Source organism: Benincasa hispida, chromosome 4, assembly GCF_027475165.1.
Source record: "Benincasa hispida cultivar pf3 chromosome 4, pf3_genome.v1.1, whole genome shotgun sequence".
Lineage (NCBI taxonomy): Eukaryota > Viridiplantae > Streptophyta > Magnoliopsida > Cucurbitales > Cucurbitaceae > Benincasa > Benincasa hispida.
In genome coordinates this window covers 40,797,610-40,869,447 of record NC_143481.1, presented here as the reverse complement: position 1 = coordinate 40,869,447, position 71,838 = coordinate 40,797,610, and the positions used below count along the sequence as shown (strand labels likewise).

The following is a 71,838-nucleotide window of genomic DNA, read 5'->3' as shown; positions in this document are numbered from 1 at the left end:
TTTTTCTTTTTTTAAGAAAAAAATATATTAAACTTTCCTTTTAGATTCTTTTTATTTCGTTTGAGGAAAATGATATCTTAGATTCTAGGTATTTGTTTCATTATACTTGAAGTAAAAATCTAAAAGATATTGTGGAATAAAAAAAACAAAAAACAAAAATATGATTTTTGAGATGTAGGGGGATTCATAAAAAAAGCAACGGGAAATCATTCCAATCGCCACACAAAATAGGAACTTCTCATGAAATACAACGTAGTTAAAGGGCAAAAATGGCATAACACATTACCCCTCTCTCCATCAACAACCTCCATTATTCAAACTTTAGACATTTTACAAAATAAACTAAAATTAGACATTTATCCAAACTTCCATTCCATTTTAGATATTTAGTACAATTTCTCGTTTTATATCTTATAACATCATATCATAGACCTCAAGAATTCACAACTACATAAACTTCGTAACTCTTTACTCCCACTATTCCATTCCTTACTCCAAATACTCGAAAGTTCAAAGACATTTTTGATATAAAGTACAAAATTTAAGGGATCTGTATAATTTAGTCGTAAATTATTTATGAGTTAGAAAATTGTAATTTTCATTTTTGTAATGCTATAAAATTTTTACCTTTCGATTGAAGTTAATATTTGATTGAACTGACTAAGACATTGTAATGTTATAATCTATTAACAAAAAGGTTATGACTCTTGTTTGTTCGCGAAGTCATGAGTTTTTAACTTCTCTTGTGTTGTTGGAAAAAAAAGACATGAACCAAGTAGGGATGGCAAAATTTACCACGGGATCGGGTCCTCGACCCAATCGAGGTGGGGAATCCCTAGTTTTACCGGGTATGGGGGGTTAAACCAGGATTTCAATAGGGTCCCTACCAGGGACGGAAAGGGGATCCCCGCCTCGTCCTTAACCCTGACCCCGACCTCCACCCCTACCTTCGCCTCAAATTTTTTTAGTTGTATATATATATATATATACACATACTAAAACTGTAGCTTAAAACTACTGTTTTTGTTATTTTTTTTCTAATTTTAATTTTTTGATATAATAAATTTAATTTTTTTTATTAAATTCATGATAAAAAGCATTAAAATATTTTTTGATTATTAATTTAAACAAATATATGTAATAAAAATACAAACGTAAATATTAAATTTAGTTAATTTTAAATAATAAAAGTAATAAAATAAAAAACAGGAATCTTTCTCCGCGGGCACCCGAATCCTCGAACGAGGATCCTCGACCTCGACTCCGACCCCCCAAAATGAAGAATGAGACAGAGACGAAGATGGAAAGTGCATCCTCACTCTAGCTTGGTCCCATTACCATCCCTATAATCAAGTCGATTGGACTTATATAATGAATAGAATAGTTAGCTTGTGTTGAAATTGGTTGGAATTCATCCATTTTGCATAAATTGGAGAAGGGTCATATAGATTATATGTGTACGTGCGTGAGCGTGTGTAAAGGTTGTTGGCTCGTGCACGACACATTACAATATTATTACAATATATTTTATGTCACACATTAGAATATTATTACAAAATGGGTTTTTACTTGTGATTTCGTAATATTCCTTTTAAGTTCACACGATAAATAAAAATATTTAATAACAAGTTTCTTAAATTTTCATTTTTATTTTGTAAAAGCTAAAATATATAAATTTCGTTGATGGATCCCTTAGCATTCTAAACTAAAAATTGTTTCAATTTAAACCCAAGTCAATCAAATCAATTAAAAATTACTCCCCCTCAAAAAAATAAAATAAAAATAAAAATTACCTAATAAAATTATTCTTCATCCGAAATCTTGCCAAATAATAAGAGCATTTTTCATGAAATTATTTGTTAGAAAGTATAAACAAATAGGGAATGGATCGGAAAAAAACGAAACCACGCCTATTAAACCATCTCAAACACATTTACATACGAGAAACTCTTATAAATAGAAAAATTCCGATAATATTTACAATTTATAGTAAAAAGTTTCAAAAGTGCTTGTACTTTTGAAACTTTTTGCTATAAAGTGTAAATATTTTTAAATATTTTTTTTATATTTAAAAAGACCCATTTACCTATCTTGTTTGATTATTATTTTTCTTTTAAAATTAAATTTAAAAACACTACTTCTCTCTATCATCGACTTTTAAAAAGATTTTTAATATTATAGACTTAAACGTGAGTATTTTATTCTTTAAAATAAACAAATAGATTATCATTATTGAAGCATTATGTTAATTAATTAATATTGTTTTATTATTTAAAATAAAATAACAAAACAATAATCGATAAATACACATATTTGAAATAAAAATTATAAATCCTAAACTAATAAAGTGATAATTAAAAAAGAAGAAATTAAAAATGATACGTCATGCTAAATCGTGTATCGTGTGTGCTGATTTAAACGTAAATCTGTGCATTTCAAACATCTCAATAGTTGAACTATTTAAGTCGCGTCTAAAATACGCTAGTTTTGAATAAGCCAAATTAAGTCAGGTCTACTACCTAATTTGATTTATTTTTACATCATTGTATTTCTATTTTAAAAACTTATTTACATTTATAATTACTTTATTTAAACATCAATACTCTTGAAATTTACCACCATCAACTGTGGTCTTGTTTATAGAATTAAACTAACAATTTAAATAAACAATTATTTAAAATTTCTCTCAAAACAAGGTTAATTTAAATGGAAAAGAAATAAATTTTCAATGGAATGAATATTGAATAACTTTCGAGTTGAGAAAAAAGAGAAAAAAAACAAATGATACGTCATGATAATTACGTATCATGTGCAGTGATTTAGATGGAAACTTGTAAATTTCAAACGACTCAATAGTTGAACTACTTAAGTTGCGTTCAACATACGCTAGTTTTTTACTAGTTAAATTCAACTCTGATCTACTACCCTACATTTGTAATTTGATTTATATACATCGTTTTATTTCTATTTTAAAAACTAATTTACATTTATAACCGTTGCTTATACACCATTACTATTCTTGAAATTTACCACCCTTAAACGTTGTCTTAATTTATAAACTTAAAGCTATCAATTTAATTTGAATGCCAAAAAAAAAAAAAAAAAAAAAAAATTAACAAAAATTTTTCATAAACATACCTTTTTAGTCTCTAGGATTTGAATATATTTTCCATTTAACTCTTAAGTTTCAAAATGTTACAATTTTACTCTTAAAATTTAAATTTTGTTTGAATTTGGTCCCTAGGGTTTAAGATTTACAATTTCAACATATTCTCACTAAATACTTACTTTTATTATGTTAGTGTTAACGTCTATTAATTAATTTCAAAAATGAAATAATTATAATTAATTAAAATTCACTATTTTTATCACTAATAAAATTATTTTTAAAATTCTATTTCATAATTGTTTTAAATTAATTAGCAACCATTAATGCATTTTAGTGAAAAATTGAGATTAAAAGTATAAATCTTGAAACATAGAAACCAAAATGAAATAAAACTCAAATTTCAAGGATAAAATTGTAACATTATTAAATGTAATGACTAAATTGAATTCAAACTAAGAGCTAAAAGTGTAATATTTTTGAACGGCTCCGTTTGAAATTGTTGTAGTTTTTAAAATAATTGTTAAGAAAAAGTAAAATAGTGTTCGATAAATTATAATTTTCAATTAGAATAAATTAGTTGTGGTTTTGGTAAATTATTACTAAATAATGAGTCAAAATAGCTTATTATTTCAATTATTATCATATTGATATTGTTTAAATTCTATTATTAATATTTTTATTTAAAATTTTATATTGATTTGAATTTTAGTTAATTTTGTTTAATTTAGATTATATAATAAAAGTTTAAGAAAAATAGTTGTTATTAGAAATTGAATCAATTAAATTTTGAGAATAGACGTGACATAATATATTAATATAGAATGACGTTATTTAATATATTTATTTAAATGATTATAAAGGTAACACATTTTTAGGAAAATTAAATCTAAAAGCAGGTATAACATATTTATTAGGTTTTACACGTTTGTTAAAATTTAAAAGTGATTTTGAAAATATAATAAATAAGTTGTTTTACAAAAAAAGTATAGACAATTAAGATTTTTTCTTAATCATTTTTTACGATTATAAACACAATGTGTCATATGGAGAAAAAAAAAAAGTAACCATTCTTGAGAAATTTTCACAGATAGAAAAATATCAAACTATTTATAGAAATTAAAAAAAAAAACCACTGATAGCACTAATAGTCTTCTATAACCTCTATCAATGATAGATCTGAACAAGTTTCCATCACTGATAATATCAATGATAGACTTTTATCAGTCTCTATATTCGATAGACACTGGTAGACTTCTATCAACGTTCATCGATGTTAGATTTATATTAGTTTTATCATCGATAGATGTTGATAGATTTCTATCAATATTTATCTATAATAAATAGTATCATAAATCTAATTAAATTTTACTATTTGTATAAATATTTTACCTTATTTTTAAACTCTTCATTTCTTCCTTTTTAAAAAATGATGGGAATATTGAATAACTTGAAAATTGAGGAAAAAAAATATATTTTAAAAGGAAAAAAGAGAAAAAGAAATAAAAATTAGGAGAGGGGAACAGAACCCTCGTAAATGGTGGCATAAGTAGACAAATGAAAATGGGGTCTCATCATTACCGCATGAGGGCGTGAACATGGAACCATTTTTTTTTCCCCTTCAATATTATAACTCTAAGAACGAAGACTCAGAATTTTGCCCAATTAAAGTTGGTTGTGTTTCTAAAATTCCAATTTTTTTTTTTGGTTTTCAGACAGTAAAAATTTCCCCTTTTGTTTTTCCCACACCTTCTCTTCCATTTCCTTCTTCCTCCCCCCATTTTTCTTCTTTCCTCTGCAATTTCCCCACTTCCTCTTTCATCAATTCTTCCCAAATTATGCATTTTTGATGTTTTTTTCCTCAATTTCTGCTCCCCTTTGTAACCCAACATTCTATTTTCTTAACTTCTCAGATCGTACTCTTGTCCTTCGTCGAATTCTTCTTCAGGTATCACTTCAATTCCTTTTTCTCCTTCATTCTACAGCCTTGTTTTTTGTTTCTATGCATTACCCATTTGGGTTTTCTGTTTCTTTTTCTGTTTCTTTTGCTTACTTTTTTTGTTTTTCTATGGAAATTTGTGTTTTGGCTACTTGGGTTTAGCCCAGAATATTGTTTTCTGTTTACCCCATTCTTGTTTTCTTGAAAATTTTGAGGTTTTTAGTGGAACTCACTGATATTGTTGCATGCAGACCTCTTTTTGTTGTGTTTTTCATCTTCATCTAGCGTTTTTGTCTCTGGTGTCACTTTGTTGGTCGATTTGATTCTCGTCGGTTTAGAAGTTGAACCGTTTTCTTTTTCCTTTTTTAGTTTGATCAGAGGTTTAAAATCTGTTTTTTGGTTGATTTTCCCCTCTCCAAATTTTGATAGTCTTGCAGTTCCCTTGAGAGTTGTGGGTTTTGATTGTTGTTCTAAAGCATCTCATCAAGCTGGAAAATGTTTTTGTTGTGTTGAAGATAGTTGGATTATGGGTTTAGGTTTAGGGTTTTCTCAGTTATTGATCAGTGGGGCTATTGGCTCTGCATTATGTATCTGCATGCAGGGTTTTATCTACCATTAACTCTGTACAATGTTTGGCATGGGCCATCGATTTCTTTATTGGAATAAGTATGTTCTTGTCTTCTTATCTTCTTTCCCTTCCTTAAGGTCAAATTACTGATTACTTCTAAAACCCTCTTTTTTAAGATGTTAGTGAAAGTTGTTGGAGTCTTAGAGTTTACTTTTGGGTCACTACTTGTTAGCTGTGTTACAGATCATGTTTCATGGAAGATTGTAGTTTCCTCCTGTGCATTGCTGGATATTCTTCTTTCTGGATCTGATCTAATGATCAATCTAACCATCCCTTTCTCTTCTAGCTTTTAATATGCATATATATATTTGAATATGTACTTGCTTTACGTCTTTTACAGAACTTCATTGGATTGCTTCATACCATATCTGCTTGGGTTCTCAAAATCAAGTTGAATGAGGTGGTTTCACTACCTATAGGTTAACATAATGTTCTGTATGGAAGTTTACGTTTGAGCTATGGATTAAAATTTGAGTTGGATTAGGTGAATGGGGATTCAAACTATGGGGTCTCAGGCCGGAGGTGATCCAAATGGCAAACAATCACAATTCCAGCCATTGGTTCGTCAAAATTCACTGTATAGTCTCACACTGGATGAGGTCCAAAATCAGTTGGGTGATCTAGGAAAGCCATTAATCAGCATGAACCTTGATGAGCTTCTTAAAAATGTGTGGACTGCTGAGGCCAACCAAACTGTTGGTAAGGACAATGAGGACAATAATGTCTTGGCCAATCAAACATCCCTACAACGTCAGGCTAGTCTTTCATTGAATGGTGCTCTGAGTAAAAAGACTGTCGATGAGGTGTGGAGAGACATTCAACAAAGCAAAGATAGCGAGGAGAAGAAGTCTCGTGAACGACAACCTACGTTGGGAGAGATGACATTGGAAGATTTTCTGGTGAAAGCAGGGGTGGTTGCTGAGACATCGTCAAATAAAAAAGGTGGGGGTCCTGTTGTTGAAATTGATGCAAATATCACACCCCAGTTTCAACAAACGCAGTGGATGCAGTACCCCCAACCTCAGTATCAGTCTCAACAAGCAGCAATGATGGGGGTTTACATGTCGGGCCAGCCTATTCCCCAGCCACTGCATGTGGGAGGTGGTGCTGTGATGGATGTTCCATATGTAGACAATCAGTTGGCATTGCCAACTCCTTTGATGGGAGCTTTATCTGATACACAGACATCTGGAAGAAAAAGGGGAACACCTGAAGACATGATTGAGAAAACTGTTGAGCGTAGACAGAAGAGGATGATAAAGAATCGGGAATCTGCTGCTCGTTCACGAGCAAGGAAGCAGGTGATTTTTGAAATCTTCAGGTTCTGTATTATCCAAAAAAGAAAAACAAAAAACAAAAAGGAGCTTCAGGTTTTGTGAAGTTAGAAGTTAGTAGTACCTCATTTTTTCTTCTCTCGTTCCATTTTACTCAGTTTCCACTTTGAACAGGCATATACCAATGAACTGGAGAATAAAGTTTCACGTTTGGAAGAGGAGAATGAAAGGCTCAGGAAACGGAAGGTTAGTTTTCAGCTTTCTCTAAATTCTGAACGTGGATGGATGTGGAATATTTTCTTTTACGGCCGAGCGGATTGACATGAGTCACCTCTCTTTAGGTTTTTAAGTACAAATGAATACCACTCTTTAGATCTTCTTCTGCCCACTTCACTTGTTTGACCTTGCATGCTGTCAAGTTGTCTATATTCTACCCCCACCTTTTGATTTATGAGATCCCCATAAGGCTCTTAATTATGTTCGAGAGAAAAGCAAAGACTGCTTATCTGAGTTCATCCGACCTCACTAGTTTGCAATTTTGAGATTGAAATTTTGCTTCCTCATCAATAATAATAAAGTTTTCAACATCCATAAACGTTGGCTTGATTTTTCAATGAAGCTCTTTCTCATAGAATCATCAAGTCTGATAGGAGTCTAAAGTTCAAAGTCCTTTACTTTGTCAACTCAATCAATCAACCATCCCTGTCTGTGTTTTCAACTTAAACACACAACTAAGTTTAGGAAGCCTGCTCTGTATGTAGCCAATACCTAACCAGGAGTTTTAACTCAACCTGGTTAAATGGCATGAAGTACTAAAGGATAGTCTTTTTGCGAGCAAGAAGATTTGTTTTCATTGTCTCTCTGCATTATCATGCTAAAATATGGTTGAAAGCTGTCTCACTGTTTCTACTATTGGCTCCTAAGTCTTAGAATAGTACCATTTCAAGACATTGAGGATGGAGCCATCTGTAACATGTGGGGTGAGAGATTTATACCTCTTAATTGAGGACATATGACTAAACTAGTTGAGCTATACTAAGGTTGGCAATAAGTTGGCAATAGAGCCATCTTTATTTCGTAATACTTTTTCTTCGTGCACTTAAATTGGACATTTCATAAACCCTGAGGGCGTTGTGAAATTTAAGATTTCATATTCTAGTTAAATGCTCTCCACATGAGGCCACTTAAACATATCAAGAGTGAGAGGGCAGGGAGAATCATTCCTCTTGTTAAATTTGGTATCCTTTTTTGTACAAAAAATTATGTAATTTTTTTTCCCTCTCTCTGTATGATAGTTGGGATCCATTTTTGTTTTAGTTCTCCCACGAAGGGTAGGGAATATCATTTTGTTCGGACATTTCTATGGAATCTATCAATCCGTTTTTTAATTCTTCTCTCAGTCTTTTATGTGGGTCCCGAAACAACCTTTATACATACAAGACGTGCAATACTCTTCATTGCATACCGATTTAAAAATATTTTTAGTAAATGTTTTATTGGAAGCACCTTTCTTATTTCTATCTATTTAATTCTGATTCTCTGCTTGTTTTCATTTACCGAATGGACCCGATCTCCACTACTATTAGACTGCACTTGCGCCTTTTAACTTTTTTAGCACACAGCATTCAAATCATGTCTATGACCCAATGTGCTTTCTAATGATTCTTGTGGTTTGAGATCCTCGTTAGTCATGCCATGGGTGGTTGCTAAATCCAAAATATCATGTGTATATATATATTTTATTAAAAGGCCAGCTTACATCAAGAAAAAAGAAAGAATACAAAAGGACTATGCCAAAAAGGGAAAGTCTGAGCTAGAAAACAAAAAACCACCTAACTACTGAACACGGGATGCCATTAAATGATTCAGTCAGTTTCGAAAAAAAAATGATTCAGTTAAAAATTGTAAGATACTTATCTGATAGGATGTTATTGCCTATTGGCAATGATACAGTTAGAGGCGTTCTGTTTGACCCCTCATTTAGGAAAAAGGGACATCTTGTCCTTTTGTCTTTTAGGTTGTTTTGTTTTTCCTTTGGCTTTTCTGAATGGATTTTCTCCCCGATTCTTATTTTTAAGAAACAATCAATGATTCAATTAAGAAACTGAGATAAGGCTTGTTGGTCCTTTATGATTGCCAACTTCAAAGCTTGAAACTTTCAACTTCTTTCTAGGATCTTTTCGGACCATGGATCGATACAAGTTGCCTTTCCTTTGGACTTTTAGTAGTCCAGCACGTTAGCAAATAACAATTTAACTTTATGAACCAAAAAACTTGAACTGTTGAAACTGACAGTATACTTTAGTGAGTACAGTAGTTTTTCAAAATGGTCAAGTTCAACTAGATCAAACCAAGTTGGTTATTTATGACCCATTTGACTCATTCAATCAATGTTAGATCCTAGATTGCTTTCACTGTTACAGAAGATGCTAAAGAATTTTGTTTTTCTTTGAAGTAACTGTCATTGTAAACCCTGTTCGATAGTGTCATTTCCGCTATCGGTTATGGATCTGATTGAATGTTATGGATTTTTCTTCTATTATGTGGTTCAATAGTTTGTTTACCTTATTCTTTTATACTGCTGAAGATATGTGGATGATTCTGCTTGTTATTTTTGTATCATGTTGTTTTTCTTGTGCTGTTTTAAATCTTGATCATGAAATAGCTCCGGTGAAACCACTGTGAGGTGAGCTGATAGTTGAAATGTAAAATTGGATATTTCCGAGGTTAAGAACTCATGACTTACCGTTTTTCAACTCCAAATGTTGTAGGGTCAAACGGCTTTTGTAGAATAGGTGAGTCTACCTAATGCTCATCCAAATTGAATTTGAAAACCTCGCTGAATGAACATTCACAAACTTTAGGAAAAATCTTCAATGAAATTCTCTCTTCCCCCACTGCCCCTGACTCTCTCCTGGGGTTATTTGGTAGTTGAGTTAAAAACTTTCTTTTTTAATAGAGAACCAAGGAAAATATGTTTAGGTAATCATTCATTAGAACTAGAAGTTTGTCTTTGGTTTGCTCTTCATGGATACAATTGGCTTGTTCTTCCTTCCAAAATTATGATTTTCTTGCAAATGCTGAAGAATTGATCACAGATAGGATCATAGGATTCGTTTTACTGTAGAACCAGAACCTCTTTAGACAATTCATTTCTTGTTTAAACTGGATTTTGTATAATCATCACCTTCTTGTTAGATTACTTGATCGAAAAACGCCATCCCCTTACGGTATCTTGGCAATACAAACAAGGACTACTAATATAGTGTGATCTTTCCACTGAGGGTCTCTTAAATATTTGATGTTGTATCTACTTGATTGTTTTGGTTTTTGCTTCAAGGAGTTGCCTTTACATGTAGGAGCTGGAAAAGATGCTACCGTTGGCTCCCTCGCCCGAGCCGAAGTATCAGCTTCGAAGAACATCGTCGGCGCCGTTCTAACTTGCACATCATTTCTCTCTCTCTCTTTCTTCCTCACTCTCTCTCTCTCACTCATAAAGTGTATGTTGGTTCTTCTTGTTGATAGTTTGTTTCTAACTATCATCAAGTTTTGTTTGTACTTATTAGTGCTCTGTTATATTAAATCAGTGGTAGAGAGATTCTAATGGGACCATTTTAACTTTGAATGTCTCTATGATTTGTCATATAAAGTTTTTAGTTGAGCTTCAAAACAAACAAAAAGAATGTTTGAATGTAAATTTTCAGAGTTTCATAAGAAAAAATATATATATATATGGTAATTGTTGTTTCAGTTTCTCTGCTTTCTGTCTGTGAAATAGAATTTTCATTGTAGGCTTAATAATATCCTATTACACTTACAAATTTTTCTTGGATATAATTTGTTTATCCAGTGTATTTGGACTGAGGCTTTTTAGTTTATGTGCTTGATGATTTAGTTCTACTTTTACATGTAAAAATTCAGTCATTGAACTTGTGTATATATATTTTTAATTATGCAATGACTTTTTTTAAAGCAAATTATGTAATTAATTGTTGAGTGTTTAATTTTGAAAATGAGTTATTTTGAAAAAAATGGAAGGATTTGACCATCCCTCAAAATAACTATTTTGAAACACTTTCACAGATTAAATTGTTACATATTAACAATTAAACATTATTGGCTCATTTGGTTTTTTATTTTTGAAAAATTAAATTTATTTTTTCAAATATTTTTACCATGACTTTCATCAATCTTAAATAAAGAGTTAAATTCTTAGCATTATTACAAACATCAAAGAAAGTAGATAATAAATTAGAAAATTTAAAGATGAAAAGAGTCTTCATAGATTTAATTAAAAAATTTAAAAGATCTTTTTGGAGAAGCAATTAACTAATACTTTTTCAGAAAGAACTTATGAAATAAATAGTATTCTTTTAAAAAGAAATATCAAACCCTTTTCAGTTCTCAGTTTTTAAAAATCATTTTTTTGACTCTGTTTCTATCATGCTATTATAATTTATTTATTTATTTATTTTTTTTGAAAACTACTGTATGCAGAAACACTCTGTACCATTTCAAAGTTATTTTAAATTCACTTTTTAGTTTTATCAAAATGTAAAATTAAAAAAAAAAAATTTGTAGGTGCATTAAAGATATAAATTATTTATTGTAGTAGTGGACTAAACCTATAGTTACTACTTTTGTAAGATTATTATTGTTATTATTGTAGTAGTGGACTAGACCTATAGTTACTACTTTTATAAGATATATTATGGTTATTATAAGTAGTAAGATTGTTATTTTTATTATTACTTATTATGGTTATTATAAGTAGTAAGATTGTTATTTTTATTATTGTAGTAGTAGACTAGATCTATAGTTACGGACCTTTAATATTAATATGGTTGTTTTCAAAACTTATTAGAGAAATATTGTTGTTTTGAAACTTATTAGAGAAATATTGTTGTTTTGGGAGTTCGAGGCTAGAAGTTGAGGGTTGAGGGTTCGATTAATGTAGAGGTCGAACGTTGAGAACTCGACAAACAAAGAAAAACTTGGAAACAATATGTATATTAGGCATACATAAGTTGAAACTTTAACCCTCGACAAGGAAGATAAGTGGGTGAAGGAAATCTCGCTAATTTTTAGGTTGTCGAAGGTTGAAGTTTCGACATACATAAGTCAAAACTTCAATCCTCAACAAGGAGATAAGTGGGTGAAGGAAATCTTGCTAATTTTGTGATGAGGATCTCGCTCTAGAAGGAAATTTTGCTAATTTTGTGATGATAGGGTTGTCAAAGGTTGAAGTTTCGACATACATAAGTCGAAACTTTAACTCTCGACAAGGAAGATAAGTGGGTGAAGGAAATCTCGTTAATTTTGTGATGAGGATCTCGCTCTAGAAGGAAATCTCGCTAATTTTGTGATGGGGATCTCCTCTAGAAGGAACAGTTTGTTAAAGAAATGTTTGAGGATCTCTCTCATGAGTAGGATCTCGCTCATAATTGTCTTTATTTTATTTACTTTCCATAGAAATATATATATATATACACACACATGACCAATGAGAAAAAAAAGCTAATAATCATTAATGAAAAAATAACAATAATAACATAATTTTGTTACAACTAATAACTATAATTGAGTAAGTTTAATGAAAGTGCATATATTAAAATTGACTATAATTGAATAATTGTTCTTTCTAGAGCGAGATTCTCATCACAAAATTAGCGAGATTTCCTTCACCCACTTATCTTTTATTGGATATTCAAAAAAATTTTATTATAAAGTTGTACATTATTCTTTTAATTAAGTTGTGCATTATTCTTCTAATTAAGTTGTACATTATTCTTCTAATTGAGAAATAAATAAATAAATATATAAATATAAATAAATAAATAAATAAATAAATAAATATATATATATATATATATATCAGATCATGGCTTTAAACCCAGGACCTGTTGATCTCGATGTTTTGTACGACCAGTCTATTCATCGATCATCTGTTGTATGACAAGATCGTACTACTAGAGAAATATCTTGCAGGCGTCGAGAGGCAATTCTCCAATGCACTATCCCGCTCCACCCTCGAATACTACCGCTACTGCGCACATCTGGATTCTATGGGGTTGCCAGATTAGGATTTATTCAGTTGGACTGACATCTGATCACAGTCTTGGTCGAGAGATGGAGGCCCGAAATGCATACATTTCATATGTTTGTTGGAGAGTGTACTATCACTCTACATGACATAGAAGTGTTGTTGGGGTTACCTGTTGACGGTGAGCCGGTCATCGGAGTGATGTACGATGATTGGTCAGAAGTTTGTCAACTGTACCTCGGTGCGACCCCACCTGTTGACAAGATTAAAGGATCGAGGTTAAGTTTAATATGGTTAGGAACACAATTTCGTGAGCTCATAGATGATGCAGACGAGGAAACCGTCATAAGATATGCGCGAGCATATATACTACAAATGATGGGTGGAAGTCTGTTTTCAGATAAATCAAGTCATTTTGTTCACATGATGTTCCTGCCACTGTTAGCTAACCTCCATGATGTGGGGCGGTATTCGTGGGGTGGAGCATGCTTGGCATGGTTGTATAGACAATTATGCAAAGCAACAAGACCTGAGGTTCGATAGATAGTTGGGCCTCTTTTGCAATTATGGGCTTGGGAGTGTTTTCCAACAATGGCTCCACAACTACAACATGTTAATGACGCTCAGTTAGTTGGACGAGCCTACGGTTCTCAGTATGTTGTTTTAATTCAATTTAATTTTTATATCACTGATCTAGTTAATTTAAATTCTAAATTATCAATTTAAAAATTTAGGTGGAGAGACAAATTTTGTGTGACTAGGACAACCACACATGTAGTCAGCCAGTATAGATACATGTTTGATCTGCTTCAACCTGAACAGGTACATTACACTGAACCTAATTGATTATTATACATACTTTGCTTAATTTTTGTACGAATGGTCAAAACATATGGCAGACAATGAGTCCTCTCATATGGTTTCACATTGGTGAGTGGCATCTTCCTGACAGGGTGATGAGACAATTTGGTTTTCAGCAGGATGTCTCATCGCCTTGTAATACTAAACTCGTACTACATGATATTAACCTAAAGACTGGAGATTGGTCCGAAAAAGTTGCACATTTGGTAGTGCGATGGCACTATCGTGCAAGGTTTATTGCAGTGGGGGTTTCTTTTGAACAATTTGACACAGATGTCACTCCAGAATATATTCATTGGTATAATAATATCACAAGGCGCTACGTCACTTATCCGAGAGCAGCTGTGGGTCATCTGGTAAATGAATGAATATTATCTAATTATTTTTAATTTAAATTTATTTTAAATATTGTCTAATTGTTTTATAATTCACAGAGACCGAACAACAGTAGACTCTGTGAGGTTGCGAAGGATCTGAACCAGGTTCTTGCTATATGTAGTGACAACCAAAGCTATATGGAGGAAATTCATTATATGTACGATATTCTTATTGTTCCTCCACCAGCTTCTAGATGTAGAGGACCTGTTCGAGAAGAGGATGAGTTTGATGAGGTTGCTCATAATGTGGAAGAGTTGTCCCCTATGATGCAGGCGCAGAGTCAAACTGATTATGTTAGTCCAATGATGATGATGCTAGCATTTGGTTCAGGACATTAGACCCAGAGGTTGGTCCTTCGTCTTCATACCTGCATGGACATGGTCGGGGTCGTGGAGAGCATAATGAATATTTATATTATGAAGCGCCTGCAGAGGTACCAGAGCAACATCAAGAAGAACCCGAACAACCTCAAGTTCGAAGTTGACGACGACAACCCGCTCGAAATCGGCAACGTCCGCCTTGTGGGACACATTGATTTTTGTAATTATTTTTATATAAATGAGATATTTAATTTAATTTTTTTTATTTTTATGAGATATTATTTTTTTTAATTTATTCTTTTTAGAGTTTAAATAAAATAATAAAATATTTTTAGAAATTGTTTTTATAAAATGGAAAATAAAAAAAAAAAGAAAGAAAGAAAGAAAGAAGAAGATGGAATGCGTAATAATAAAAAAAAAAAAAAAAAAGAGAAATTTGTACGAATGACCCAAAAATTGAAGTGTACTCTTGCTCTCTATCAAAATCTCGCTATCTCGCTCTCGCTCCCGCTCAAAATCTCGCTCTCTCTCATAATCTCGCTCTCTCTTACTCTCTCCCAATACAAAATTTCATTTTGGGCGATGACATCAGCAAGGTTGAGGGTTCAAAATTCGACCTACCTTGGTCTAATTTTAAACCCTCGAGTTATTAAAAAAAAAAAAACAATATTTTTACAAATAATTTAAAAACAATAATATTTTTCTAAATAGTTTCTAAAAGGACAATATCCTTTTAATTTTTCCATATAGTTACTACTTTTATAAGATTATTATTGTTATTATTTTATTGTATAGTTTTCATCTACCTTTCATTGGTCAACGCTTATCAATAGTTTTTTATCCGGTTATATGGCTTCTTGCAAGTTTAGCAAAACCTAGTACTAATTCCAAATATAAACTTAAAACTAATTCCAAATGTACCTTTTACCCATTGAAAATGCCTAAAATGCCCATGGGAGGTATAAAAAACATTGAAGGCTCAAAATTCTCAGTTTGAGTGATATCACTGTCTATCAAACCAATGATACCTATCATTGTCTATCATTGATTTGATAAAAAGTGTTAGAAGTCAATCATTGATATGCTTATTTGATCTTTTATTTGATTGAGGTTTGTGTTTAGTGATAATTTATTGTTTGTTTTTACATGTAGCCACCTTGATAATGAGTTTTTTTAAAAAATTAATTTTGGTCAACTGAAATTTGATTTGGATTTCATCTTGCTTAAGTAATTTGAATTAAATTGGATTAGATCCTTATAGAAGTATATGACTTATAGACTATTTTATTAATAGACTCTAATATATTATATATGACTGTTTATGTCTGACAGATGTATATACAAGTCGGTCATTGATTTTTTTTTTTCTTTTGTTATTTCAACTATATAGACTACTATCGTCGATAGACTTAAAGTACAAATGTATTTGATATATTCTAATATAAAGTTTATTTGAGAGGGAATAAATATTTGAATATGATTCAAATATTAATTATACAAATTTGAGTCATATAATTAAATTTTAATATAAAGTTGATTTATATTAAATACCATAGATTAATGAGATAATTTTAAATTATAGGTTATATTATATTTGATATAATATAAACTATAGGTTATATATATATATATATATATATATATATATTATATTATATGATAAGTTGGTTATCATATAAATGTATTATATTAAATTATTTTTTAAAAAACTAAATTTAATTAAGGGAGGGAATTACATAACTCCCTCCACTTAATTCTCTCTTAATGGATACGTGGGAGATAGGAGAGGTTCCAAATGATTTATCATCTTCCCAAAAAATTTGCAGAGAGTCTCTAATCTCAATCACTCCCAAGAACAATCTGTAAGAAAAATTTCTCCTATTTTAAAAAACTCTCACTCTCCCAAAATCATTATAGAGCCCATAACTTCTGTGGATTTTTAATCCCAAAAAAGAATACCCTGATTTCTTTGTAGTGGTGTCCACATTGATTTATTAGTTTTTTGTTCGTGATCCAAGGTGAGATCTTGATTTTGAAAAGGATTTGTGAAGATCTTGTCTTCAAGAGGTTAGTACGACTAAAAACCCTAATCACTCTTTACTATATTTGTTATAGCATGTTGTAATTTTATGTTATAATGCATAATGTTGATTTCTGTATTGTTAATGTTATGTGAAATTAAAAATTGGGACCGATCTCCGCTTCCACATCAGACCTCACAGTCCTTCAATTGATATTAGAGCGGCGTTCTAAGTCCTATTTTTCTGTGTTTTCAAAATTAAGTTACAATTTTATGGTGGGTCTTGCTCATAATATGCATCTATGTTGATGAATGTATGACTTTTGCGATTTATGGATGTTTTCGGGATTGGTATGTAGTTTTTATTGCTTTACCTTACAAATTGGTTTGTAAGGGCCTGGTGTTTTGTGCGTAATATCAAATAGAGTTTGTAATTTGTAAGTCTGGTGTCAGTCAGAGTTTTTCGGTATTTTTCTGGAGAAAACGAGGCCCAAATCGAAGAAAAATGAAGTAGATAGCTTATGTACAGTGGGCGATCATACAACAGCATCGCGATGCTGCGACGCAAAATGCACGGAAAAATTTCCATAGCGTCGCAACACTAGGACACAGCGTCCAAGACGGAAATGTGACGCGCATTTTGGCAGTTTTGCATGCAGTTCATGGGGTTTGGGCGGTCCGATTTGTTTGGTAAGAGCGGTTCATGGTTTGGTTCGTGACACTGGTTCGATTTAGCCTATTTTGAAGCTTTATTTTATGTATTTTATTTAGTTTTTTAATTAATTAAATTAATATAAAAGTTATATTAATTTCATTAATGGTTTGGGATGGATTTGTTTTTTTTTTTTTTTTTTTTTTTTTTTTTACATATGTCATAATGTATGCCATATAGAAAATCCCATTATAGGTTTTGCATTTTTTTCATGCATCATATGTATTATAAATGTTATAGTATAGTTGCATGATTTAATTTTATAGGATGCTCATGCATCATATAATATAAATGTTATAATATATGTTTACATGCATAATAACATTATCATGCATCATTATATTATAAGAGTTATAATATAAAGTTAGATGTATGTATGAATGTTATATTTTTATTTTCATTAGTTTAGTATATAATGGTTATGTATGTTTAAGTAATGAAAATTATAATCGAGATTGCATGAAGTATTACATTACTTTAGGTAATTTTATAATTGTTATAATTTTACTTAGTTTGTCAATAGTTGCAATCTTGGGTTTTAATTTATTTCTTTTCTTTATAATTGTTATAATTAAATGAAATTAGAAATTAAAATCAATAATAAAGAGTTGCATGCTAACTTAAGTTAAAATAATTTTTAAAATAGTTTAAAAATATGATTCATGTAGACCTAAGTTCACAATATTTCTAATAAGATTAGAAATAAGTTTAATAGGATTAAATTGGCTTTCAATAAAAGATTAAAGTTGTAGCAAATGTATCCATAAGGGACTTTTGTCTAAGGCCATTTAAGTTAACGGAAACGGAACACCTGTTGGGTCGTATGTCCTAAAACTCGCAGTTTGTAAAGTAAACATATTTATTATCAACAAAGATGTTATTCAATATTACTTCAATAAAGTTGTTATCGAATCTATAAATTACACTTATAAAGTCTAAATCCAATAAACTAAGATCCATGACTATTATATGAATACTTGAACTTTATGTGGAGACATAAAAGTGGATCAGGTTCGAGTAAATAGTCAAAATGATCTATAGTATATGAATAAGGTTGGGTGCTTTATTCTGGTAACACTATCAGATGCAGCCTACTCTATAGTTGTTACAATTTGTTATAAAGGTGCTATAAACGAAATGATCCTGATTCGTTCATGTATTGACATGAGGAGTGGGGACATCCTATGCAATGAGTTTGAGTAAGATCGGACTAAGAAATAAGTCACTCTTACTTTATAACGCTATTTATTGTTTAAGACTGACTATTTCGTTTAGATGACCTAGGTAACTCGATCTTAATCCTGAGCTAACTATGACCTCCTATTTATTTAGGATTATCCTTAGATTTGCATAGGTGAAGGTTGGCTCAACAGCACCGGCTCAATAAGCCTCTCATTTCAGGGGTAAGACTGGGTAGATAGCTGGGGACATAGGATGCAATAAGGAATTCACGCTTACCCGATTTAGGGATAGAAGAAAGGTTGTTCTCTTAAGTACTGAATCCAAGTCTTAAACAAGGGGTCCCACCCTCTCATTGGCTCAAAAGGGATCCGGTTTAGTGATTGGATCACAAACCAATTGTTCATTAGAGGATTAGTGAAACTTAAGGAGCAAGATGTAATATCGGGGGTAAAACAACATTTTGACCCAACCGTTATAATGAACAACCTACTTATTGATTATGGTTAAAACAAGTGGACACAAATATATCTATAGTGAGGAGATTACAACTATCGAGCTATAGTGGTATGACTTGATAGTTAACGAATACTGATTAATTTGGTCTAAAGAGTTTTAGCTAATTAATCTTAAATCATTGAAGCACATGATTTGTAGGTCCATAAGGTCCCTCTACTAGCTCGTAAAAAATGAACACCTTAAATTAATAAATTGAGTGAATTTAGAATGATATCAATTTGAATTGTTCAAATTGAAATTAGGGCTTGGATTTGAGTAAGTTCAAATTAAAAAATTAGGGTTTGCATAATTATATTTGATATAATTATTTAACGTATAATTTATCGAAATTAAACGAAATTGGAGAGTTTATAATATTTAAATATTGATTTAAATATTAATTACATGAATAGGATTCATGTTTTAAATTAGGTGTGTGATTAATTTAATATTTGATATTAAATTATTATTTAATTAATTAAAATTAAATTAATTTATCATTTTATTTCAAATTTCAGAATTTGAAATTTTGTTTTTGATTTTAATTAATTTAAATTAAAAACAAATAAAAGAGAAAATAGATATTTGAAAATAGAAAGTGGAAACACCCCACTTCTGTGAAGTAGGTAATGTTTCCTCTTCAAGTACACACCTTGCCCACTGAATTTCAGGTGATTGAAGTGTCAATGTTGCTGAACTTCAGTACTTGCATGTGAATTAAATATAAAACCTCTTCAATTTATAGAGGGGAAAAGAGTTTTTGCAGTTGGAAAAGTTCTTGTTGTAGTGTTCTTCTTCTTGACAAAACCCATTTTTTCCCTTCATAAATTCATTCCAATTTGGAGTTCCATCACTCAAATTCAAGGCTGAGAATAGTAGAAAAGATCTCTTGGTGGTTCACTGTTGAATTGGAGTAGGAATCACGTAAAGAGCAATTTGGAATTGGGAAAATTCATCAAAGCCCAAAGGTACGTTGTTAAGAAACCATCTTCATAAATTTTTGTTTAAGCATGCTTTTTGAACACAAATTAAATGTAATTAGAGTACTTATTGATTCTGTTTACTTCCGTTGCATGCTAGTAGATCCTAACAACACCCCTACCTGGGAACTGACCTGGAAGGTGAATTAGATAGATTTGCTATAAGCATATAATTGTTTATTAAAAAGTTTATTAAAATGTTTAATGAACATTAATCACAGTTGTTTAACTATCCAAAGTAAATGTTACTATTGGGCAAACTTAAACAACCACTTAGTAAAAATAAGTAGCCATATTTTTTCTAAGTTAAATTAACCTTATGTAAAACGTTAAATGGGAGAAAAATAAGGTATATGATATTTCATTGTTTCTATCACGTTTCTCCCTCATTAATCACACCGTGAGGCCTATACTCCGTCTCGAGGCACTTTTGCTTGTAGACCCCTACGGATGACATTTGCATGACTCTTTACTCAAACTCCAGAAATGGATATGATTGCTTAGTTTTTCCTAATCGATTTTTCCTTGCGGTTGACTCATTGGGCAAGAATTCTAGAATCTAAAATGAGGAGTTACACTTACAAGAAAATGTTAAGCTAGTTAACAATTTCAGGACCGAACAATGGTGACTAATAATTATAGGAACAAAGAGTTGTTTTGTTTATTGGTTGAGACCAGTGAAGGGTATCTGATCACCATACGGTGACTTTTACCCTGCCTCACTGAAACATCATAGCAAAAATAGATGTCACATAGGGTGCATTAAATTTTTTTGCTAAATTTGATTGGTTTTTCCAAAATGGGTAACACATGGATTACTAATATAAATAGATTGTATGTTTCAGCAATTTTATCAAAATGACTTCCCCGACACTTAACATACTTTCTACCGACAAATTAACGGGCGATAATTACGCAACCAGAAAAAACACAATCAACACAGTTCCGATCATCAATGATTTGAAATTTGCCCTTGTTGAGGAATGTCCTCAAGTCCCACTTCCAAATGCCACTTGAAACGTTCAAGAGGCATACAAACATTGGGTACGGAAAAATGAAAAGGCACAAGCATACATCTTGGTAAGCCTTCCCGAGGTCTAGGGCAAGAAGCATAAGCCCAGCTCACTGCCCGTGAAATCATGGAGTCCCTACAGGGAATTTTTAGATAGCAGTCCAATCAACTCAGGTATGATGCACTCAAAATCATCTTTAATGCCCGCATTCCAAAAAAGGCTTCTATTCAATAACACGTTCTAAACATGATGGTCCAATTTAATGTGGCTGAAATGAACGAGTCTGTCATTGATGAGGTCAGTCAGGTTAGCTTCATCTTGGAAACTTTACCTAAAAGTTTCCTACAGTTTTATAGCAATGCAGGATTGACTACAACCTAACCACCTTACTCAACGAGCTACAAACTTACCAATCCTTGATTAAAGTCAAGGAACAAAAGGGTGAGATAAATATTGCCTCGTTCTAAAAAAAGTTCTACAGAGGTTCGACCTTTGGAACTAAGTTTGTACCTTCCTCTTCTGGCTCCAAAAAGTGGAAGTAGATGAAAGGTGGAAATGGGAAGACTAACCCACCAGCTGCTGCTGCAAAGGACAAGAAGGCCAAGGCTGCAAAGGGAATATGTTCCCATTGCAACCAAGAGGGACATTAAAAAAGAAATTGTCCCAAATATTTGATGGAAAAAAAGAAGGCCAAGCAAGGTGAATACGACTCCGTGAGATTCTTTTGTGCGAGAGAGAAATCTCAAAAAACCTTTTTTATGAAAAGCTTTTCAACAGTTTGTAAATCTTTTTCTGAAATAAGGAAAACCATTTTCTTTTTATCTCACAAGTACCATGAAAATTCAAGAACCACCCACTCAATTGGTTATTAAAGAAAAAGAAATAATTATCCAATAATTAATATTACTATAAATATAAATGACAACCAACTTATCATACTATATTTATAACCTACAGTTTTAATATTTCATTTCATGAAACATATAAACCATAGTTATTTTTTTATTCTATGGTACTTAATGTAAATCTCATTTACATCAATCCTCCACTAGATGTATCTCATACATCATACCGATTATATCATATATAATCAAAATACCTCTTGTCAATTTTAACATTACAAATCAACACCAAGAATCGATCCTCAACTAAATCCATTGAGCTACCAAGGGGACCTCATGGACCTGTAGCTCGAAGCTCCAACGGTACGTGAATAACTGACTAAACTCTTTAGTCATGGGATCTACCATCCATTAACTTCCAGGCACTCCACTAAAGATTGACAGTTGAACTCTCCTTACCACAGATATATTATGTGTCCATCTTAACCAACAGCAGTGCGATAACCCTACACAGATCACTCGTAAGTATAGCTGGGTCAATAACCGTTATGACCTTATAGTTACATCTGTCTCCTTAAATACCACTGATCCCTCTAATGAACATAAGTTATAGTCCTACTATGACTGAGTCTTCTCTTCCAAAGAGAAGTTGTGGCCACTATGTTCAAGCTCCAGAATCAGCTCTTAAGGGAGCAATCTCTCTACTTATCCCTATTTCGGGAAAGGAGTGAATTCCATCTTGTGGATTGAGTTCCCAGCTCCCAGATCAGACAAGTCCCCAAAAAGGTAGGCATGTTGAGTTGGCAATTTGGCCATTCTCACCCATACTAATCAAAGGACTGCCCTCAAAGGCAGGAGTTCCCAAAACACTAAGGATTGAGGTCTTGTCACCTATGGTCGTTTAGGTGAGATGTAAGTCTCTAGTACAACGACATTATTTACAGAGTCTAGTCATCTCGTGGTCTATTTCTTATACAAATTCTTTGTATAGGATACCTCCGCTCGCACGTCTCCACATGAATGGTCAGGATCTACCATCTGTAGTAGTTTACAACACTTGCAAACTCTACAAAGCTGGTCGTATCCATAGTGTCACCAGGATCAGGTATCCCACCTTAATCCTTATACTACAGACCTATTTAGGTTATCACTTAAGGCATGATCCACTTGTATATCACATATACATGCTTAAGTTCACATAAGATTTCCAAGGAGCTTTGTTTATTGGATATGAGTAAATGTTATAATTAAATAACATTTATTTTATTCATTAAACAATGTGTATCTTTATAAAACAACGAGACTTCGAGAGAATTAGGACACCAATCCCAACAAACTTAACATTCTCTGACATCGTCTGAACTAACTTTGGTCCTATCAACTGTCTTTTACCTACCTCATTCCAGCAAATTGATATTCTACAAGGTCTCCCATACAAAGCTTCATACGGAGCTATACCAATGTTGGAGTGGTAACTGTTATTATATACAAATTTTTTCAATGGTAAGTGTGTATCCCAGCTACCCTTAAATTGTAACACACACGCTCTTAACACATTTTCCAAGTGTTGGATCGTTCATTCTGACTGTCCATTTGTCTGTGGATGAAATGTTGTACTAAAGTGTAATTTAGTACCAAGCACCTTTTGCAAACTAGGCCAAAAATTCGAGATAAACCTCAGATTCCTATTTGATACAATGGATACTGGAGCCCCAAACTGGCTCATAACTCGATCAACATATCTTAGCTAGTTGATCAAGGATAAAAGTGGCTTTAACTGACAAGAATTTTGTCGTTTTAGTCATCCTATCTATAATCACCCAAATGCCATCATAACCACTGAGTGTCCTGGGTAAGCCAAATAGGAAATCCATGGTCACGTGTTCCCATTTTCATTCGAGTATTGGAAGTAGGTTCAGAAAACCTGCAGGCATTTGACGCTCTGGCTTAACCTGCTGATAAATCAACCATTTATCCACATAACTGGCTTTGTCCTTTTTCATTCCTTGCTACCAATAAAACTTCCTCAACGTTCTGTACATCTTAGTGCCATTTGGGTGCATGGCATAGGCCGAACTATAGGCCTCTTCTAGAACTGCGTTCTTTAGTGTTTCATCGTTAGGAACACATAACCTGTCTTCCTTCATTAGAGTTCCATCCTGTCTCAAAATATAGTCTAATCTCTGCTGTTGACTCACTTCTTCAATCAATTTACTGAAATTAGAGTATGCTATCTAAGCTTTAATGATATCATCTACTAACATAGACCTTACCTGAAAATGAGCTATCATTTCTCCCAAGTAACCCACTGTCAATGCTGCCCTTAAACTCCTGCAATAACCTTCTCCTTAAAAAACTTAACATACCTTTGAGGCAGCACGATTTCTTGCTCAAAGCGTCTACTACAATATTAGCTTTACTTGGATGGTAGTCAATGATGTAATCATAATTTTTAATCAACTCGATCCATTAACTCTGCCTCAAATTTAATTTCTTCTGATCAAAGTTATATTTTAGACTCTTATGATTTGGAAAGATGTGACATTTCTGACCATATAGGTAATGTCTCCAAATCTCTAATGCTAGCACAACAACTACTACTACTTTTAGATCATGAGTAGGGTAGTTACCCTCATGCTTCTTCAGTTTCCTGAATGCATAAGCTACGATTTTACCATCTTACATTAAAACACATCCTAATATCTGCCTGGATGCATCACAATAAATCTCAAACTCCTTTCCTGGAACTGGGAGGGTTAAGATTTGGCGCAGTTGCCAACCTTTGCTTCAAGAACTCTGTTCACAGCTATTTGTCCATTCAAACTTGGCATCATTCCCAGTTAGACTGGTTAATGGGAGAGCTATCTTTGAGAAACCTTCTACAAATCTCCTGTAATAACCTATCAGCACAAGGAAACTACGTATTCCTGTTACTGAGGTAGGCCGCTCCCATCTAACTAAAACTTTAATCTTCTGAGGATCAATGCTGACACCTACTGCATACACCACGTGTCCTAAAAACACCACCTGGTCGAGCCAAAACTCGTATTTGCTGAACTTAGCATATAGTTGCTTCTTACGTAGTGTTTGCAACACTATCCTCAGATGCTCTGCATATTCTTCTTGTTGGGAATGTCCTAGAACTCGCAGTTCGTGTTAAACATTCTATTTATCAATAATAATGACTTGTAGATTTTTCATCTTATTATGAAAATCCAATAAACATATCCTTGACTATAGTCTGAATATTGTAACTTCATGCAGTGACATAAACATGATCAAGTTAACAATATATAGCCGAAATGGTCTAATAAGTATATGGATGAAATTGGGTATCTCATCCTGGTAACACTATTGGATGCAGCCCACTCTGTAGTTGTTACAAAAAGTTGTAAAGTGCTACAAACGATGTGATCTATAAATCGTTCATGTTAAGACATGTGAGTAGGGGCATCCTATGCAATGAGTTTGCATATAGACTGGACACTAAAATAGTCACTTTTTTTTATAACGACCGTTTACTGTTAAAACTGACTATTTCATTCATCAAATAACATAACGTAACTCGATCTTAATCCTGAGCTAGCTATGAACTCCTGTTTGTTTGGGATTATCCTTAGCAGATAAGTTGTTCTCTTAAGTACTGATTTTAGGTCTTGAAAAATTGGGGCCTCGCCTTTTCATGATAGAGAAAGGATTGGATTCACAGAGATTATGAATCCGAATTGTTCATTAGAGGGTCAGTAGGAACTTAAGGAACAAGATGTATTCACAGGGGTAAAACGGTAATTTTGACCTAGCTGTGATTACGAACAACCTGTGAAGGGTCGACTTAATGATTATGGTTATAAAGTGGACATAATATATCAACAATGAGGGGAGTTCAACTATGAGCTATAGTGGAGTGTCCCATTAGTTAACGAATGGGGGTTAGATCAGACTAATGAGTTTAGTCGATTAATCTCGAATCGTTGGAGCCCATGATCTGTAAGTCCGCGAGGTCCCCCTACTAGCTCGTAAATGGTTAAGCTTTAAAGTAGCTTGAGAAATTAATTTGAAACGTTCAAATTAAAATTAAACGGAATAAGAGAATATATATTTAAATATGATTTAAATATATGAAGATGGTTTTGTACAAAAATTAATTTTAGAAATTTGATTTTTCAGTTTTTAGAATCAAAATTGAATTTTAAAATCAATATTTTGGTTTTAAAGATAAAATTGGAAAATTTGGATTGCATGCACAAATGGAAAAACATTGTTTTTCATTATCATTTTCTTCATGCTCACACAAAGCTCCTCTTCTTCATTAAACTCCAAGCATGAGCTGCAAGCCATGCATATCTCTTCTTTGCATGTTCATCTGCAATAAATAAAGAATAATGGAGTGATTTGAGGACATGCATTGCACAAAAATTTTAGCTAGAGGAAAGGGTTCTTCGGAAGTGTGCTATTGTGAGCTTTTCTCTATTTTACATTGCTTCAAGCTGTTCTTGAGTCACATAACTCGGTCTAAAGCTCCAAGAGAATAGTGGGAAAGAACTTGAGGTGGTTCACAGTGATCTTTGGTGAAGACTATTGCTGTTTGTTCAAGTTCTTGAAGAGTTCTACAAAGGTATGATCCAAAACTCTCTTATTAAGATGAGCATGCTTTAATCTCTGCCAAAATTAATGAATTTGAATGCTTATGGATCCTTGATACTTCCATTGCATGTTATCTTACTCTAACACTTCTTTACTATCTGAATAAACTAAGATATCATCTATAAAAAATAAAAAAAAAAAATACAAACCAATCTAAATATGGATGAAATATCCAGTTCATCAAATCCATAAACACCGCTGGGGCATTAGTTAAGCCAAATGACATAACCAGAAACCCATAATTGATGGAATGTAGAAGCATGCAACGAAAGCAATCATAATCAATAAGAATTCTAATTACACTTAATTTGAGTTCTAAAAGCATGTAAAATAGGTTTTTCAACAAGAGGGTTTCCAGAAATAATACCTTTAAGGAATCCTCCAAAATCCAGCTGCTCTATTCGAATTCTCAACTTAAAAAAATCAGTGAACCACCAAAAGATCTTCTCTACTATTCTCAGTCTTGAATTTGAGTGATGGAACTCTAGATTGAAATGAATTAAAGAAGGAAAAGGGAGAGGGCTTTGGCAGAGTGAGAGAACTTCAGAATTTTTCTAAAATATCTACAACTCTCCTTCAATCTTAGAAAAATTTAGTGTTTTATTCATCACTTACATATAAAACACTCAGCTACAAAGGAGATTGACACCTCAATTTTAGTGGAAAGTGGTCTAGGTGTAAGGATTAAACTAATCCACTTCAATTTCCAAACTAATTTGGAAATTTCCACTAACACTTTAATTTTTAATTTTTTTTATTAATTCAAAATTAAAAAAAAATCTGAAATTGAATAATAAATTGAAAATTAATTTGATTTTAATTAATCAAACACCTAATTTTGAACATGAATCCCATTCATGTAATCAATATTTAAATATTATAAATTCTCCAATTTCGTTAAATTTCGATAAATTAAACAATTATACCAAATATAATTATACAAACCCTAATTGTAATTTGAACACTTCAAATTGAAAACCCTAAATTTAATTTGAACACTTTAAATTGAAATCATTTCAAATTCACTCAATTTACTAATTCAAGGTGTTCATGTTGTACGAGCTAGTAGAGGGACCTTATGGACCTACAGATCATGAGCTCCAACGATTTGAGATTAATTGGCTAAAACTCTTTAAACCGAATTAATTAATATTCGTTAACTACCGAGTCACACCACTATAGCTCGATAGTTGCACCTTCCTCACTGTAGATATATTTATGTCCACTTGATTTAACCATAATCAATAAGTCAACCATTCACAGGTTGTTTGTAATAACAGCTGGGCCAAATGTTGTTTTACCCCGAAATTACATCTCGTTCCTTAAGTTCTACTGATCCTCTAATGAACAATTGGTTTGTGATCCAATCACTAAACCAGATCCCTCTCGGGCTAATGAGAGGGTGAGGCCCTTTGTTCAAGATCTGGATTCATCAAAAAGAGAACAACCTTCCTCCTATTCCTAAATTGGGTAGGCATGGATTTCATCTTGCACCCTATGTCCCCAGCTATCTACCCAGTCTTACCCCTGAAATGAAAGGCTTATTGAGCCAGCCTATAACCCTTACCTATGCAAATTTAAGGATAATCCTGAATAAACAGGAGTTCATAATTAGCTCAGGATTAAGATCGAGTTACTTAGGTCATCTAAGCGAAATAGTCAATCTTAAACAGTAAACAATGTTATAAAGTAAGAGTGACTTATTTCTTGGTCCGATCTTATGCAAACTCATTGCATAGGATACCTCCATTCCTCATGTCAATACATGAACGAATCAGGATTACTTCGTTTGTAGCATCTTATAATAAATTGTAACAACTATAGAGTGTGCCGCATCCGATAGTGTTACTAGAATAAGGCACTCAACCTTATTCGTATGCTATAGACCGTTTTGGCTATTTACTCGAACTTGATACATCTTTATGTCTCCACATAAAGTTCAAGTATTCACATAATAGCCATGGATCTTAGTTTATTGGATTTAGTCTTTATAAATGCAATTTACAAATTCAATAACAACTTTATTGAATAAATGTTGAATAACATTCTTATTGATAATAGAAATGTTTAATTTTACAAAGTACGAGTTTTAGGATATACAACCCAACAATAATACCCATATCTATCTGAAAAGCTGTCTTAGGGATGCCTGACTCCCTAACTTTCAACTGATGATAGCCTAATCTCATATCAATTTTAGAAAATATCGATGCTCCTTTTAGCTGGTCAAATATGTCGTCAATGTGAGGTAACAAATACTTATTCCGTATAGTTACCTTATTTAACTGCCTGTAATCAATACATAGTCTGAGTGTGCTGTCTTTCTTCTTCACAAATAGAACTGGCGCTCCTCAAGATGACACACCGGGCCGAATATAGCCTTTGTCTACTAATTCCTGTAATTGAGTTTTTAATTCCTTCAACTCAATTGATGTCATCCTGTAAGGTGTTTGAGAGATGGGTGTCATCCTTGGAGTCAAATCTAAAGTAAACTCCACTTCTCTATCAGGTGGTAGTCCCGGTAACTCTAGAGGGAATATGTCAATGAACTCTCACACCACAAGAATATCTTCTGGTTCTAACTTCTTTAGTTGTGAGACTATTACATGGGCTAAATATGCTGTACAACCTTTTCTCGACAGCTTCCTGGCCTTTACTGTTGAAATTTATTTGATTTCTTCGATTTGAAATTGGCATGTCTGATTATTCAATTTGGAATTTTATTTTTTTAATTGGTATTTAAAATTTAAAATTATTTTCTAAATAGACCCCGAATAGAGTTGACCGCTTAATTTTTTATTACAATGGAAAGTTGATATAACGTAATGATTTCCTTCTTTATTTTTTATTCTCAAAGGACCAGGTATAACTTATGAGTTCATTTAAAATTTCAAATACTAATTAATAGTTCAGATCAAATTTAAATGGTCAAACATGTTACTTTTAAAACCTTAAAGATCAAACGAAGACTAAACTCAAATCTCAATCAACAATAAATTTCTGTCGAAATGAACAAAATTCAGGATTTCATGTTTAATAAATACTTGAGTTTTCAATTTTATGTCTAATAAATCATTGACTTATTCAACATCTTTTAACATTTAAAAATTTATTGGACATGAAATTAAAAGTTTAGGCCCATAATTATTTGGACCACATTTGGTAATCATTTTATTTTGTATTTTTTGTTTTTGAAAATTAAACCTATTTCCTTCCCATTTTTTACAATGATTTGCATATTTTTTTAAGTATAATGGTTGAATTCTTAGCCAAATTCCAAAAACAAAAACAATTTTTTTAAAAAGTTACTTTTTTTAGTTTTTAAATTTTGGTTTGTTTTTAAGTCATTGGTAATAAGTAGATAACAAAGGAAGACAATTGGAGGTGCAAGTAGTGTCTATAGGCTTAATTTAAAAAAAAAAAAAAAAACCTGCCAAATGGGACATTGATTTTTTGGTTTTAGTTTTTGAAACTAAGCTTATAAACACGCATTTTGCCTCTAAATTTATTATTTTCAAAAGTCACTTTCTACCAATATTTTCAAAATCTAAACCAAGTTTTGAAAACTAAAAAAAAATAGTTTTTAAAAAGTCAACTCTTTGTTCCTTTTCTTGGGGGAATCAACTCGTTTATTTAACAAAAATGAAAATCATTGTAAAAAATTGAGAAGATGAAATATGTTTAATTTTCAAAAATCAAAAACTAAAAATTAAACTCAATGTATAATAGATTTGTTAGTTTCTTGAAATATTAAACTCAATGTACAATGAGGGCTCTATTTTCAGTAAAAGATATCTATTCGGTAGGATAGCAACTTTAGAGGGAGAAGGGGATGAAGATAGTTTATTTAAATTAATTAATATTTTATACTGATGTAAGTCCAATTAAACAAAATAATACGATTTTGTTAATTAGTATTTTAAACAAGAATTCTATGTAAATAAATTCAATCCAAACTAATCAAGAAATTGAAACTCACACTTTAACCACTCTATTTAATTTTAATAACAAGATTGATAATGAATGTACAAATTTAAGAATTACCAATCACAATATGCAAATATGTAATTAATTTTAAGAATAAATATTGCAATTAATTTCATGTAATAAACTACAAAAAAAAAAAAAAAAAAAACATAGACCTCTCTCAAGAATAAGATGAAAAGAAGAAAATTGAAACTTGGAGAGAAAATTAATTAAAGGTGTTTTAAATTTGGAGATGATAAAGAGTTTAAACCAAATTCAATTTAGGTCATTGGATTGGATGTTGGTATAAGAAAATTGAATGGTGGAAATTTAAACTCAGGTAGCGGTTAGACACAAACATAATATAATGTAATATAATAATATATATTTTTAAAATCATTTTCTTTTAAAAACCCAACAAAAATGTAAAAGTCTACCATGCGTCCGAAACTAGCTGTTAAACACAAATATAAAATAATATTAAATTCATTTTCTTTGTAAAACTATCCAAAATTCAAAAGGCCACCATGTGTCATTTCTTCTATGCTCCATATGTCCCCTTATAATTAGGTCCAATTTGATGAGAAAAATTATGCTATGTCATCGGGATTTTTCCGTTAAGCTTATTTCGGCTATATCTTCTTCGTTTGAGCTCCGATTTAAGTGATTCAAAATGCGTTGGAACCATTATTTCAAGCTCTATATAATAGGCACTTTAAAAATACTCAAATTATTAATAAATAAAAAAAGGTTTTTTTTATCATCTAAATAATAATTAATTAAAATTAATTAATTTGATATTAAGGGTTAAAGCCAACAATCTTCCTTTTTTTTATGATGACAAATAACACCAAGAAAAAAATGAAATCCAAGGTGATGTGTGATATAAAATATGAAGAAGAGTTACAATCAACACACATATAATTTTAATTCACTTGAATAACAACACAATGCCTTCACGTTGTCGAGCAATTTTCGTCCAATGGCAAAATGATAATTTTGGCACAGCTATATTACGAGCAATTTGTGGAGGATCATCGCGCTATTGACTGATATATCCAATGGACACAGAAATATATCTATAGTGCGAAGTGAATAGTGCAGCTGTCGATCTTTAGTAGAGTGACTAACAGTTAATGGAAGTTGATTAATTTAATTAAAGGAGTTTAATTAATTAATCAAGTGTCCTCCAAACTATAGGTCCATAAGGTCCCCTCTATAGCTCAACTGCGATAATTGAGAATCAATTTAATTCTGGATTAATTTGAGTTGTTCAAATTAATTGAGAGAATTAATTATATATGATATAATTAGTATAATGTATTTGATACATTATAAAATAAAGTTTATTTTGAGATGAAATAAATATTTGAATATGATTCAAATATTAACTATATGGATTAGATTTACATAATTAAATTTAATATGAATTTGATTTATATTAAATATCATAAATGATTAATAGAATTCAAATTATAAGTTATATTGTATTTGATACAATATAAAAACTATAGGTTATGTGTTATATTCGATATAACATATATTTTAATATATATTATATGATAAGGTGGTTATCATATATATATATATATTAAATATCTTATTAAATCCTTTTTTAGTTTAATTAAGGAGGGAGTTATAACTCCCTCCCCTTGTTTATCTTTGATGAGGGATGTGGGAAATGAGGAGGTTATGATGATTGTCTTCTTCCTCCCAAGAAGATATAGAAGGTCTGTAAGTTTTTGCTCTCCCAGAACGATCTAGAAAAGTTTTTCTCTAAAAAAATCCTTCCTCTTTCTCACTATCAAATTAATTCACTGAGCCCATAAACTCATGTGATTCTCAATCCTAAGGAGAATAATTCTTTTGCGGTGGTGGCCATATTGGGTATTGCTTCTGTTCGTGTTCCAAGGTGGGTTTGTGACCAATAGAGAAGGAAATTCGTGAAGAATTGGTCCTTCAATAGGTTAGTAATCTAAACCCCAAATTTCTTCTCTATATTTTCTTTTGTTCTATGCATGTTGTAATTTGTTTAGAATGCATAATAGGGTTGTGAATTTTATTTTTCTATGTAAATTTGAAAATTGGGAAACGATCTTGCTTCCGTTGTGGATTTTCACAAACCATCAATCCCAAGAGTCAAAGAAATTATTTGAAACAAAAATGAGTTAAAAATGAGTTAAAAATGAGTTAAATTGGAGAATTGGAGCATCAAATACCAAAAAGAGCAAAAAATTATCAAACTGCCACTGGAAGCTACATAGCAACGCCATCAACGGCATAGAGTTACACTACAAGGAAGAATGGCCCCTTTCAGCGCATGTAACACCTCGCACATTTTTTTTTAGTAATAATGTAATTTCAGTAAATTTACTATTTCGAATTTCAGTAATTGTTATTAGTTGGAGGGCATTTTTGTAATTTTGGACTTTAAGTATAAGTACGGGAATTTAATTGTTGGTGTGAAATTATTCAATTTGAAATTCAAATTGAAAATTAATGTAATTATATTTACTTCCTTTTTTGTTTTATTATTATTATTATTATTATTATTGTTGTTGTTGTTGTTTTTTTTTTTTTTTTTTAATAAAAAGTCAAATCCCACCCCCCTTTTCTTCCTCACATTCGTGAGCCCGTCCGACGCCGCCCAAAGCCATCAAGTCAATTTCTTCTTTATGACCTCCGTCCACCACTGCTCAAGCGTCGTTCGCTTTTGCCGTTACTTGATCTATCGATTTGGGTAAGATTTCTGTCGTTTGGGTTTGTTTTCGGTTGATTCTTGAATACTCATTTACTTTGGTTGATACCCATTGTGTTTCAACTTTGAATTCAAGTTTGTGAAGGTATTGAGGTGTTGTTTAGTGAAGTTGGAGTTTGTTTTAACGAGTTTTGGTAAGTTTTATGCTTTGATTACCCTCTTTGTGGATTAATTTTGGTTGTTGATAAATTTTGGTAAAGTTATTTAGAAGTGATTTTTGACGAAGCTACATATGGATAATTTATTTGAGATATTAGTAGTGAAGTATGTATTTGATTCAAGCTTTAATCATGTAAGCCTAATTTCAAATTATGATTAGGGGGTTGATTCAAGAATTTCATTCAAGATGAAGAATAATTTGGTTTGCTAATTATTTGGACTTAAAATTGGAGGTTTGGAAGGTAAATTTGAATTGGACCACACCTTAGGTAAGGTTATCTGGAAATATTTTGTAATATTTGGGTGTTTGGAATTTGGCCTTAACTATTAATTTTAAAGCTTGGTTTATGTTTAGGCTTGATTAAGGATTCAAGAATTTCACAAAGATTCAATTGTTTTTTGGTTCGACCTAATATCAAGGTAAGTAATCTTACTACTAGAACTACCCACGGGCCAGGCATTAGATGTATGTTAGTATGTTAAATGAAGGTTATGGCAGAATGACAGCATGAAAGATTGATAGTATAACATGATTAAAGTATGTTCTGTTACGAGATCCGAATTATTTATTTATGCACATAGGCACTTGAATGCTAGCATGAGATGGTATGTGATTTCATATGGTTGTATTTAATCTGTTGATGTTGAGGATTGTAAGACTGGTTACAAGGATAATTTTGACTGTTCTGAGATTTAATAGACCGTTTAGATAAGATATATGAACATGTGATAATATGACTGAAGCATGTTAATATATGAGCATGATTTAGAATTTTATGAAATATATTAAAAGGACGATTGGGCATGACCCTAAATTATGAGTTAAGCAGCACTACTACGAAATGTCTTAAAGTTAGGTGAAAGTTGGAGCATTTTGTTGATGTGCTTATTGATGTGATTTATTATGAAAGTGTGTAAGTTATATGATGTATTATGAAATTTCAAATGTTTGATTGTTACATGAGTTAGTGCATGAAAGTGATGTACTAGAGTGGATCCATTAATACTAGATTAATTACCTATGTTGAGGTTAACTAGCCTAACCTTGATCAGGAGGTTTTTTAGAAGATTCATGATTAGGTGAATGTTATATGTAATATGAAGTTAGATGCAATCTCTTTTCCTTTCCAGACTATGTGAATGCATAAAAATGATGCACGTCCAAAGGTGCTAGTACATGAAAGAGATGTACTAAGGCTGGTGTGCATGAAAGTGATACATACCTAGAGGGTACTGGGGTGTACGAAAGAGGTACATACTCAGTGGGTTATGTGTATACGAAAAAGGTGTATGCCTAACCATGTGTACGAAAGAGGTACGCATCCTTACATTTATAGAGAGGATCTGGGGTGTACGAAAGAGGTACATACTCAGTGGGTTATATGTATACGAAAGAGGTGTATACATAACTAGATGTACGAAAGAGGTGCATACTCAGTAGGTTAGGTATATACGAAAGAGGTGTATACTTAACCAGGTGTACGAAAGAGGTACACATTCAGTGGGTTATGTGTATACGAAATAGGTGTATACATAACTAGATGTACGAAAGAGGTACATACTCTGTAGGTTAGGTGTATACGAAAGAGGTATATACTTACCCATGTGTACGAAAGAGGTACACATTAAGTGGGTTATGTGTATACGAAAGAGGTGTATGCATAACCATGCATATGTAAGAGATTGTGTTTCCTTCGGGAAGCACTAGAGGTTGTGGGTCCTACAGGACTTACTAGAGATAGTAGGCATACTTAACTACAGTAGGATAGGACTCAGTCTCCTTCTTGTTTCATGCGCATATATGTCCCATGAGAACTAGAGCAGTTTATATGTTTCACCAGAGGTGGGTATCTAGAGGACATAGATGCCCAGCCTGATCCCAGTAGTGGGATTACTGAATATTTTATACTCATGCTTTCTCATGTTGTTGTTTCAGGTAAGGGTAGAGATGCACCGGCGATGGACAAGCGGAATTCGTGATCCAGCCATTGGGACTAGTTTTTACGCTTCCGCTCATGAGATTTAAAGTTCTTTTCATGTTTCTCTTAATTTTTAGTTTTGATGTTTAAAAATTACTTTTAAGAATCATTTTTCATATTTATTTATTATCCTTTATGATTTATAGGTACCCTACTATTGATTTAGTATTTGAATTTAATGAAAGTCTTTTGAACATACCTTATTTAATTAGCATTTATTTCGCCATAACCAAGTGTCGTTTTGAGTTCCATGCATACATGTATTTAGTAACGGCCTAACTTAAGTCCTAGGGGGTCGGGTCGTTACAGTTGGTATCAGAGCCCATGTTTTGGGTTCTGTAGATTGACTTACTATGTAAGTCTAGATTGTCCCTGTGGCCCATGAACGGATTCCTCGTCATCGCCAGGTACATCTTATCAATTATAAGTTTTATGATAGTTGTGCATTAAAATATTTGTTTAGCTTAAATGCACCAGTTATGCTCTAATGCTAGGTCAGTGACTCGTTAGAAGTTATTATAAGAAGATTATCAGGTACGACACTACAAAAGGAGAAAAATAAAATAAAGTAAATTATGAGGTCACTTGGCACTAGTTAATCTCATGGAAATTATGTTAGAAACGAACAAATATATACCTCAGTTCAGCAATGTTAGAGGTTGATGAAACTATATAGAGTTATGACAATTTAGGAATGAAGGTATTTAAATGTTTAAGCCAAAGAATAAAATTGTCGAGACAAGAATTGATCAAGGACTAGTGTTATGTTTTGTGTTGGATAGTGCAATCGGTGGTAGTATAAATTTCTTCATAGGCCACATACTCAAGTATAAGGTTAAAAGTTGTTTTATGAATAAGAAGGAGAAAAAGAAGAGACTATGGATTTATTAAAGGTTCTGAGATATTAAAACCAAACATTTTGAGAGGAATTTTGAAAATGATTAATAAGATAATCACTTTGGTAATACTACGACTTGATGGATTAGGTAAAATATGTGTAGTGATATGAAGGATTCTTTTGGAATATCTAGCTAAGTTGACGTCATTAAAGGAAGCCAAAATAGTTGGACATGAGTTTAGACTTAAAGGGGATAAAGCAAAGTGTTATCTGTTTAGGTTGGAAGATTATTTTAGAGTACCTAGATTAATTAAATCCATAGTCTTATTGTGATTAGGAGATCCAAGTTATGCATATTTGAAGAAACAAAAGTCTTTTGCAGTTTAAAAGTATGCAAATTGGCAAAGGAGAATTCTACGAGATGGAAATTTTTAGTGAGAAAGATAAGAGTTATAGAGGAGTTAAGTAAAATATAACTTAGTAAAGAGATAATGTTCCAATTGGACAGTGAAAAAAAAAAGAGAGAAAAGAAAGAGGTGTATACTTAACTAGGTGTATGAAAGAGGTACACATTCAGTGGGTTATGTGTATACGAAAGAGGTACATACTCAGTAGGTTAGGTGTATACGAAAGAGGTGTATACTTAACCATGTGTACGAAAGAGGTACACATTAAGTGGGTTATGTGTATATGAAAGAGGTGTATGCATAACCATGCGTATGTAAGAGATTGTATTTCCTTCGGGATTCACCAGAGGTTATGGGTCCTATGGGACTTACTAGAGATAGTGGACATACTTAACTGCAGTAGAATAGAACTCAGTTTTTCATGTATGTATGTGTCTCATGAAGACTAGAGCAATTTATATGTTTCACCAGAGGTGGGTATCTAGAGGACATAGATGCCCAGCCTGACCCCAGTAGTGGGGTTACTTACTGGGTATTTTATACTCATTCTTTCTCATGTTGTTGTTTCAAGTAAAGGTAGAGATGCACCAGCGATGGACAAGCGGAATTCGTGATCGAGCCATTGGGACTAGTTTTTACACTTCCGCTCATGAGATTTAGAGTTCTTTTCATGTTTCTCTCAACTTTTAGTTTTGATGTTTAAAACTTACTTTTAAGAATCGTTTTTCAAACTTATTTCTTATCCTTTATGATTTATGGGTACCCTACTATTGTTTTAATATTTGAATTTAATGAAAGTCTTTTGAACTTACCTTATTTAACTAGCGTTTATTTCGCCACAAAAGAGTGTCGTTTTGAGTTCCATGCATGCATATATTTAGTAACGGTCTAACTTAAGTCCTAGGGGGTCGGGTCGTTACATCATCACAGCGTAGTTACCCTGCCTCAATGCTCCCTCATTATGCTTGAAGGCAGTAGCTATGGATACAGGGCAACATTTCAACACTATGCACAGTGTAGCTACCCTACAAATTTTGATGGAACAACGCACGTGCCTCAGTATCGTCAGCATAATAGCAGCGTTGTTACCCTTGCCTTATGCTCAAGGTATGATTTGGTTTCCGTAGCAGAAGAGAGAGATTTTAGAGCATTTTCACAAATTTTCTTCAAGATTCAATCACCATTTCGAAACTTTTTCTCCATTCTTTCATTCTTTCGATCTTTACTTGTAATGTCTCATTGATTGCTTGAAGATTCAAGACAATACAAGGCCAGGTAAGTCTTTCTCTTGGGAATAGTTAATTAGTTTTAATTCTTGAGGATTTTGTATTTTCTTTATGAAATTCCATGAATTCTTGGATGATTTTTTTAGCTTTTTCTTAATAAAATTCAGTAAGAATGAATTGACGACTCGGATTTATCGAAGTCTTATATGCAATTTTTACATGGCACTGAAAATAATTGTAAAATAGGTTGCATTGCTTGAACTGGGACTTTTTTTCTAAAATTCATGCTTGTATGTCTTAATTTAGTTTCATCCAATAAATCACACTATGAATCTAGGCTTTTTGGTTCATAGGATGTCAGAATAAAGTGAGGAAACTCATCTTACAGAGAACCTATGGGTGGAAGCAGATCGTCCAAATTTCATTACGATTGAAAACAAATATTTACAGTAAAACATACAGATTATGTATCATAACTAAAATTAAAATATATTTTTGAATAAGAAATAGGGTTCAAGTGATTATACTTTTGAAGAACTCTTCTTCACGCAAATCTCTCAAACTGTCACGAACTCCTCAAACAATCATGAACCCCTCGAACAACAACCAAACTCGAACCAAAAGGGAAGACACTACCACTTAGTGACCTCGATATTCTCACGGTGAGAACCCAGAAGTAGTGGACTTTGGCTATTTTGGTTAGGAGGGAGTTTAGAAGTTTGGAGGAGGAGGACGATTGAGGAAAAAGAAGACTATCGTATAGCAAGATCACTCAATCGTGTAGACAGTGAGCCTATCATATATGCTCTCTCAATCTATCGTATAGATTCTCCACAATTCGTGCTTCTTAGTTATGGAATAATCAAAATCATATTTTATTTATTCCACATTTGCCATAAAAATCAACAACCTCCCACTAAGATGGTTAGAGAGAAAAAATGATTAATTATCCAAATAATTAATAATATAAATAAATATGATAACCAACTTATCATATTGTATTTATAACCTATAGTTTTAACATTGCATCATATACAATATAAACTATAATTATTTTTCTCTATTTTATGGCATTTAATATAAATCGTATTTATATTAAATTTAATATCTATGAATCTCATTCACAGAAAAAAAAAATATTTGAATCACATTCAAATATCTATTCCTCTGATTAATCAATAATGTATCAAATACATTATATCAATTATATTATATATAATTAATTTCCTCTTATTAATTTGAACAATTCAAATTAACCCAAAAACTGATTCTCAATTAAATCCTTTTGAGCTACCAAGGGAACCTAATGGACCTGGATATGTAGCTTGAAGCTTCAACAGTAAGTGAATAATTAATTAAACTTTTTAATTACATGATCCATTATTCATTACTATTGGGCACTCCACTAAAAACCGACAGCTGCACTCTTCGTACTATAGATATATTTCTGTGTCCATTGAATATAATCAATCAACAATACGATGACCCTTCACAAATTGCTCGTAAGTACAGCTGGGCCAAATTACCATTTTACCCTAGTAGTTACATTTAACTCTTTAAGTACCACTGATCCCTCTAATGAACAATATATCATAGTTTCACGATGACTAAACCTCTCTCAACCCAAGAGAGGGTGTGACGCCACATTGTTCAAGACCCGGAATAAGCTTTTAAGGGAGCAATTTATCTACTTACCCCTAATGAGTGAATTTCATCTTGTGTTGCTAAGTTCCCAACTCACCAATTAGACGAATTCCTAAAATGGTAGACTTGTTGAGTCGGCGATTTGGCCACTCTTACCCATACAAATTAAAGGACCATCCTCATAGGCTAGAGTTAACAACTCACTCAGGATTAAAGTCATGTTATCTATGGTCATCCTAGTGAAATGAAAGTCTCTATTATGATCGGCGTTATATAATGAGACTGAACATTTCGTGGTCCGGTCTTATACAAACTCCTTTGTATAGAATATCCCTGCTCGCATATCTAATACATGAATGAGATCATCTCTAGCACTTTACAATATTTGTAACACCTACAAAGTGGGCCATACTCATAGTGCCACCAAGATAAGGTACCTTATTCATATACTACAGACCATTTAAGTTATCACTTAAACATTATCCACCTGTATGTCTCCACATACATGTTTAAGTTACAACGATAACCATGGATATTAGTTTATTGGTTTGTGGTTCATGCAACTAAAATATCATATATTTCATAGACAAAGTGAATAAAATATCATATATTATAAATCATTTACAAGTTGGTTTATACAAGGTTTACAAACTATAGGACCTTACGAGATTTAGGGCATCAACCCCAACACAAAGAACCTAATTCTTAATGCAAATTAGGATTAAACATGAAGATCGTTGAGAAAGAAGTGTTTTTGACTAATTTAGGGTTAATGAGAATGTAATTCTTGATTGACTAATTGGAATATTAGGTTTTTCCTAATAAGTTGTGGAATTCATGAGTTTTCATATATTTTTTAACCTAGTGATAGAATTAGAAACTAATGAAACTATTCCCAAGTATCTTTTAATTGGGAAATTCAAGTCAATTTTGTGCTCTACTTTTATCCCCAAATTATATTTCTTGCATGTTTCTTTTTTATTCCTTCTATAAACAAAACCCCTCAATTTCATGGAATTCATTAACTATCACAACTAGTCATTCGGTTCTTGAGAATTCAACCTCGTACTTACCTCTTGTAACTACCCTTTAGTATAAGTTGAAGGATTGGTGAATTTACAAATATTATTTGCTTAGTTAGGGTTTGTAGACAAAATTCCTAGTTAACGGTACCCATTTCTTAGATCTTTTATTGTTAGTGAGTAAAGACTTTGGAACCTATTTAAAATTAGTTCTAAAATTACTAGCAATCATCTTCGACAAATAAGAAGTATGATATTTATGATCAATTTTGCCACAAGAATAACAAGTCACATTAGGCACGAATTTCTTTTTAACACAGATTTTGCATTTTGTTTCTATTGAATAAATTCTTTTTAGAAGCATTTCTCAATTTAAAACAATTTGGTCTAATACCTTTAATTCCACAATAATGGCATGTAGGCACATTTAATTTCACATGCATATCTCTAACATTTACATGTTTAGACACAAATTTAGTACTATGCATATATTTAGATTTTTCACAAAAATGTTTGGGCACAAAATTTGATTTTTCATACATAAATCTACCTTTTTCATACTTAGACACAAAATTCACATTATGAGCACATTTTGGTCTAGCATGATTTTGTTTATGCATAGAATTCGATTTTCCTGAATGCTTCTACCTTTTTCATGCTTTGGCATTAATTTAAATTCAACATTAGGCATATTAAATAAACCATCTCATACATACTAGGGGTGACTTTAACAAAAGTAGTACTCTTCAAAGTAGATGAACAATTTTGCTTCACATAGCCTAATCCCCTTTCGTTGTTACAAGATTTATTCATATCAATAATCTTATCTAATTTTTGTGCATCAATAGTCAATTTTTTTAATGGATTCTTTTGCAATTTCAAGTTCTTTGTTAGTAAATAATTCTTTCTCTTTAAGCATATGCAAATATCATTTTTCTCATGACTATCACATTCAAGAAATTTAATTTTATCAACAAAAGAAGTTTTTTCATTTTCTAATGTTATATTGCTAGCTTTCAAATTACTAATTCTATTTTTCAGACTAGCAAATCACTTAATTCCAAAGAGAAAGATCTAAGTTTTTCATTTTCATTCCACAAATCATTTAAATCAATTTTCATTTCACATGATAAAGATTTAGTTCATCAAGTCTCTTTTTCAAGAAAAGTAATTCTATCATTTAATGCAATTTTCTCATTACAACACTCATCATGCAACAAAGAGTTATTAACCCTATTCTTTAAACAAAAATTTTCGTCTATCAAAGATTTATTTTCAAGAGATAATGCTCCATACTTCTTTGATAATTTCACATATTTAGAGCTAACCATTCAAGATCACATTGCATATACTTTCAAATGCATCAACTAATTCATCATAAGAAGAGGTTTTATGATTTACCCCATTTTTGTACTTTCATCTCTGGAGTCATTCTCCGAATGAGTCATTAAGCACAATGAAGATCTATCACATTTATCTTTCTCTATTTTATGGATTTTTCCTTGATTTTGAGAGTTATAATTCTTCTTCACATCAAATAAATCATTAATAATACAAATAGAATTTTCTACACTATACATATGACCAAGAAAATTCCAAATATCATATGCATAATAAAATTGTACAATTTTATCACATACTTTACTATCCAAATAACTACATATGATATTTATGGTTTGTGCATTAAAAGAGAGTAATTTATCATTCAATTTTAATTCTGACAAATTATGTTCGCAAATATACAAGATATTAAAATCAATAGCAAACAAAAATGTTATCGTTCTCTTTTTCCAAACATTAAAATTTTTACCATTAAAGATATGAGGTATATCAATATATTGACCTTCTAAAGTTGTCATAGCTCTAGCAATCAAACTTTTTAAATAATTTTTCAAAATATTAATAAGATACTTTAATATCAAAATAATATTTGAAAAATGATTTATGTAGAAGAGTTCCTTACTCTTAATCAATAATAGATCGGTATGGCAACCTTAGAGAGGGGTCCATAGTGTTTATTTAAACTAATTAAATTTTTTTACTAATATGGATTCAATTAAATAAATTAATACAATTTTATTAATTAATAATTTAAATAATAATTATATGCAAATAAATCCAATCCAAAATAATCAAGAAAATGAAACTCACAGTTTTAAGCACCCTATTAATTTTAATAACAAGATTGATTATAAATGTAGAAATTTAAGAACTGTCAATCAAAATATGCATATATGAGAAATTAATTTCAAGAACAAATATTGTAATTAATTCCATGTAATAAACTAAAATAACACATTAATTGCAAAATTAAAGTAGTATAGGGATAGAGAAATTAACACCAGAAATTTTTATAGTAGTTTGATCAAACTTTACCTACATCCACTTTCCTAAGTGTCTCTTGGGATCTTGAATAAGGATCTCATTGACACCACTTTTTTTGTGAGTTCAAGAGCAAACTTAATCCTTTCCACGGATTAGGATCAAACCGTTATAATTGTTTTTTTTTTTTTTTTTTTTTAATCAAGAGCAACCCTTGTAAGATGTTTGGAAAAATTAAAGAACACACTTGAGAAACTCTCTTAAAGAATGGATTTACAAATTTTGAGCTCACAACAAATGAATCCTCACAATACGTAGACCTTTCTTAAGAATAAGATGAAAGGAAGAAAATTGAAGTTTAGAGAAAGAGCAACAATGGTAGCTTGATAAGTTATGAAGGATTGTAATTAAAGTTGTTTTAATTTTGAAGAAGATGAAGAGTTTAAAAAGAGAAGGAAAAAATGAAAACCAAATTCAATTTGGGCCACTGGATGTTGGTATAAGAAAATTGAATGGTGGAAATTTAAACTCAACTAGCCGATAGACACAAACATAATATAATATAATATAATATTATATATATATATATATAATCATTTTTTTTTTAAAACCCAACAAAAAGTAAAAGTCTGTCATGCGTCAAAAACTAGTCGTTAAATACAAATATAAAATAATATTAAATTCATTGTATTTTTAAAATCAATCCAAAAATCAAAAGTCCACCATTTATGATTCCTTTTATGCTCCACAAAATTATTGTCTATTCCAAGAAGCTATAGGGAATGGACCACAAATGTATTAGTTTAGACGTCTAAGCATTTGTTGGCACCTAATTTTCTTATGTTTATATGCTTTCCCTTAATACATTCCACACAAACATCAAAGTTACTCAAATAAATGGAATCAAGAATTTCATCTGACACAAATCTCTAAATTCTCTACTTTATTGTGTGATCTTTTGCACCAGATACAAGAACAGTATTCTGAGGATGAAAATCTAAATCATTTATTGGCTGCAATTAATTAGGAGAAGAATTAGTCATCAATGGAGGAGAAAATAAAATTGAGAATACAGAAGCATATACAAAATAGAATAATGAAGAAAAGAGTGATGTAAAGTACTAAAATCCTTTTCCTTGTCAAAAGGAAAAAAACATTCTGTTCCCTTAGATGCAAAAAGTCCAGAAACGGCAACAGTGACCAACCAAAAAATGAAAAACATAAATGCCCTTAGCAGTTGTGCAGGCAGGGAGAGAACATAAATCGCTTCTTACTTAAACATAATATCAAAGAGAAAATAATAGCTGTTTCAGAGATAGTTTATTCCATGCTGATTCAAGATCACTTATACATGGTGATATGATTGGAACGCTCTCGCTCTCGCTCTCGCGCACGCTCTCGCCCTCACCCTCGCTCTCGGTCTCTCAAATCTCGCTCTCTCGAATTTGATTGGGAAGTTTATCAAACTTAGAGTTTAAATAAAATAATAAAATATTTTTAGATATTGTTTTTATAAAATGGAAAATTAAAAAAAAAAAAAAAAGAAAGGTAGAAAGAAGAAGGTGGAATGTGTAATAATTAAAAAGGAAAAAAAAGGAAATTTGTACGGTATTCACGGTCTCTATCAAAATCTCGCTAATTTTGCTCACGCTCTCGCTCTCGCTCACCCTCTCGCTCTCGCTCTCGCGCACGCTCTCGCTCTCGGTCTCTCAAATCTCGCTCTCTCTCATAATATCGCTCTCGAATTTGATTGGGAAGTTTATCAAACTTAGAGTTTAAATAAAATAATAAAATATTTTTAGATATTGTTTTTATAAAATGGAAAATTAAAAAAAAAAAAAAGAAAGGTAGAAAGAAGAAGGTGGAATGTGTAATAATTAAAAAGGAAAAAAAGGGAAATTTGTACGGTATTCACGGTCTCTATCAAAATCTCGCTAATTTTGCTCTCGCTCTCGCTCTCTCACCCTCTCGCTCTCGCGCACGCTCTCGCTCTCGCTCTGGCGCTCACCCTCGCGCTCTCGGTCTCTCTCATAATATCGCTCTCACAATATTCTTTTAATTTTCCCTTTAAATTTCTATTGCTTAAGTGTCAAAATGAGTATAGACACAATGTTTGTACTATAAATTTTAAAGTTTGAGGTCGGATTTTTGACTCGTCACTTCCCCATGGTGTCAAAAAGAAATCTATTGCTTAGTACAAAAAAAAAAAAAACAGAATAATTATAATACGATGTTTTAAAATTTGAAATATGTTGAAATACGATTTTAAATTTGTAAAATGTTTTTCTAGCAGAAGAGAGAATTAAAATGTGACAAACCCAACGACGGAAAATTACCGAGCCGATCGGGTTTTGAAAACCGAACCGACTTACATCCATTGCCCTGTAGACCACGACCGCGAATGCTCTCCTTTCCCGCCAATTCTCAGGCAACTCAAAAGAGAAGCCGCGCTTTTCAAACCCTAAAAAATCTCGACCGCTGAAGCATTTCCGATTTCTGGCATTTCAACCGAACCCATCTACAATCGCCGATCGTGCTGGCCGTCGCGCCGCCAGGTGTATCGCCGTGCGATTTTCTCTCCCTCTCTCACAGATCTTTCATTCCTTTTCCTTCAACTCCGCTGATGGTTGGCCGGCCGCCGCGCAACACGCTCTCAGTCATCGGAATCGTTCAGGCGTCGTCGAATCTTCCACGTCCAGCAGGCTGTTAGCAGTGAGCAGCTTGAGTAAGAATTTTCCTTCACGTTTACTTTCTGTACTCGTTACCCACGACAAATTAACTCCAAATTTGGTTACCTTTGATGTTTTGCCTTTAGATTTAAGGGGTTGGAGGATTTTAGCACGATAGCAGCGTTGGTTTTGAGTGTTGTAGAATATTTGAACGTGACCCACAACCTGAATGACTCTAAATCATTTTGTCCATAGTTGGTAGAGTTCAGACCTATAAGTTTGAAAATATTTTAACACGAACCAACAAGGAATTAAGCTTTTTCGGCAGAAATAAGTGGGTAAGGACTCATTTTATTCACTTTCGAACTTGTTTTAAGTGCTGTTAGTTCGACTTTAGCCTTTGAAGTTCCTCTATTTGCAATTTCTCGAACAAGAGTCAAAGTCAGCGTTGGGCAAGAATAGGTTAAAAAGTCGCGTAAGTGTCCTTTGGGTAAGTAATAGCATTTGATTGAGTTTCAATGTACATTTGATTGAGTTTCAAAGTACATTTGGTTGAAGTTTTTAGTTATGAAAAATTGGATCAGGCCGACAAAGGACTTTTAAGTTGGGTCAAACCAGTGTTTGGTTTGCCATTAAGGTAATCAACTTTACTATCAGTTCGCTTTAGAGATAGGTTGAGAATTGTGTGAGTAGTTGGCTAGGACTATCCGTATTCGTTATATGCTAAGTTATGTATATAGAAGGTTATGCTATTCCTGTGATTGAGAAGTGCGTGAAAAGTTATTGTGCATGTTAATACAAAGGAGATGCATTTTGAAAGTTTGCTTCTTCTGACTGAAATCACTTTAAATAATAATGTTGAATGTAAGTGATTTAAACGCTAGAAATCTATGGAATTGCTTGTCCATGTTGCATTAACATGAAATTATAAGTGTTACATCAATAGAACACTGAACACATTATGGGACTTCATGCAAGTGTATGAATGCATTGCCATTGTGCTTAAAAGTTATGATTTTGAAGGTTGTGGTACATACCTTATGTGTATGAATTCATGGTTGTTGTATATAAATGTTATGAATTTGAAGGCTGTGATACATATTTTCCCTCTATTTATACGTTGGGCTTGTAAACCAAGGCTCAGCCTCACTGACTGGATGCCAACTACCATAAAAAAGGGAAAGTCTCAATAGGGGTTTACTTAGCACCGTGGAGTTGGGCATGAAAAGTTTAAAGAGGAAATGGGGGAGTAGTACCCTTAAAGCTGGAGATAAAACGATAAAAGAAAATGTTTTAAATGTTGAAAAGTTTGGGTCCCACCAATCAAAGGTTAATGTCTTGCATTGCATATATCAACCCCGATAGTGAGGTTATTTACTAGGTATTTTGAATACTCATTATTTTATTTAACTCACCTTTCAAGTAAAGACAGGGACGTACTAGGTGACTAATGGAGGTTGCTGGAAAAGGGCCATGATAGACTTAGTAGTGCATAGTTGTTTTGCTTTTGTATACAAATTTAAGTTTTATGCATTTTTTAAAATTTATATTACTTTGAAGTTTAAAACGTGTATTACTGATACTTATGTTTTAAAATGTTTTAGGGATCCTCAATAAAGATTTGCTTCACTTAAAAGAGATTTAATCTATCTAAGGTTTAAGTCCTATTAGCCTTTGAAGTTTTCTTTAGCATGCATTGGTAGCAACCCTATGTAGTACGTGTCTTAGAAGTTGGGCCGTTTCAGGCAGTGCCATGGAAGAAGTGATCGGAGAAGAATTCAAGAGGAGTGGTTTCACGTTTGATGAAGAGGAAGAGATTCTCAAGAAATGTAAGCTTTACTTCTCGTTTTTGTTTGTTATATCATTTATGTCTATGATTGGATACCGCTGACTGTCAATCCCTCGCTCTTTTGCACTAGGTGTTACGTTCTGTGTTAATTACAACCTAAAGCCTTCGGACATTGTTTCTAGCTGGGAGGTCTACTATCTCAACAGGTGGCTGTTTCTCTTAAACTATTTTTTCTTCCTCATGGCCATACGATTTAGTATCTACTTGATTTCTGGAGTTTTGCCCCTCTGTTGAGCTACAGTGCCAAGTATCTAAATTATTTGAAATTATTTAGCACAAGCTTGAGTTCTGGTTTTATTATTAGTTTTGTGACTGTTTCTCCATTTCTTAAGGGTTTGGAGATAATTGTTTCTCCGTCAATAGCTAATTGAATGTCTTGTACAGGCAATTATATGGGTCAGTGGTGCAAATCGAACACATGGATGGGTTTTTACAACATTTACAGAATGAGCAAAAAGATGCAGTCATTAAAGGGGACCCGGATCTTCATGTGTACTCGAGCAAAGATGTTCACATGTATGCTTCCCTCACCCCCAACCCACCGCCACCCCCCCCCCCCCCCCCCCCAACCCAAACCTATATAGCTCCTTAGCTCATATAATTGTGTTGTCTATATACCAGTCATGACAGGGTCATTTGAAAACTTGCACTAAATTGTGAAAGAGTTATTTTGAGGAGGGTTGAAAAAATTTGTAACCCTGGTATAAATAGGAATTTTACAGGACTTAAAGGGCCTGAGAAAATGCCAACTATACTCATAACAGAAATATTGAATAATAACTGTTCATAAATAATACATACAATATCACTAAATTGGTATTTGTGTCTCGTTAAAAATATAGTAACTTTCCCTACTGGGATGACAAATGTCTCTAAATATCATTGTAAAAAATTAATTAAACATTTTTCTTTTAGGATTTTGAATGATGAGGATGAAGATCTAAATGGAGACATTCTTAAGACCCCAAATGGGAAATCTCAGAGCCTCCACAAAGAGCGGTTGGATTTGACACCTTACACGAATGAAGGCTTGTTCTCCTCGGGAAAGCCTTCAGAGCATGTGACACCTTTTGGCCAAAGAACAGAAAAGTTTGTTGTGAGGTTCAACATTAATAGCATGCCTGATAAGGTGACTGCTGAAAAGGAAGACAATTGCGAGAATGATGAAGATGCAATTATCAAGAAGGTTCAACCCCTGCAGGGATGCTTATTGACAATCCATGGATCGGGATTTGGACTTGAACCAAATTGCAGGTTCATGTATGACAAGGATGAAGATAGGGTATTCATTATTTATCGTAGCATTGTATTTGGCTCACTGGCACAACTCCAATACATGTTCTAAAATGGTTTAGTTTCTGTTTTTTATAGTTTAATGCTCTTGATAACCGAATCATGAGGCATGCTAAAGCTCTTGCTGCATCTGGGCTCTACGAAGAAGCAGTGGATCCTACAGTTGCTTCACAGGTAGTTTAATTGCTGTCTTGCACGCATTCTCTATGAAACTAAGTGCATGTAAAGTTTTGATCAGGAGCTAGGTGGTTAAGGTTTTAGGAGTTATGCTACAAACCTAACTAAGTCTATCTAGCTGTTTGTGTTTTAACTTCTATCCTACAACTTTATGCTTCACACCATGATACACTTATGCTGAGTAAATGCTTAGTTTGCTTGGCGATACCACAAGTCTAAACGTATGACTTTGTATCAGAAAAGCATGTTTGCAGTGGGCATGATTTATTGTGATGGTGAAGGACACTTGAACGATAAATCCACCTTGTTGCAAAGCAGGTATTATTATAATATTGTTTATTTTCTTCCCGTCTAAGAGCATTACTTTTCTATTGCCACCACAGTTTCTGTTTAGGAAGTAAACAATAGAGTTACTTTATTACTGGTGGTAAAGTAGTCAACTGAACTCTAAGATTTAATTTTTCTGATATAGTGTCGCGCATTCAGGGGGGCAGCGAGTTCGTCTAGAATTACAAAACTTAAGCCAATTTTCAATCTTTCCTGGCCAGGTACAACATGCAATGTTAATACCATTTGTGCTATCATCCAAAAAGTATACCTACGGGAAAAATTGATTTCATGCAGGTAGTAGGTATTGAAGGGCATAATCCTAGCGGACACTGCTTGATTGCATCCAAACTTGTGGATTCTTTTCCTTTGTCTGCCACTATAGACCCCATTCTGCCTCCAGCAAAGAAGATAGCTTTGAACCATGATATCCAACCAATTAATCAATCTTCTACACCGTCAGAATTATCGATGGTGTGTGTTCTTTTAAATGGCCGATGTTCTTTCAGTCACCTTTTTTATTAGTCATCATTGTGTCCTAACTCTTGCAGCATGTTACTAGTTGATATCATACTTGAATAGGTAATATTCGATCTAGTAAATTTCTTTAATACACTATTGAAAATTTGTTAACAGATCATTGCGTCAGGCCCCTATACAACAACGGACAACTTATTGTTTGAGCCTTTGACTGAGTTATTAGCATATGCAAAAAGAAGAGTTCCCCAGCTACTAATATTGGTAAATACTCATTCGTTTATTTTGATTTTACAAAGTGACCTGTCAATATAACTTATTATCATTGACATTTTATGTTGTTTTAGCTTGGACCATTTGTTGATTCTGAACATTCTGATATCAAGAGAGGAACTGTGGAGATGAGCTTTGAGGAAATTTTCAACTTTGAAGTTTTGAGAAGGGTAATAATTAATACAGTATACTTAACTTTGAAAAACTTTTTTTTGTCTTTTTCTTTTCCTTTTAAATTTGGCTTTATTTTGTTCAGGTACAAGATTATGCAGAACACATGGATCCTGATGCACGTGTAGTGTTGATGCCATCTATAAGGGATGCTAATCACGACTTTGTTTTTCCTCAGGTATAAATTGTTGAGGCAGATCTATCAATTTTAAAATGATTAAATTATTAAAGATCACCTTGTTCTGCAGCCTGCTTTTGACATTCCATCTGATCTTAGACTTCAGGTAATTTATTCTTAAGCTTTGAGTTACTTCTAAATTTTATGGAGCTTCATTTTCTTGAGTAATGCTTACGGTTGAACCATGTTGGTTTTGGTTCAGATATCCAGTCTCCCAAACCCATGCATTTTGGAAGCAAATCAGGTAAATCAGGGATACATATCTTTGCCTTCTGAAATGAGCTTTCTATGAACTTCTCATTTTCATCAAGATTTTCCTATGTTGGAAGATTGAAGTTCGCAATATTTGGTTATCAATTAATAGCTGGTTGTTTTGATACTATAAGAAGAAAGAAAAAAAGGAAATAATGTGCGCTGGATGCTCCACTATAAAAAAAAAAAGGACGTCAACATATAACAAAAGCAAAACAGGAAGGAAAAAAGATCGATCCCACCAGGACCATCTTGGTTTTTAGTCTGTCCATGATGTGTGTTTGTTCTGGATTAGGAATAACAATAGCAGTCCATTGGTATTCTATTTCTTACAAATGAAGAATTACATTTAGTTTTATGCACCTGCACTTACCGAATTTATACCATGAGATAATTTTTTAGTTCTTAATTCTTATTAGAAAAAGGGGAAAAAGACATTTTGAACATTCGTCGTTATCTTTTTGTTAAAAACAAGTACACTAGAAAGAAACAAGTATACTCTTTTTTTGTTTTTTGTTTTTTTGTTTTTTTTCCCCTTCCTGTTTTGCCTTGTTACATGTTGACGTCTAGCCATCTCCTTTTGAAAGCATACAAAACGAATTATGACATTTTCTTCGACAATGGAATTCAGGCAAAGATAGCCTGCAGCACCATGGATATTCTCAGACACCTTAGTGGAGAAGAGCTGTCAAGAAACCTAACTAAGGGAGTCACCAACGACCGCCTGAGCACACTTGCAAGTCATATACTTCGCCAGCGCAGGCATGTTTTATATCGGGCGCAAGAATGTTGATTATCCAATATATTAATATAATGTTTATCTTACGTTTCTCTTGTTTCACTTGTTTATAATGCACAACAGCTTTTATCCTCTATACCCTCCAGCCGAAGGAGTTCCCCTGGACTTTTCACTTGCCCCAAAAGCTCTTGACATCTCTGTAATACCCGATATTCTCATTCTTCCATCCGACATGAAACACTTCGTGAAGGTAAGTGATTGTGCCTTCTATCTTTCATCAATATACTTATTCTCAAAACTACGTCAACAATAAAAGTAAAAGATGTGCAATTTTGATACACTTTATAGATAAATCTAGACCAACGACTACAGCTCAATCTTAACCTCATGTTTTCACCTTTAAGTAGATAAAACATACACGTTATTAAGAGCTTCAATGACCTTCCCACTATGTCAGGTAATTTCTCTTGGTGAAGGAGGTTCAGAGGAAGAGCAAGCAAGATGCATATGTGTGAATCCCGGAAGATTGGCCAAGGGTGAAGGAGGGGGCACTTTTGTAGAGCTTAATTACTTCGGTAGGCCTGACAAGATAAACGCTTCTGTTGTCAGCATATGAACGGTGGACTTCACGTCTAGCCCTCTCTGTTTGCCTCATATATTGGACCTGCCAAAACTTGTTTGCCTTCAGTTTCAGCTTGGCGCTTAAGTTTCAGGTACAAGAGTGGTAGTCTAATTCATTAAATTATCGATTAGATATGAGATCTGTAATAAATTGCTACAGAGTGTATATTATTGTCCCTGTGTAAGAGGAGAGCAGAGTGGTTAAAACTTTCGAATATGAAAAGTAAACCTATTTAGAGCATAATTTAGGAAAGTTTAGAGCATAATTTAGGAAAGAATTCATCGTTTAGCTTAGCATAGCTCAATTGGTCAATGTATTATTTACCAGTAGCTTTTTCAAAGATAGTAAGTTCGAGTCTTTCACTATTCACGTTGGAACTGTGATACTAAAAAACATAAGAAAGAAAGAACTCATTTGGTCGTGACTCGTGAGGATGTACATATTGGTTGGAATTTTTAAAATTAGACAATACCTTAGACAGTTCAACCATCTATCGTTATCATTATCCCTAGGCCTAAACTTAAAAAGAATTAGTCTAATGCATTTTCCTTCAGGCTGGTAGGGCTTTCCTTAAATTAATTTCCTATAATTTGTCTTCACTAGCTTGTTGATTGTTTCAGCTGCACTTCTCATTTGAGATACTTGTATCGATAAAGAGAACTTGCGTAATAACATATCAAAACAACGGATGAGTGATGACATCTTTATAAAAGGAAAGATATCTTTTTTTTTTCTCTTAAATTTTGGGTCTAGTTTCTATTTTGTTCACAAGTTTCAAAATGCTACATTTTTAATCTGTAAGTTCAGTTTGATAATTTTATTTTTGAGATTTGAGTTTTGTTTCAATTTCGTCTATAGGTTTTAAGATATAAATTTTTAACTTTAATATTTTTTTAATTACTAAATACTCACTTTCAGCTATATTTTTCATAATAGTGATCTTGCAGTTACTTGTTTTAAAACTTGGAAATATTTACCCAATTATTTCCAATTACTGGTTGATGTTAGTACAAATCTTCTGGTCTGGCCCAGAGTATTCAATTACATAATTCTCATGTATTCTCAGAGCATTTTGGTTGAACCTACCAGTGGAAATACGAGAATTGGTTTTTCATATATTGCTGCTTCAAAGTGATACAAACTGATTCACAATGCCATCTTCCAAGAGTATGGAGAGGAACTTATTGATTTATTTTAGGTATAATATCTATTGACATGCTTTCAATTCCCAACTCAACATAAAAAAAATGTAAGGCTTGTTTGATAATCATTTTGTTTTTTGTTATTATTTTTTAACATTAAGCCTATATCATCTATATTTTTTTTTATCATGATTTGTATTTTTCTTAAGTATAATAATTGAATTCTTAGTCAAATTTTAAAAATAAAAATAACTTTTTGAAAGTTACTTTTAGTTTTCAAAATTTGACTTGATTTTTTAAATCTAGGATGAAAAAGTAGATAACAAAGGAAAAAATTTGGAGGTAAGAGTAGTATCCATAAATTTAATTTTAAAAAATAAACACAAAAAATAAAATGATTAATAAATAGGATTTAAGCAATTGAGAGTTTGATTGCGGAAAAATTCCAAGCTTCAATATATTGGGGTAAAAATCATTGCTTTCATCGTTATCCGACCAGTTGCTTCGAGGTTTTCCTCCCATCTCCTTTGTCGCTAGTTTTGGAACGGAAATCACGAAATGAAATCATGAGAACATTTTCCCTTCTGAATTTTTATTTGGAAAAATGAACCACCTTTTGTATTTAGAACACAGGCGTGAATGGAGGAGATTGTGATTCAGAATGAGGGCGGAATAGTGTTCGAGGCATAACATTTATGAAATTATGATGCCCATTTGTCAATTCATGTAAAAAATAGCAAAATAGGACACTAATGAAATACTTCTAATTTATGCTATATTTGTAGTTGGCCGTTAATCAATCCTCCATTTGGATTGGATAATGAAACAATCCCATCTTCTCCTCAACACTAGAGAATTTCCTTCCAAAAACGTATCGATTTATCGGTCCCACAGGAAATGAAGGCTGACTCTGTTGGTGAGTGCTCGAGCCACCGAGGTGCACCGACATGGTTCGAAGGCCACCTTGCTACTCTCTCTGCTGTCAAAGCATCCCATATAACAATCTGCAAACATTTAAATCTTATTCAGATTCAAAACATAGGCTAGCAAAGGACATCAATGTCAGCTCTCAGAAGTGAAAACAAAAGCAGGATCAACCTCATTGCTTGGTTCGTCTATTGATAGCACAAACTCCTCAGTATCATTGAAGACAGCCTGTTCAAAAAAATTTATTGAATGTCAGATGGAAATGTAAACAATTTGTTCATCAAATCTTGCCATTACAATTTTGAGTATTTTCTAAAGAGATATTTGGCTCTTTATTTTAATAAGCTTTGGTTTATTAAATCCAGGGTTAAAAATTGTGTTTAGATTGACTAGAGAAAATCATTTACAATGATGTAGGTTCTGTTTGGATTGTGCCTAGATTTATGAAACCTAAAGAATTAGAAAACGTAGCATGAGATAAAGCAAAGCAGGCGTAGAACTAATTTTTGTCTGTCTAAATTCACGATGGAAAGATGTGTATTTGAATGTCCCTGGCGAAGAAATTATTTTTATTATTCTTGTTTTGAATTATTTGTAAGCGTTTGGACCAACTTGTTTGCATATCTGTTATTCTCACGAGACAACTATCTGAGCCCACTAGATTTGGTTATCAAAGAAACTTGTAAGATATTAAATAAGATGGGTGGCTACCATAACTTGAACTCATTCTCTTCGAGCCCTTTATCATTTTTATGGCCCTTATTGACCGTGTTTTCAATTACATTCCGATTTGAGTTCCAGCTATGGTAAATCTCCAAAGTGAAAAAAGCTTTTGGAAATGAAACCAAACCTGACACCTCAATTGCATATGAGTAGCTCCAACATATTGTTTGACCAATCTCCCCGCCCCCACGTCCCAAAGCTTTACACTCGAGTCCTTTCCACAAGAGAGAACATACCTGAGATATCCATGATTGAGTCATTAAACAAAACTCCAATAAACCAATAAAAAGATCAATAAGATTTTTTAAGAGCTGTAGAGGCAAGTAACAAAATCATATACATTTGAGTAAGCCAATAGTCTGAAAGTCAATCAATCAAATGACAGATTGAACATTTCAACAGAAACTTCCATGTACTTGGAAAAGCCATTATGATTGTTGCAAGCTCACCTTTCATCCTTTGTAAATTTTGCACTGGTTGCCTCCGCTGTGCCATGTGCATTAACAATGGAGCGAAGACATTTTGCACTCACACCATCCCATAAACGAACTGCACCGTCTTTTGAAGCAGTGACATACATACTGCCTGTTGCTGAATACCTGACCTGTATAATCAATAAGCATGAACTGTGAGTTCTATCTACATCTAATAGGATTTGGATTGTTGAGAATTTGAAAAATGAAGTTCATAGCACCTGATTTATGGCTCCATTATTTCCTATTTCTGGAACATTTGCAGATAGAAAACACTGAAAAGTATTGACATCGTATAGGTGGGCAATCGGATGATCCGTTCCTGAAGTCATTTGTACAAGCAAAGCCAAAACCGAGCTGTTAGTTTTGGTAGGTGGATAGCTAGCTTAACTCGCCCTCTATTGCAATATTCATTCCTTTTTACTCCTCTTAAAAGAGGGGAGGTTATGGAGGGGTGCCCGTACATGTTCATTTAATTAGCAAAAGAAGTAAAAAAATCATGAAATGGGAGGAAAGCTTGGTTATAGAACTCAAGTTTATAATGCATTCTAATTTAATTTTAATAACAAAGACCAGTACTTGCATGCTTTTCAAATATCAAAATGCAAAGAACAGCTATCACTTGATGAAAAGGAAGAAGATGATACCTGCTAAGAGATAATCTCCTGAAGGATGAAGAGATATAGAACGCACGTTATGGGTATCCTTAATGACAAACAGAGGCAAAAGGAAGAATTCAAGAGAATGCCTTCTAAAGTAAAAGAAGTAAAATTTGCTGAAGGATTTGAACGCTGCAGCCAAATGTACAATAAGATACAAGCAAAACCTGGATAACTCTAAATGCTTTCTTTAGAAATGTGACCTAATAGGATCTTGTTAAATGAAACAGAAGAATCAAGCATATACAGATTATCAATTAAAGAATTGGTAGCAATAAGCTTGGAATCTTGAAAAAGACTAATTTTATTATTTCTAAAAGAACAAGTAAAACCAAATTTGTCCAAACTAGAAATAGAAATTAAATGACGATACACCAAAAGTTTCATTCAAATCCAAATAATAACTAGTTTTTAAACGTAATCTAAAATTCTCAATAGCTTCAATTGAAACTGCTTTGCTATTGCCCACATATATGAATCTTTCAGCATCACTTGGCAGCTGACTCCACAGGCAACTCTACATTGATATACTTATGCGAGTAGTGGCACCAGAATCTACCCATCAAGTATCTATAGGTACATAAGCTAAATTAACTTCACAACAGACCAAAGTAAGAAGTTTACCCTTCTTTACACGTCACTTGGTGTAGTTGGAACAATCTTTCTTGAAGTTACCTTCCTTTTTATAGAAAAAACAAGCATTTTCAGTAGTCTGTTTCTTGCTCTTATTCTTCTGAGATGTCTTTTCTACAGCACCCGTAGATTTCCTTTTCTTCTTATCACGAGAGTCAGTTGCCAAATGAGCACTTTCTGTCCTTTCTCTTTCAATCATATATTCTTCTTGCTGCAATGTGAGATAAGCTTGTTAATACTCCATTTATCCTCCTGAGTATTATAACTTATCTTAGACTGAGTGAATTGTGCAGGAAGAGAGGTAAGTACCAAATGTACATGTAAATTTTCATTTATCTTGATATCAAGTGTTTTTAATTTATCTGCGAGATTGGATATTTTTATAATGTACTCCCTTATGTTCCCATTGCCTTTATACCTCATGGAAGTTAAAGAAGTCAAAAGACTATTTGCTTCCCCTTTTTTATTTTTAGCAAAATATTTCTCAAATTAAGCAAAGAGCTTATTGGCAATTTCACTTTCCGTGATAGAGTCCCGAAAAGACTCCGGAATGGAGTGCCTAATGATCATCAGGTACATGAGATTTGATCGTTCCCACTTCTCTATATTAGCCGTATTTGGTTGTTCCTTAGTAGAAGTAGGTTTTTCAATCCTTAATGCAAGGTCCAAATCTATACACCCAAGAAATATCTCTAAGCTTTCCTTCAAAATCTTGAAGTTCAATCCATTCAACTTAGGGATTTACTCAATTTTCCATATATTTGAGTAAAGACCAATTGAAATAATAAATCACAAAATATATACTTACAATTAAAATATAACAAAATAGGTGGACCCATTTTACAAATACCTAACACAATATTGATGTCCTTTGGGAAAGATACCGACTGTAAATGGTACTGAATGTAGTAATCAAAGTACTGACAATAAAACTCTATAAAAAAATAATATTTCTTTGGATCGACTATTTTTTGAGTAATCCGTATAATTGTCACATACTCATTACCACTACCCGTAATTTGGCCAAATAATTATCTTCCTTTGGGCCGATAATTATTCGTATAAATTAATAAATATGCATATCTTATATTTTAACATTAAACTAATCTAGATAACAAATGCTACTTCAGTAACATATTATTTTGACCAATTCAATCCAAAATATAAGACACGATAATGTACAAAAATAATAAAAAATGACCACCAAATAGTCTTCACCAAATTTCACCCAATAATTACATACACATAATACAATTTGAATATCACCAAATATCATCAATCAAATTTAAATTTAAATTCATCAAAATATCAATCAAATTTAAATTTAATCTACAACATGATCAATTAATCTTGAATCCAGAGCATGATTACTCAAATTTAAACTTAAAACCACAAGCTGAGTAATCAATTTAACTTACGGCAATACTTTCACTCAAATTAAAATCGAATTGATTCATTCTAGATTGGAAAAAAATGGATTGATTACTTATTAATCAAAACTATTAACAATCAATTTAAAAAAAAAAAGGTAAATCCAATACAAATATTGAATTAGATTCAACACTAGCAATAAAGCATACTGCTAAAAAAAAAAAGAAAAAAAAAAATTAAACCCCCACTGCACAGATGGTGAACCGGTGAGACCGAATTTCCAAACAATGCACCCATCAATTGGATTCTATCGAAATCGACGAAACATTTTCTAATGGCTGAAATCCACAAAACCACAGTAGAATTCCATATTCACATGAGTATCACCGGCGGAGGTTGGGAAATCGGTGCAGTGCACCCTTCTTTATTTTAAAATTCTTAAATTCTTCAAATTTCATTACGAAAAATAGAATCAAGATCAATCTAAACGAATATAAACCAATAATTTAATATGAAAATCATGGTCTCATACCATTTGTTTAGTATAAATATTTAAAATTTATATTAAATAGATTTAACTCTAGAATCATTCATGCCAAATTGTCAAGAATATATACGTATCGGATTCTATTGAAAGATTGACGATGGTTCTAAAGTAGCTATTGCCTTAGTTGGATCTCTCTAGATCGGTTTCAAGAAAGACAAGAAAGATGCTATTTTGGTATATTGGAAACCATAGTCCTGAGATCTCTTTATATACTAGTTCAATTAGGGTTCCTATTAAACCCTAATTAATTGGAATGAGCTTCTATCTATTAACTTCATAAGTCTAATAGGTCTTGCTACGTTGATTCCCCTCCCGCCTATCTTCTTTCTCCATGGTCTTCATATGTTGTTAACAACTGGAAGTTAAATGTGGATACGACCTGATCAAACGGAAAAGGAAGGAAGGGGGATTGGGTTGGATTGTTCGGGACCATAACAGTTGTGTGATCCTAGGGGGTTCCAAAGTTGATTTTGATGAGGTGGAGCGTCGACATGCTTGAAGTTGAAGCTCTTGTGGAAGGGTTGTGTGTCGTTACCAACTCGAATCTGCCTCTCGAGGTGGAGTTTGATGCTTTGGAAATTATGAAACTTTTTAATTGAGAAGATGTTGGTTTTTTTACCTTTAATCTCAAATTAATTAATTAATTAATATTTTGATGATAATAAATCTACTTTATTTATTAACCGTTTGAGTGTTTGGAAGTGCCTATTGTGTAGAGATTGAAACCAAGGTTCCAACACATTTTGAATCACTTAAATCAGAGCTCAAACGAAGATATAGCTGAAAGAAGCTTAATGAAAAAAATTCGAGTTGATATCTTCATGCTATATCTTCATAGCGATGTTATAGCTTCATGTTGGCAGGAGGAGTTGTATCCTAGAAAAGTGTTAAACAAACACTGATGGCTTCTTCTCCCATGGTTGCGGAGTTGTACGTTATGAGGCATATAATCATGGAATATGGTTGCAAATTTTTGTCACTAAGCTATAGATAGTGGTTGACATAGAAAGACCACTAAAATTATTTTGTGACAATAAGTCGGCAGTGATGCATTTCAACAACAACAAAAGCAATACGAAGTCCATGAAGTTTCTGGTTATTAAAGAAAGGGTTCAAAATGGTCAAATTTCGATAGAACACATAGGAACAAATCTATGGTGGCAGATCTATTGACTAAAGATTTACCACCTAAAGTTTTTCATGAGCATGTTGCTCAGATGCGTGTTAGTCACTTTTCTGATTTCATGGTTTAGTGGGAGTTTGTTATTGAGGATGTTCTTTTGACCTTATTTTGTTTATTTTCTATATAGAATAAAGTCAATGGTTTATATTTTATTATCTGACTTGTTTATCATGCATGCGGTTTAGCAAATGCGATTAAGCATAAAGTTTTTAAGAATGATCTCACTAAGGAATTTGGATCAGTTGGAAACAGGTATGATCTTATAGATCACTTTGCATGTAGTTTCCATGCTATCCATCCATACTTGATCTATGTCATTGAATGTATTGAAATTGGTGATCAAGAAATGTTTAGTTACAAGAGTAGTGACAAAAGCCATCTTGATTTCGTGCTAATACAGGAGATGGATCGATTGAATCGAAGTAGAATTCTATTATTGAAATAACTTGTTTATGCACGCTTAACGTTTATGTGATTTAATTATATAAGGTACACAGACATAGCCCAAGTGGAAGATTGTTAGACGTTTTTAAACAATAATACTATGGACTATATATGTGGATTAGTAATTTATCACATTAGGTTATTTTATGGGCTATTTTATTAGATTTGGTCATATTATGTAATCTAATTAATTAAGGTTCTAGATTCCTAATTGAGTATGGTCTTAATGGGTAGAAGCACATTCGTTAATTAGGGTTTAATGAGAACACTAATTAAACTAGTATATAAAGAGACGTAGGACTATGGTCCCCAATATATCAAAACAGTACACAACCAATCTAAAGAGAGATCTCACTAAGGTCATTCGGAGTTTTGGATGAGGAAGAGAATAGCCAGTTTAGAACCATGATCAATCTTTCATGAATAATCCTATGATTAATGTATTTAATATAGATTTAAAGTTTTCATGTTAACAAGACCAGCATCCTCCCTTGAAACACTGGAACAAATATGAATCTCCAGAATCATACAAATGAGAATCAATATAATCGTCCTGAACTCCCTTTATGAACCAAATCTCATTTCTCTAAGTTTAAGAGGCTGCATAGGATTAACATCACTCACTCCAATTGTCTCGAAGCCTCCTAGTAATAAGAACATTACCCGAAGGGTAAAAAGGTTAAATATTTGTAGAAAACTTACACTCCTATATACCTTTAGTCGGTGAAAATTCCTTTTGATAGATGTAACAATTATAGTTGATTCAAAATCTTCCAACATGCATGTTTGGTTCTCGGTTTGCCCTATTTCCCATAAGGCCCCTCCATAGGAGTCTAATAAGCATAAACTTCTTGAAGGGTATTTACGAAATTTCATATGATAATGGGCCGCTGATAATCGAAGCCAAGCCCAGCCCAGCCCGGCCCAGAGATTAGTCGTACAGAAATTCAAAACGGTCGGTTTCTTTCAGCCGATGCGTCGGTTAATTTAATTCAGTTTTATGCAAATCATTTTTTCTCGATTCGGAAATCAAATTCTGCCACCGTCCCTCCCAAATTTCTCTGTTTCTTCTCAGAAATTTCAAAATCTCAGTCTACATAAACACTCTCTTTTTCTAATCTTCGTACGTTTTTTCAAATTTGACCTTCACTGTTAGGGCTTCTTGCGTTTCTGGGATTTTTTTTTGTTTTGTTTTTGCAGTCGGGATTGCGACAATCTGTCTACAGAAATGTCGGCTTCGACCGTCTCGATAACGGCGAATCCGGCGGCGCGGAGGAGGCCGGTTTTGGCCTCGGAGAGGAAAGGGGCAAGTATTGAATTGTTGGCCACTGATGGCGTTAACCCTCTTTCGAATACTGCTACTGTCGGGACTGGTGGTGCCGCCGATGATAAAGTCGCCGGTGGAAATGGTAGGGATATGAGTCATCATTCGATTAGGGGTGAGGTTGTTCTCGAGCGGTCTTCTAGGGATCCACTTCAGATCAAGAAAGCTGTTGCGAATTCTACCATCTCCCCGCGGCGGAGTAGAAAGGTACTTACGAAGGCCGAGAAGCCTCGATGGGTCACCATTCTTAGTGTCTTTACGAAGAATTTTGTTCTTTTGTTGGTTCTTTTGGGATTGGCTCAAATGATTAGGAAATTAGCCCTTAAGTCTGGTGAAGGAGCGGTGGGAAATCAGATGGGGTTTTCGGAAGTGGAGGGGCGGATTGCGGAAGTTGAAGCACTCTTGAAGACTACTAGTAAGATGTTTCAGGTTCAAGTGGAGGTTGTTGATCGGAAGATTGAGAATGAGGTTGGGGGATTGAGAAGGGAAGTTAACAAGAAGATTGAGGAGAAAACTGCTGATCTTGATAGCGGTTTGAAGAAGCTGCAGAACAAGGGGGAAGATTTGGAAAGGTCTTTGAGCGAGTTGAAGGCTGGGGATTGGTTGTCAAAGCAAGAATTTGATAAGATTTATGAGGAATTGAAGAAGGCCAAAAACGGTGAATTTGATGAGCGATTTTCGAATTTGGATGATATAAGGGCATTTGCAAGGGAGATGATTGAGAAGGAGATTGAGAAACATGCGGCTGATGGGCTTGGTAGAGTGGATTATGCTCTTGCTTCTGGTGGGGCAATGGTTGTAAAGCATTCGGATCCGCATAGAGGAAGAACAAGTAATTGGTTTTCGAGAAGTGTGAGGAATGGGGTTCACAGTGATGCGGATAAGCTGCTGAAACCTAGCTTTGGGGAGCCTGGGCAGTGCTTCCCCTTGAAAGGAAGTAGTGGGTTCGTTCAAATTAAGCTGCGGACTGCAATTGTTCCAGAAGCTATTACTTTGGAGCATGTTGCCAAGGTGATATTTTTATTGCTTCTTAGAATTGTTTGCTGTGTGAAGCTTTTGTTTTAAAGTCCAAATACGTGTTTCTATTCAGTAAATTTTTATATTTGACAATCGCTGAAGTATGAATGAGCACTTATTAGTGGGTACTAACCGGGCTTTGATTAAAAAACATACAAATTGGATTGTATCCCATGGGTTGTGAAGAAAACCATGAATGTTTTTGGGAGTTATAAATGCATCATTTACCTTCTCTTCTTAGTTATGTTGGGGCCTTCAGGTGGTACTATTTTAGTAGGAAACTTAGGAAGGAGAAATAGATTTGTAGATTTGTAGACACCTTGATTGGATGAGTGTTGCAGACTTGCAGACTTGCAGTGTAGTAGTGTAATGTAATTTCCGGCTTCTTCATGAGTGTCACTGACTATCGAATTTTGAATTTTTTTTTTTTTCTGATAGATATATTGGACTGCTCGTCCCCTTCCATTTCCACGACCTTTTTCTTTACTGAAACGAGTTCTATAATACAGACCATCATAGTTAAAATGAGGGCAGAATATAGTCATCGGATATGTTTTGTTCAAAACTGGGACTAAGGAGACATATTTTCTAAACAATGAGTGTGAAATCTGTATTCGGTATCTGCACACTATTGCCTTATACCATTCCTTCTGTTTTTATGATTGTTTTTAAGTGCTAAAAACTTATTTAGATCCGTAAAAGGTTAACCGCATGGAAGAAAAGTCTCTTTTCCAAAGCTGGTAAGCTAACTCTGGTTAAATCGGTGCTTAGTGGTGTGCCTATATATTACCTTTCCCTGTTTTGGGCTCGTAGCTCGGTTTATAAGAGCCTTGAAAAGTTTATGAGAGATTTTTTTTGAGAAGGGGTGGATAAAGGGAAGGGCTCTCATTTGGTTAGTTGGGAGATTGTTGGGCTATCCATTAACCAAGGAGGGTTGGAGATTGGTAATTTAAGGATTAGAAATAAAGCTCTATTGGCCAAATGGCTTTGGCGTTTTGCCCTTGAGCCCGAATACTTATGACGTAGGATTATTGCGAGTAAGCATGGCAACCATCCCTTTGATTGGGTGGAGAAAGGGGTTAAAGGCACACACCAAATTCGTGGAAAGATATTTCGCTTGAGTTTCCCCCTTTGTCTCATTTGGTCCGTTGTATCATGGGGATGGCAAAGAGACGTATTTCTGGAAAGATCAGTAGTCCTTCATCCGCTGCTTTTCCTCACCTTTATCATTTATCCTCCTTAAAAAATTGGTCGGTCTTTGATTTCTTGGTTTGGTTTGGGAACTTCGTGTCTTTTTCTTTCGGGTTTTGTTGTAATTTATCGATCCAATAGGGAAACAATAGAGGTTACCTCTTTTCTTTCTTTACTGGATGAGTATACCTTTAGGGAGGGGAGGAGGGGAGTAGGGGTGTTCGTATTTGGAGTCTTAGCCCTAGTGAAGGCTTTTCTTGCAGGTCCTTTTTTAGGATGTTTTTGGACCCTTCCCCTGCTAGGAATTCAGTGTTTGATGTGGTTTGGAGGATTTAGATTCCAAAGAAAATTAGATTCTTTACTTGGCAAGTTTTGCTTAGTCAGGTGAACACTTTATATAGGCTTGCTAGGAAGATGACTTCGTTAATGGGATCTTTCTGTTGTATTCTTTGTTGGAAGGCGGAGGAAGACCCAAATCATCTCCATTGGGACTGTCAGTATGCTCGGGTTGTGTGGAATTACTTTCTGCAGGAGTTCGATGTGCAAATTGCTCGTCAGAGGGATCTGCATGTTATGATTGGGGAGTTCCTCCTCCATCCACCTTTCAGAGAGAAAGGCCGCTTTTTTGTGGTTTGCTGGGGTGTATGTTGTGTTGTGGGACATTTGGGGGGCGAGGAACAATAGAGTGTTTAGAGGTAGGGATAGGGACCCCTGCAAGATTTGGTCCTTAGTGAGATTTCATGTGTTGCTTTGGGCTTTGGCATGAAGGTCTTTTGTAATTATTCTCTTGGAAACATCTTACCTAGTTGGAATCCCCTTCTTTTAGAAGGGGTGTTTTTGTGGGCTTGGTTTGTTTTGTTTGCCCATGTATTCTTTCATTTTTTTTCTCAATGAAAGTTGTTGATTTCATTCAAAAAAAAAAAAAAATCATTTATGTTTATCAATGCAGTAGACTCAATTTTTATTGAATATGTAAATTGAGCTCTTAAATTTGATTTTTATTTAGTTCTGAAATTTTCCCATCTTATCAATATTATTTTAATTTTCTGATATTAAATTAATTTAAGTGACCCGTATCCACTAAAGATTGATGTCATGCCCTCAAGAAGTGTTTTCTAGCCATTGCGCTTGGGACAAGTTAGGTTGCATGTTCTTATATTAATCTTCGTGTGATATATATCGGAAAGGATGACCTTGGTGGTAGGTGGTCGACTTTATAGTCATTTTGAGATTGGAGGTAGAGAAGGTTTGAAAATATTTGGAGTTGGAGAGGGCAGCTTTCTTTTCTTATGTTTGTGTTATACAAGACATACTTCCAGAAATCTATTCTGAAGGGGGGTGATGAAGATTGAAGATAGGGTATCTTCTAGTTCTTTTTACTAGCCCAATATAAACTTCAAAATACTCTTCAATGGTGTGTCTAAGAAAAGGAAAATACTAAAGAATATCCTTGACTAAAACTCCAACATTGCCATAGACCTCTAAAGTTTTTCAAGGAGAATTTCAAAACATTATTTGCCTCCTCTGAATTCATAACTCCCAAGTTGTGGCATACTACATTTTTAAGAGACTTTCGCTAGTCCCTCAACGTGTAGCCAAAAAGAAACCGAACAAATTACCTTGTGCAGTCTGTTGATTGCAGTTGCACCAGTAATAGTCAAAAGGCTAAAGAAACCACCCTCCAAACTGCTTGGAGAAGTCACATACCTAGAGAAATTCTTGGTCCCAGGTACTCTTCCTTCTTTAATCTTTATACAAAGGCCTAATGATTGGGAGATAAGGATATGTTTTGCATTATCTTCTGGAATGAGATCGAGAGTATTTCTCTTTCCATGGTTTAAGATTTACATCTTTATTTGAATATTTAATATCCACAGTTTATAGAAAGAAACCACTCAATCAGCTGCCTTGGTAATGCTTGAGTGTGATTGTAATTCCTATCCCTCTAGATTAGCTTTAATTTAGTTGGTTTTATTTTGTTCTGTTCTTGTTCTTGTTCTTGTTCTTGTTCTTGTTCTTGTCTTTTATTTTATTTTATTTTATTTTTTGTTGGAAATATGAGAAGCAGAAATATGCTTTCATTCAAAAGGGCATCAGTTGAAGAAACAACCGAGGGACAAAGGGATAAGGATCCCTTTTCCTCAAGGATAGTTGGAGTAATTACAAAAGAAGAAAAAAAAACTTTTGTTGGACACTCCAATCGGAGGCTGTAAACAGTACGAGTTTACAAAAATAGGCTAGAGAAGTATTCTTATCTACTCTTGAATTTCTTTCCTTCCATATCTGCCAAAGGATGGCCCTTGATAGATTAATCCAACGCACTTTTTCTTTGTCTCTGAACCACCATTCAGATAAAGGTTATTCCATCAATGCAGCAGGAGATGAGAGAGAGATCGTTACTTCTACTACACATTACACAAACCTGGGAAAAATGCAAGGAATAGGATTTCTTTTCTGAATTTTGCCCATAGTGTTGGTGCTTCTAAAGGATGTTGTCCACATAAAGAAATTTACCTTTTTGGGGCATTTCCTTCCCAAATCACAGGTGGTACAGTTCTTTATCCAGAATCCTTCTTTCTCTTGAAGGGCTATCAAAACCAACCTCACTGAGAAAATACCCTATATATCCAACTTCCGAAGCAAAAAGACATCCACTTAAGAATGTGCTGGTTCCAACAAGTTGGTTTTGTTTCTTTCAAAGTATGAACTTTATGGAAATCAATCAAGGAGAAAGAGAAAATCAGCATAAGATTCTTATCCAGTTGAGTTTGCATGGGATCAAAGACCTTTGAAACCTGGGTTATTTACCAAATCTCCAATTGTAGCTTCTACATCAAGAGTTCGTGCTTCCTCTTCTTCTTTGAATCCTACCGGAGCAACCCTTATTCCATTGCAGCTCTACCCATGTTACATTATGAGTTCTCATGTCTCTAAACCATCTTCGATTGAAAATGAAAGCCTGCACTCCTGTTTTGGTGAGATTTGACGATTCAATTTTCTTTGGTAAGAAATCGAGCTTTCATTGAAAAAAAATTAGAATAACAAGGGCATATAAAAAACAAGCCAACAGAAAAAAAGGGACCCCACGAAGTAACTACTGAAAAAGACTTCAATCCAATAAAATCAAACCAAGATCATAATTACAAAAAGGTCAAGTGACCAACACCCACAGGGAGGTATTAAACCTCACCACCTCCCAAACGTCTCCACACGACCTCTCGACCTGTCTGAAAGGTCCTATTATTACTCTCCAGCCAAATACCCCATGAGATGGCAATGAGGCTAGTGTGCCACAAGACTGCGCCCTTATCACGAGAAGGTTGAGCTCCTCTTCACTGTGGTGAAACAACCTCTATTCCAAACCCATGAACTATAAAGTACGAAGACTCCATTTTAGGAGGATATGTTTGGGGAACTTCTTGGACACGTCAAGAAAATTTTTTTAAAGAGAAAATAATCTAACCTTTTATGTTGGACCCAAATTTGAAGCCCAAATCAATTATATTTAAAACTAAGATTTAAAAAATATGGAGAAGATAAAAAACATAAACATAAAAAATTGAAGTTAGAAACCTAAACGTTTCATCTCCTACAATTGTTAATTAACTTGACGTTTTAAGGTTTTTTTTTTTTTTAGTAGAGTGTATTTAGTATTTTATATTAAATTTATATATATCCTAAAAAAATAAAAAGAGTGTATCCCCAACATGTCAATGTCTGCATCCTAGTTCTTTTTTTTTTTTAAATTGGCGTATCGCTGTGTCTTGTCCATGTCCATGTCTTGTCTCGTGTCTGTGCCCATGAAAACCCAAATGAGTTCAACCAACAAGCCCAAAGAGACTAAGCAAACTGGCGATCCCTCAACAGATGAAGGAGATCCTCTCCCTGATGCTTGCAGAGAATGCACCACTGTGGGAAAAACACCAAATAAGAGTGACGCTGGATATGGTCTATATTGTTGGCTCTCCCATGTAAATTTGCCACACAAAAAGTTGTACCTTCCCAGGAACTTGCAAGTCAGAATGTTTTATTTAAAAATAATTTACTTTCATGGAACTTGCAAGTCTCAAGTCGCTTCACTGTTGTATGTGTACTGTGTGAATGGAAGTGGAATTTTGAAAAGGCATTATTCTGTCAACAAATAGGTCACTTTTTGTCCAGTGGACTAGGTTCTATTGGTGGGTGGCGAATATTCCTTTGGGACTTATTCAAGAGGTTGCTACTTCCTAGTCTAAAAGCTCTTCACCTACTTCCATTATTTATACACAAACACTTTCTCTATCTCTTTCTTTTTATTTTATTTTATTTTATTATTTATTTTTCCAAATATCACAACTATGGGCAGTGACTTTAAATTGGAGAACATAGTACTGTCGTTGGCTGGTTTTCCTGTCAAATGACTAAATCCTCCGCTCTCCCATGAGTGTAAATCCTAATGCTTCAATGGATTGTGATATTATTGGGAGGAGTTGGAGCAAGAAAGTAGGCTAGATGCATTTCTGATCATTCAAGTAATGGCATATGCGCTTTTGTTGGGAAGCTAGTTTTTCCAAAGCGGTTCCCATTAATTGAATCAAAGTTTAGTTGTTCTTAGTAATGGTGGTAACTGGTAAGCTGTCTCGACTTTTCCCCTTCTTTCCTGCCCAAGAGTACAAGGTGCATATTGAATGTATTGACAATAGAAAGAAAAAAATGGTGCAAAGATTAGGACAAATGGCTTCTGAAGTGCCCCGTTTGGTAACCATTTGGTTTTTTGTTTTTAGTTTTTGAAAATTTACAAACACCTCTTTCTTCTTATGTTTTCAAAAACCATGTCAAGTTTTGAAAGCTAAAAAAAAGTAATTTTTAAAAACTTATTTTTGTTTGTGAAATTTGGCTAAGAATTCAACTCTTTTACTCAAGAAAGATGAAAACTATTGTAAGAAATTGTGAAGAAATAGGCTTAATTTTCAAAAACTAAAAACAAAAAACTAAGACTTCGTTTGGTACCATTTTGTTTTTGGTTTTTGTTTTTTAAAATTAAGCATACATCATCTACATTTCTTACCATGATTTGCATTTTTCTTAAGTACGATTTTTTTTAAGTTCTAAAATTTTGGCTAGGTTTTTTAAACCATTGGTGATAAGTAGATAAAAAGGGAAGAAATTTGAAAGTGGAAGTAGTGTCTATAGGCTTAATTTTAAAAAACAAAATGGTTACCAAACGAGACCTAAATAGTTATCCAAAGGGCCTAAAGCTTTAATGGTGCAAATGATTGAGTCGGATAGCTTCCCAAGTTTTAAGACAGGATATATAGCATTTGATAGTGTGTTGACTATTTGGATTGAATTTTACTTTGCCAGCTTCTTCTCTGGCTGATTAAATTTGTATTTCGTGTTAACATACGAGTCTCTGATTTTAGCTATATGTATTATCAGTTCCATACCACCGTGCAATTTCTTGCTTCTTTTCCATCTGGATTTGGTTTACCTTACCATTTTTCACCAATATGGCTTCACAATTGACTTTTCTGGAACAGAGTGTGGCATATGATAGATCAAGCGCACCTAAGGATTGCAGGGTATCTGGATGGTTTCAAGGGGACGATGCAAATTCTGCTGCCGATGCTGAGAAGATGTTCCTCTTGGCCGAGTTTACATATGACCTCAAGAAGAGCAATGCCCAGACATTCGACGTAGTGGAGACACCAGGCTCTGGTCTCGTTGACATGATCCGATTAGATTTCTCATCCAACCATGGTAGCACATCTCATACTTGCATCTATCGTGTGAGGGTTCACGGTCACGAACCGTATTCTGTTTCTATGATGGCGACACAGTCATGATGGATGGGCTGCAGCCAAGCAGCCAAGCAGCCAAGCTTGTATTGGGTTCCAACTTCCAAGTTTGTATTATCCTTGTAACTGTTACATTCCCTGTCCTTATTCTTTATTTAGAACCATAGCCCTCACACTTAGAATCTTTTGGTTAGTGGGCACAGGTGTTGTTTCCTACTTTTAACTTCATCTTCTTTCTTTTTCCTCTTAAGGCATTGTAAACAGATGGAATTTGTGGGGTTATGAATTTTTTTTTACTGTGCAGTGCAGGCCTGTTTGATTCCTAAAGCTTCTCAAAGTCCTATTCAAAGGTGAGCTCTAAATTCTATTCTCTCTCTCTTTCTCTTGACTATTTATGATTAGAGAACATTATATGTTTGAAATTAAGAACATTATATGCCAACAAGAGCGTAGCTCAACTGGCATGATGTTCATACTATGAACCTCGTGGTTTGAGATTCGATTTTCCCCTCCACACTTAAATTACAATACCTCTTTAAAAAAAAAAAAAAAAAAAAAAAAAGATGAAGAAGATTGTTAAGTATTATGGGAAACGATGATGGGTTAAGCTTTTGAAATAACCTTTTCAAAAAGTATATTGTAATCATGGCTATCTATGGATAAAAGTTCCAAAAACCTTTTAAAGAGTAGCCCCTAATAAACAAGCTTACTTTTTAAAAGTGTTGAATGAAATGAAAAATTGTTGCCTAATATGGATCTTTTGAATCCTTGGTAAATAATCCATTATAGGAAATTGTTCATAGCTAGCATATAAAGTTGATGATTGTAAGAATATTTAAATTAAATTGCACAAAATACTTGAATCTTTTTCAAGTTTGAGAAGTTTAATTTTTACCATTGAATTTTAAAATTTGTTCCAAAATATCTTTATTTCAATTGGAATGCATATGTACTACTAGTTATAACTATTCAAAAAGGTAATAATTGTTGTACAATTTATTTCATTTCAATAAATTTCAGATAAATCATTTCATCTTTAGTACTCTTGGGATAGGGGGATTCGAATCACAGATTTCATAGTTACCAACACATTTAGATACCAATTGAATTATATTCGGTTTGGCTCAGTTAATTATTTGTACAATCAATTCTTATGCAACAATTGTCACATTAATTTATATAAATGATGTCGTAAATAATGTCATGTATGTCTTTCTACTTCTACATATTGGTTGTCGTGTCAATTTCATTTTATTCATACCTAAATACTTTTCAAAAAAAAAAAAATAATAAACAAACTTATAAATTGTAAGGCGACAATTTTTTATAGAAGTATTGATGTATTTTGTTTTACTTTTTTCTTAGTTTGATGACACCCACTAAGTCAAGTTCTTGGAGATGAAAGTCAGTTTGAAATTGTGTTAAAAGGGAAGTGGAGTTGAGAATCTGTTAGTAGAGATTGAGTCAATCATAAAAAATATTCTTATTTTAAACAAACTTTATACATCAAACAATTATGTAAGCAACTAATTTTAAACATACTTTATATATCAAACACTTTTGTAATCAACTAATTTTTGTGTAAGTTAAAGCATCAACTTTAGGCTACACATCTGCAAAACTTGCCCCAAAAAAGGTATTCTCATAGATCAAAGAATCTCATTCATTGGGTTTTGTTGGCCATTAAAAAGAGCTTATTATACTGTTTTCAAACATTCTCATAAATAGTTGGAACATATGTAGAGGACCACATTTTTCTTTGATGAATAGAATAATAAAGAACAAAAAAAAAATCTTGAGAAATGTGGTGAGAGTGGTTTCTTTCTAAGCAAAGAAGAACAAACAAAGAAACACATAACCTTTCTCACAAAACAAATAAATAAAAACACTCTTTGCCCTAACTAGTTGAAGGGAAAAAACAAAGGTAAATTGCAAACATAATCACTGAAGTACGGTGGTACTTGTATTTACATTCTCAAGCTTTCAATCGTAAAAATTGGACCCTCAAACTTATACGAGTGATAAAATGGAATCTCAAAAACTTACGTGAATGTAGAAATTATTACCATTGTATAAGTTTAAAGGTTAAATTTCGGGGCCTTTTCGAAAATTAAAAAAAAAAAAGGAAAATTATTTACACAAAATAGCAAAATTTTAATATTCTTTGATAGAGGTTTATAGACTCTAATAAAAACCTATTAGTATTTATCAATGATAGAAATTGCTAGCTATCAGTATCTATCAATGTTTTTTTTTTTTTTTTTTTTTTGCTATTTCTGTAAATAGTTTGACAATTTTTCTATTTATGAAAACTTTCCTTAAATTTTTACCATTTTGGGGTTCAATTTTTATAACTATCGTAAGTCTGAAGGTTCAATTTTAACACTTGTAAAAGTTTAGAGACTCAATTTTTACAATTGAAAGTGAGAGTATAATAACAAGTACCATCATACTTCAAGTAGTTTTTGTAATTAAAAAAGTTTTATGCTCATCCCCTTTATTTAAGGATCTATGAATGTTTTTCTTTTCTTTAGCTTGTGAATGAGGCAAACATTAACCCAACATTTGGTTCCCCTCATGTTTTTGCTTCTTAATTATTATATAATTATCTCTTTGGGTTGGGACCATCTTATAGTTATTAT

At 33.1% G+C, this 71,838-nt stretch overlaps 5 protein-coding genes across 10 annotated transcripts; 4 read left to right on the top strand and 1 right to left on the bottom strand.

The window, feature by feature from the left end:
• The first annotated feature begins 4,757 nt into the window (after nucleotides 1–4,757).
• Nucleotides 4,758–10,697, top strand: AREB3 (ABA-responsive element binding protein 3). Of its 3 annotated transcripts, XM_039029283.2 has the most exons (5): nucleotides 4,758–5,054; nucleotides 6,014–6,073; nucleotides 6,158–6,974; nucleotides 7,122–7,193; nucleotides 10,307–10,697. In XM_039029283.2, the coding sequence occupies exons 3-5, from the start codon at nucleotides 6,162–6,164 to the stop codon at nucleotides 10,385–10,387; spliced, it is 966 nt and encodes a 321-aa protein (XP_038885211.1). In that variant the 5' UTR covers nucleotides 4,758–5,054; nucleotides 6,014–6,073; nucleotides 6,158–6,161; the 3' UTR covers nucleotides 10,388–10,697. The 3 variants fall into 3 exon arrangements, with proteins under 3 accessions (XP_038885211.1, XP_038885212.1, XP_038885210.1); XM_039029284.2 differs by lacking the exon at nucleotides 6,014–6,073; XM_039029282.2 differs by having other exon boundaries at nucleotides 6,014–6,974.
• Nucleotides 10,698–13,724: 3,027 nt separating this feature from the next.
• Nucleotides 13,725–15,005, top strand: LOC150036705 (uncharacterized). The gene is made up of 2 exons (XM_090313054.1): nucleotides 13,725–14,207; nucleotides 14,286–15,005. Exons 1-2 carry the CDS (start codon nucleotides 13,893–13,895, stop codon nucleotides 14,565–14,567), a joined length of 597 nt encoding a protein of 198 aa, XP_090169180.1. The 5' UTR covers nucleotides 13,725–13,892; the 3' UTR covers nucleotides 14,568–15,005.
• Nucleotides 15,006–46,806: 31,801 nt separating this feature from the next.
• Nucleotides 46,807–52,209, top strand: LOC120076815 (uncharacterized). 4 transcript variants are annotated; one of them, XM_090312935.1, is made up of 18 exons: nucleotides 46,807–46,883; nucleotides 47,032–47,082; nucleotides 47,173–47,256; nucleotides 47,347–47,422; nucleotides 47,661–47,792; nucleotides 48,192–48,558; nucleotides 48,648–48,743; nucleotides 48,985–49,064; nucleotides 49,219–49,294; nucleotides 49,371–49,547; nucleotides 49,710–49,814; nucleotides 49,898–49,993; nucleotides 50,080–50,172; nucleotides 50,243–50,278; nucleotides 50,375–50,416; nucleotides 51,056–51,186; nucleotides 51,287–51,413; nucleotides 51,621–52,209. In XM_090312935.1, exons 3-18 carry the CDS (start codon nucleotides 47,181–47,183, stop codon nucleotides 51,777–51,779), a joined length of 1,869 nt encoding a protein of 622 aa, XP_090169061.1. In that variant the 5' UTR covers nucleotides 46,807–46,883; nucleotides 47,032–47,082; nucleotides 47,173–47,180; the 3' UTR covers nucleotides 51,780–52,209. The 4 variants fall into 4 exon arrangements, with proteins under 4 accessions (XP_090169061.1, XP_090169059.1, XP_090169060.1 ...); XM_090312933.1 differs by having other exon boundaries at nucleotides 46,807–46,936; XM_090312934.1 differs by having other exon boundaries at nucleotides 46,809–46,912.
• A 1,354-nt stretch (nucleotides 52,210–53,563) lies between these two features.
• Nucleotides 53,564–56,765, bottom strand: LOC120076203 (cleavage stimulation factor subunit 50-like). The gene is made up of 8 exons (XM_039029969.2): nucleotides 56,652–56,765; nucleotides 55,877–55,912; nucleotides 55,698–55,755; nucleotides 55,272–55,372; nucleotides 55,027–55,181; nucleotides 54,705–54,813; nucleotides 54,026–54,082; nucleotides 53,564–53,931 (listed from the first exon to the last, which is right to left on the bottom strand). The coding sequence occupies exons 1-8, from the start codon at nucleotides 56,763–56,765 to the stop codon at nucleotides 53,776–53,778; spliced, it is 786 nt and encodes a 261-aa protein (XP_038885897.2). The 3' UTR covers nucleotides 53,564–53,775.
• A 4,091-nt stretch (nucleotides 56,766–60,856) lies between these two features.
• On the top strand, nucleotides 60,857–69,499 carry SUN1 (SAD1/UNC-84 domain protein 1). The gene is made up of 2 exons (XM_039028088.2): nucleotides 60,857–62,222; nucleotides 68,939–69,499. The coding sequence occupies exons 1-2, from the start codon at nucleotides 61,116–61,118 to the stop codon at nucleotides 69,242–69,244; spliced, it is 1,413 nt and encodes a 470-aa protein (XP_038884016.1). The 5' UTR covers nucleotides 60,857–61,115; the 3' UTR covers nucleotides 69,245–69,499.
• The last annotated feature ends 2,339 nt before the right edge of the window (nucleotides 69,500–71,838 follow it).

Excerpts from the sequence above, each read along its gene's own strand:
- AREB3 (XM_039029284.2), top strand. The coding sequence starts at position 6,162 with ATGGGGATTCAAACTATGGGGTCTCAGGCCGGAGGTGATCCAAATGGC. Across the intron at positions 6,975-7,121 it reads GTTCACGAGCAAGGAAGCAG|GCATATACCAATGAACTGGA; the intron begins GTGATTTTTGAA and ends CACTTTGAACAG. Across the intron at positions 7,194-10,306 it reads AAAGGCTCAGGAAACGGAAG|GAGCTGGAAAAGATGCTACC; the intron begins GTTAGTTTTCAG and ends CTTTACATGTAG.
- LOC150036705 (XM_090313054.1), top strand. The coding sequence starts at position 13,893 with ATGAGTCCTCTCATATGGTTTCACATTGGTGAGTGGCATCTTCCTGAC. Across the intron at positions 14,208-14,285 it reads GAGCAGCTGTGGGTCATCTG|AGACCGAACAACAGTAGACT; the intron begins GTAAATGAATGA and ends TATAATTCACAG.
- LOC120076815 (XM_090312935.1), top strand. The coding sequence starts at position 47,181 with ATGGAAGAAGTGATCGGAGAAGAATTCAAGAGGAGTGGTTTCACGTTT. Across the intron at positions 49,815-49,897 it reads TTCCCCAGCTACTAATATTG|CTTGGACCATTTGTTGATTC; the intron begins GTAAATACTCAT and ends ATGTTGTTTTAG. Across the intron at positions 50,173-50,242 it reads ACGACTTTGTTTTTCCTCAG|CCTGCTTTTGACATTCCATC; the intron begins GTATAAATTGTT and ends CTTGTTCTGCAG.
- LOC120076203 (XM_039029969.2), bottom strand. The coding sequence starts at position 56,765 with ATGAGGTATAAAGGCAATGGGAACATAAGGGAGTACATTATAAAAATA. Across the intron at positions 55,373-55,697 it reads AGGAGATTATCTCTTAGCAG|GAACGGATCATCCGATTGCC; the intron begins GTATCATCTTCT and ends AAATGACTTCAG. Across the intron at positions 54,083-54,704 it reads ATATGCAATTGAGGTGTCAG|GCTGTCTTCAATGATACTGA; the intron begins GTTTGGTTTCAT and ends TTTTTTGAACAG.
- SUN1 (XM_039028088.2), top strand. The coding sequence starts at position 61,116 with ATGTCGGCTTCGACCGTCTCGATAACGGCGAATCCGGCGGCGCGGAGG. Across the intron at positions 62,223-68,938 it reads CTTTGGAGCATGTTGCCAAG|AGTGTGGCATATGATAGATC; the intron begins GTGATATTTTTA and ends TTTCTGGAACAG.